General features: G+C 41.9%; 3 protein-coding genes across 5 annotated transcripts; 2 read left to right on the top strand and 1 right to left on the bottom strand.

Moving 5' to 3' along the window:
* Positions 1-4,419: 4,419 nt before the first annotated feature.
* RGMB (repulsive guidance molecule BMP co-receptor b) lies at positions 4,420-16,860 on the bottom strand (the record flags this gene model as incomplete). Its single annotated transcript, XM_080638234.1, has 3 exons — positions 4,420-5,088; positions 13,703-14,214; positions 16,755-16,860. The coding sequence occupies 3 exons, from the start codon at positions 16,858-16,860 to the stop codon at positions 4,420-4,422; spliced, it is 1,287 nt and encodes a 428-aa protein (XP_080494360.1).
* Positions 16,861-41,895: 25,035 nt separating this feature from the next.
* On the top strand, positions 41,896-53,841 carry RIOK2 (RIO kinase 2). Of its 3 annotated transcripts, none has more exons than XM_080636529.1 (10): positions 41,896-42,047; positions 42,791-42,929; positions 43,529-43,645; positions 45,144-45,319; positions 46,550-46,638; positions 50,124-50,315; positions 50,735-50,827; positions 51,766-52,299; positions 52,694-52,790; positions 53,295-53,841. In XM_080636529.1, exons 1-10 carry the CDS (start codon positions 41,982-41,984, stop codon positions 53,454-53,456), a joined length of 1,665 nt encoding a protein of 554 aa, XP_080492655.1. In that variant the 5' UTR covers positions 41,896-41,981; the 3' UTR covers positions 53,457-53,841. The 3 variants fall into 3 exon arrangements, with proteins under 3 accessions (XP_080492655.1, XP_080492656.1, XP_080492657.1); XM_080636530.1 differs by lacking the exon at positions 41,896-42,047 and adding an exon at positions 42,062-42,329; XM_080636531.1 differs by lacking the exons at positions 41,896-42,047; positions 42,791-42,929 and having other exon boundaries at positions 43,550-43,645; positions 45,119-45,319.
* A 3,359-nt stretch (positions 53,842-57,200) lies between these two features.
* EMC4 (ER membrane protein complex subunit 4) lies at positions 57,201-62,544 on the top strand. Its single transcript, XM_080636533.1, has 5 exons — positions 57,201-57,532; positions 57,623-57,722; positions 57,871-58,024; positions 58,849-59,009; positions 59,123-62,544. Exons 1-5 carry the CDS (start codon positions 57,453-57,455, stop codon positions 59,156-59,158), a joined length of 531 nt encoding a protein of 176 aa, XP_080492659.1. The 5' UTR covers positions 57,201-57,452; the 3' UTR covers positions 59,159-62,544.
* Positions 62,545-63,324: the final 780 nt, after the last annotated feature.

The raw sequence follows: 63,324 nt of genomic DNA, 5'->3' as shown, positions 1-63,324 counted from the left end.
GTGTATGTAATGGATTATTCTTCTACTGTTATGGTGTAGAATAGAAGTGGAAATTAAGCTTCAAAACTGTAGTAGTCATTAAAATAACTCCCATAAAAGTTACTGGGACTCCACGTACATTGTCCTTTTTATGTCTAGTTATCAGTTCTGATACATACCCCTGCATGCATTCGAAGTCTGTAATCAATCTTTTTATTTATTTAAATTTACTGTTCACAGTTGATTTATGATCAGCAGCTTTTAATTTGAGTGAAGTGAAATTTACAAACATAGTTTAAAAGAATTGTGGATCAGATAAGATGGAATTGTTCTACATCAACATCACAATAAACTTAACCTGCATACTTGATCTGTGGCTATGTTGCTCTTCAAAATAAGCAAATTAATAAGAATGATAAAATCTAAAAAATCTAAATCTAAGAACTATAAAATCTAATAATGATAAAATCTAATGAACAACACTGACCCACACAATCTTTGTTTTTAATATAGAGAGAACTAGCAGCACAACACAGAATGCTTATGTTGAAAACAACAAATAATACCTTTGAAAAAAGGGAATCATTACTAGCAGTGTCTAGGCATTGTATAGATAGCAGTCTTTACTAGCTGGAATGGCTAAAAAGACAGAAAGGAATACAGTTTATATCAGTCAAGACACAGGCGGGAATTAAAATAACCCAAAATATGTAAATTTCAGCGTAGAATACTGCAGCTGTACTCATGTAAAAAAAAAAAAAAAAAGAAAAGCAAGATTTGAAACTGTGCTGTAACTCTGTCAAAATAGAAGAAAGCCAAAAGCAAACTGGCTTTTTCCAGAACACGTCCACTAACAAAACCCTCATTAGGCAGTGCAAAGCTTGCAACACTGCTTGCTTCACTTCAGGGTGTATGTAAACAAAGAGCCACATAAACATCTTCAAAACCATAAAACAAATGCACAGTATCCATACTGCTAAAGTAAGAGAATATAAACAGTGTGTGATCGATTTTCTGGCAGTACAGCAGCAGTTTGAGAGGTCCTTCTCTGCAGAGCTGCTCTGAATCTCTTCTCTGCCCAACCTGTAGCTGTGCCTGGGATTGCCCCGACTGAGGTGCAGGACCCTGCATTTGGCTTAGTTGAACTTCATGAGGTTGGAATTGGCCACCTCTCAAGTGTGTCAAGGTCCCTCTGGATGGCATCCCTTCCCTCCCGTGTTATCAACCAAACCACCTAGATTAGTGAGATCAGCAAAATTGCTGAGGGCACACTCAATCCCACCGTTCGTATCGCAACAAAGATGTTGAACAGGATTGGTCCCAATACCGACCCCTGAGGGACACCTCTCGTCACCATTCTCTGTGTAAACACTGATCCACTGACCACAACTTTCTGTGTGCAGCCATCGAGCCAATTCTTTATCTAGAAGGTGGTCCATTTTCAAATTTATGTCTCTCCAATTCAAAGACAAGTAACAGTATCAGTAATAGCTTACTATTTGTTGCATTAAAATCCTGATGGATCACGCTATATTTCCTTTTGCAGAGCTTGTGGTGGTAGATCACCACCTTTGAAAGTTAGCTCTTACAGATATGAAGGGCTCTTCCTGCATATACTAAACATATGTGTATTTAAAGCTCCTTTTGCTTCCTATAGTTATTTCCACAGAGCATTTAGTGATGCATCTGCCACATAAGATTGTTCTATATATACCCCAAATTCTAGCTACAACACAGACTTAGAAAAACAAGATTGTGTTTATTAGGTCTAGTTTTCTGGGTATGTACCTGACAGGACTGGTTTTAAGCCAGGGCACTTTTAATTCATACTGCTTGATCAGCCCTGCAGCTAAAATATTACAACTCCCATATATACATAGGAGATAATCTTGTTATACAAAGTTCTGTAATTTTTGGACTCTTCAATGTAATTTATTCTTTTAACACAACAGCTCTTCTTCAGTTGTTATAATTAAAATCACACCAATTTTCTCTTCCTGGGTTCTCCTGGTCTGAGAGTTCTCCAGTAACTTTAAAAGAGGATTTTCATAACACCTCTCAAGATGGATGCAGCAATATCAGATCATTGTGCTAAAGCTCTTTCAAGTATCTCTGCAAACACTGTGAAGGAACTGTGCAAGTGGGATCGTGAGGGGATGGCTCCTGCTGTTTTTTCCCAGACACTATCTCCAGTGTACCAGCCTGGTTTGCAGCTGCTGGTCATAAATTTCACTACACAGCACATATAGCAGAGGGGAAAAAAGCATCTGCAAGGAAGTGTAATGACTATGCTCAGTACATTCCTATCCAACAAGTGATGGCTAATGAGACAAATTGGGGCTTTATTTATAGATTCCCTGTCCAGTATGTAGACCACATCCCAAATTTCTCTGCACCCCACCAGGGGTCACTAATACCACATTGTAGATGTTCCTCAACAGAGAAGGCAACTTTATTCTTCTTTCATAATAATTTAAAGTATTTACACGCTGCTCAGCCACTCTATTACACAAGCATATACTTACTGGTATATTCATGAACCACATCTAAAAGGTTTGGCAAAGACTGATACATTGTGAGGTTTCCAAGCATGAAAACTATGTGTAGCCTTCTACAACAAAGACATGTGGAGGACCTGTGGAAAAAAAAAAAGTGTTCCTCTAAGCTTAAGCTATCTCCAGAGACCATTCACTAGCTTCAAAATGACCACGTCTGGCATTAACTAAAGCTCTCTTAAAGACTTCAAGAATGAACATGTGCAAATAACATTTTCTCAAGAAATCCCACAGCAGGAACAAGAAAATTGAAAACTCTTTCTGGGAATTACCACAGTTCCAAAATATTACTTATCTGAGAAGCTAACAACTCAACACTAGTATAAATATATATATATATAGCATACATATGTATATACATACAGGATCCAGGGACAGAGTAAGTTAACTAGTATATGGTGCCTGCCCAGTAAGTATGTGCACCACTGCAAGCAACACTAGGTTCATTCACTAATTTTCAGCCATGAAAACTCTAAATTCAGAGCACTGAAGAGGAAGTTCATCCACACAAAAGAGGGAGAAGCCTGTCAGCATTATGTGAAGGTGCAGGGGCCATATTATCCACAAGTCTAACTCATCTGAAACAGCATCATCAGACATAACAAGCTGCAAATAAAATGAAAGTCTAAAATAAAGTTTTACGTTCAGCCTTCCCTCAGTTCTGACTACTTTCATCTCAGGTATTCCCAGAGTAATACCTGTATGCAGTTACCCATCCAGACAGGGAATTAATTAGCTTCTTTGAGAAGACTGCTGCTGGCTTTAAGTCAACAGTCCCTAACCTAGCAAGTCTTCCTAAAAACTAGGAGCTTTAATTCTGTAAATAAACTCCATCTCCCTCCGACCAAGGTAAACACTAGATCAAGTTTACCAAAAAAAGGCAAGTGCTATCTGAGTCTTATTCAGGTAGCACTTCTAATGTATCTGTCCAGTCTTCGATGAACAGTTTCTAAAGAGTGAAATAAACATGTCTTGGAGCTGAGTTTATTGTAGAATTAATTAAAACTTCCACTCTTTGCAACAGATTAAGGCATTAAGGCCACCAAATCATTCTCCTCCTAGTTTTTCAGTGAAATTAGTCGGAGCCTGTGGTCTCACTGCCCTTCTCCTTCTGAGTGTATAGATAAGATTAGCACCTAAGCAAGGGGCAGATTTCAGGCTTGTGATTTCTCCAGTCCATCTTGGAGAATGACAACCCTTGATGTTAGGGGCAGCTGCAGCAGTTCCATTACAAGTCTCACTTCCTTTTCTTCTTTTGAAACCCATGCCATGAAACTAGGAAATGTCAGAATTACAAAGAAGGTTCTGTAATTCAGGTTATCCAAAAATGTCATTTGAGCTAACGGGAAGCATTTTACTCTCTCCCTCCAAAGACAGGATAGCCATTTGTTTGAGGGACAGAATACAGTTCCATTCTTGACGATTTTAACTAGCAACCCCAACAAATCACCAATGCCATTACACAACAAGAGACATACTGTCCCTGGAGTAAGAGAAATGACAGAAAAAACTCACAAATTAATCCCGTTAAAAAATTGTGTTAAACTAAGTAGTACTTAGAGGTAGCACTGAGTGTTGTATGAACATGTTTATATGTATAATACATACTCAGACACACATAAATATTTAATATATAAAAAAATAAAGTGCTTTCTATCAGGACCCAATGCAGGGACATTATAAAATATTTCATCAATTGCAAAACAGATACAAAGAATACTACTGCAATCACACATGAAAACATTTAACACAGTATGCAAAATCTGATGGGTGTCCCGAGACAAAACATCCCTTCATATACATGGTATATACATACAGACTTATATTTAGTCAATATATTATGACAATATATGTATCTCAAAACTTTGTTATAGACAAAAAAGCCCTACAAAAACACAACAAGGATCAAGCACACAAGTCCAAGACCAACAAAGAATTTGTTACCCTTGTTCATACCCCCACCTTCACTGCTGGGAAAGATATGCCAGTGCTCTTTTCTAGGGTGCAGTGACTCCACATCCTGCAAAGCGCTATGGGCAGCAGCTGTGAAGTTAGCATCACCAGTGGTGAGCAGATCAAATACACATGAGTAAAAATATAAGTCCTTCAGCAGCATCTTCTCATGGCACTTAGTGGTAGCAGTTTCCAGTGTGTACACTGACTGGGGATGAGCAGAACCACGCCGAGGGAGCAAGTGACCCATCACAGGTAATGGTAAGTGGCCATTATCATCAATACGTTCACTTGAAGGGCAACCATTCACACACAGCTGCAGATCCTGGCTCTCCTCATGGGCCATGACCACCTCTTGAGGCATGCGAATGGCCAGTGTTAGGTAGTGCCCAAGCTGGCGTATATACACTGTGGTTCCAATGTACCTGGCATGCATTTCAACGTATTTGCCACTGACTTTCTCCACAATTCGCAAGCTCTTGGTGTTCCCATCACCTCCACTTGTTGTACCATCAACAAAAGCTGCAGGCAAGTCATCAGTCACTGCTTGATATACTTTCTGATCTGTACAGTCTTGGTATGATTTAAAGATAATAGTTATCTGGGGGGTGAGGGTGGGAAGAGAGGTAGAGAAAAAAAAAGGCAAAGTTAGTAGAAAAAAAGAAAAATACTTCAATCCCTCTCCCATTTTGCAACCAAACATATCTGGGACCGCCCACTGCCTCAGAGCTTGATAGATGTTCCCAACTCATACCTACAGGAAAATAGCCAGTATATATGCTTGAAACAATGTTTTACAAGATAGCAGTTGTTAAATCATAGAATCATAGAACAGTTTGGGCTGGAAGTGACCTTAAAGATCAGCTAGTTCCACTGCCACAGGCAGGGATACCTTCCACTAGACCAGGTTGCTCCAAGCCCCGTCCAACCTGGCCTTGAACACTGCCAGGGATGGGGCAGCCACATCTTCTCTGGGCAACCTGTGCCAGGGCCTCACCACCCTTACAGGGAAGAACTTCTGCCTGAGATCTTATCTCAGTCTCTGCTCTGTCAGGTTAAAGCCATTTCCCCTTGTCCTGTCACTACAGGCCTTTGTAAAAAGTCCATCTCCAGGTTTCTTGTTGGCCCCATTTAGGTATTGTATGGCTACTATAAAGTGTCCCCTTGAGCATTCTCTTCTACAGCCTGAACCTGTTGGTCTTAGGTTGGCTTGGAAGCAAGACTATCAGCATGTGGCAACAGCCACAAGGTCAGGAAAGCAAAAGGCTTTCTGTTTAATTAAACATCACAATTCCCTCCCTCCTGATGGTTTCTTAACACTTTGGAATGCATCCTGCAGTCACAGAGAAGCGTAACTGCTAAGTAATTCCCACAATGCAAGGTAGCCACTATGGCAAAATCAAAATGAGACTCTGCGTAATCACACAAAGGTACAAGAGAACTCAGCTTCCCCACTCACAATATTCTCATCACTCCATTTACAGTGACTGTATCACCTTTGCTGGGTACACATGTTGTGGTACACTTGTTGCATGGTGTTGCAGATTAGTTGTGCGAACTACTTTAAAGGCACTGATGTATTTAGTGCTTTATCAGCCATGAACACAGCAGGCAGTGAGACGTCAGATACATGACCAAGAAGAACAACTAGTCAAATAATTGTTTAAGGCTCCTGAATTCATTTGTCCCAGGAACTGGCAGATTTGACATTTCCAGCCCACTCTTGCTAGAAAATATGCCCATGGAAAGACAAAAGAAGACTGAAAAATACGCCTTTGAAGACTGACTTCCAATACAGAAAATCAGGAGCATAAAGCAGTTACTCATTCTTTTAAGATTATAACTGGCCTTTTCAACCTTTATATGTCTTTGAATAAGCCACAACAGAAAGAGTAGGTTCTCCAGTCTTACTTGAAGGGAATCATTAAGCTGCTTGGCAGACAAAGTTTGTAGTGTCTAATGGCCTTTTCTAAAATAAAAAGTATAATGAGGAATCACGTATAAATACTGGAAACAGGTATGCTACTTCCTTTACAGTTTCAGAGAGCAGCAACTCCTTGAAATGGTCAAAGGGAATTTTTCACCAGAAATAGGTGTTTTAAGCATTATTTTCATCACTGACTGATCAAAATTACTTGCAGTATATGATTTAAGCAATCTGCTAAAAGATTCAAGTACTCCAAAACATATTAGAAAGCATTTTCAATCTAATATTAAACTTTTGCCTTGATATCTACTCTATAGCAACCTCACAGTTTCATTTCAGTTAACCAGCACACTTCCACACAACAACTTTTGTTTCCTGCCCCTCTGCTCTGAAGTAGAAGCTAGAGGTTAAACAAACAGCTGATTCCAGAAAATGTGAATAAAACCTGGTACCCTCCTTAGCCTCACCTCTCCATAGCAGTTGTGCAAGACAAAAAGTCTTTCCATCTCCCTCTTTCCACTTCAGCAATTTCTCCTTTGGAATACACAGACATACTTTAAACAGTATATTGTTAGCTTTCAATGTTTGGTTTGTCCCAGTTGTTTGATGCTGTCAGTTTTTCTGTTTCTCAGACACATACACTACATGTTATTTTGATGTAATATGTGCCCACTTGTGCTGTCTGACTGGAATCTTCCAATTTTTTTTCTTTGTTTTAATCAGTATATAGCTAGCTTCAGATCACCTGTACTCAAGCAACTTGGTAAACCGATCTCTGTGGACCACAATTAAGCTTGAATGTCTATGCCCAAAAATCGAGAAAATACACAAGTGCCCTTGTTCCTGTAAAGACCACCTCACAACTCTATGCTTAGTGATGTAATCTCAGCAACCTAGAGAAGAGAAATCTGAGATCTGTCAAGCGACTATTATTCCTGCATATAATCCAAACCCTGATGCAGTAAATCAGAACAGTTTTGAGGAAACAGGCTTTTATCTCAGCCTGCTCAAAGAAGTATTCCTGCTTCCTCAAGCACATTTGCATTGCTCTGCAAGGAAAGAATGATTTAAATTTTAACAGAAGTAAAGCTCTAAGTCTGCTTAGCACCTGAGCAGCTCTGGAGTCAAAAAGAGGTAATGGTTTTAATGAGACACAGTACTGGCTACTTCATAAAATAGTTAAAACAAGGCACATAACAAAATCTATCAGGAAGCAGCTGCCAAACTATTCTCTCCAAAGCTCCCTCCTCTGCAAGAACAAAATGCACACAGTTTCAGAGACAGAGAGGAAGAACAGAAGCCTTCACCATAAGACAAGAATAGCAATAACATTGCATGCTGAATGAGGGCTGAATGACTTAGTAGAATGAAGGCCTCCACATACTTTGCAAGATGCTCCAGAGAATCAACAGAGACCATTAAGACTTTCCAAGGACATATTCATATCTAACACTGCTGCTCAAGACACTAGATTTCGATATTATGTTTTCTGTTATGTGACATCCATCTAATGCATCTAAGGACAGATCAGTAAAAGCAGAGTTCTGTAAGGTCCTTTTACTAGCCACTCCTGCCTCAGTCTCGCACCCCGGTACTGAGGGATACTCAAGAGCTTGTTGCAAGAGGATATGAAGCAAATTTCATGGCAAAGCTTTCACTGTTAAAGTTCTCAAGGTAAAAGAAAGCATTAAATAGTGAAAAAGGTTACTTCAAACAAATGTAACATGTCTAATACGTGTACATGTACCTATAGTGCTTTCTGTAGCAGTCTTCTCTGGCTGGGTTTTAAGAACACCCCTGCAAAGCTGCTCATGCATCACTGTTTATGGACTAGCAGCGAGCCTTCCTAAACCTAGTGCAGGCAAATACAAATGCCAGAGTCTTCAGATGCAGAAAGGCTGGGACTTTTTTCAAGTATCAGTGTCTGAGCCTTGTTTTCACATATAAAGCTCTTACGCTACTGCAGCGAGGAACCTTAAAAGATGAAAATAAGGTTGAATCTTCAGTTAAGTCTCTGGAACAATAAACAAACACTAGCTATACTAAGAGTCCTGAAACAAAACAAACAAACAAACCCCTTGCACTTGAAATATTTAGTTTTGGACTTCAGCATCCCACTCCTACTGATGCCGGTAACATCATCCTCGCTGAGTGTACTAGTCACAGCGATTACTTCAATCCCACTGCACATACAAGGATGATGTTACTGAGGTGCTAAAGTTAAGTTTCTAGAAAACCTTCATGTATTTGTAGAAGGTGCCTGACTTGTGTGCATTATAACAACATTTTCAACTCTGATTTCTCATACTAGTCTTCACTACCACCTTAATGTTATTACAGTTCTGTATGTATAACTGTATGTTAGGATTTTACTATGCATTTTACAGAATCAAAATCATTTAGGCTGGAAAAGACCTAAAGATCACCAAGTCCAACCATTAATCTAACACTACGAAGTCCATCACTAAACCATGTCCTTAAGTGCCACATCTACCCGTCTTTTAAACACCTCCAGGGATGATATATCAAACACTGCCCAGGCAGCCTGCCAATATTTGACAGCCCTTCTGGTGAAGAACTTTTCCCAATATTCAGTTTAAACATTCCCTGGCACAGCTTGAGGCCATCACCTCTTGTCCTATCACTTGTTACTTGGGAAAAGAAACTGACACCCACTTCGCTACAGCCTCCTTTCAGGTAGTTGCAGAGAGTGATAAGGTCTTCCCTCAGACTCCTTTTTTCCAGGCTGAACAATCCCAGTTCCCTCAGTTGCTCCTTTTAAAACTTCTTCTCTAATCCCTTCACCAGCTTCATTGTTGTTCTTCAGACCCACTCTAGACTTCAGACTTCCCCAAGCCTGTAGTGTTGCATGGGGTTGTTGTGACCCACATGCAGGGCTCAGCACTTTGCCTTCTTAAATTTCATACAGCTGGCCTCAGCCCATTGATCCAGCCTGTTCAGATCCCTCTGTAGAGCCTTTTTACCTTCAAGCAGACCAACACTCTCATCCAACTTAGTGTCATCTACAAACATACTGAGGGTGCACTCGACTCCCTCATCCATATATCCACAGAGCATGGGGTGAAGGAAAGCGGATGGTGAGTGAGTGGCTGTGTGGTTCCGAGTTACTGGCTAGGCTTAAACCACTACAGTCCCCCAACAAAACTGTAGTATGTACTACTTCTGGGAAGTAAAGACAAATTCATCTTTAGCTTAGGCAGGATGTACATAGAAATGAAAAAAAAAAAAAAAAACAAACAAACAAACAAAAACCAACCAAACAAAAAAAAAAAAAAAAAAACAAAACCAAACACACACACAAACATGCATGATCAGTTATCTGATGATCCTACTTAGAACAACAACTGAATGGTAACTGCAAGACAAACATTTTAATATTCCTTAAAGGAGACTAAGTACACTGTGCTCAGTCCGCAGTAATTTTCTGCAAAAATAGAAACCATGCTGCAAGACAGATTTTGACTCCAGGAAAAAGAACATTAGACCCAATGTTCCTCTACTCTGATAATATCACCAACTCCCAGTTTCAAAGCTACAGTATTACTAAAATTCACTACAGTAGAAGTTCTGTGGTTTTTCTCCTTCTCTGTCCTTCCATTCACTGTCACCCTTAAACTACCCACTGTGAAACACCCAGACAGGAAAAACTCCATTTCCAAATACTGCAAACCAGAAGGAAAGTTTTCCATAGGCAAGCCCAAGCATCTCTGCCTCATTTGCTATTCAGGGATACTACAGTAGTGATAGCCAGAACATCTGTCACAGCAATGAAGCCCAATAAAGACTTTGCAGCCCTCCACATAAAGCACACAATAAATAAATAAAAAAAGCCACTTCTATTTAATGTATTATACAATACCCTTCCTACCTGCTCCCTATACCACCCCTTGTAACAGCCATTTATCCTCAGAAAATCCACAGACTGCTCTCAGGAGAGAGTAGCTCTTCATAGCTGAGGAAATAAGACAAAAATTCCAGTGACCTACCCAAAACTCATACAGAAAATCCATCAGAAAGAAAAAGAAAAGGTTTAACTCAGTTTCCCTGCTACTTAGTGATGATTCTTCATTCTCCAACTGAAAGGCCATAGGGTCCTATGCCAAGGGGCTTAAGCACATCAGACAAGGTGAAAAATAGAGCAACAGAGTTTCAATTTTCAGCTACACCACAAAAGAGTAACTTTGTTCACTATGAATAAAGAGATCTTGTTATCATCACAAATAAGCAAAACACTTACAAATTGCAACGACTACTTTGTGAATAAATACACAACTCCAGCAAGAGTTGTATCCTTTCCATTAAAGAATTAAAGGAAGAGTTCCCGTGCTCTTCATATGTTCCTGCCAGATGGGATGGGGCATAGCAGGAAACATACCCTTATTCTTCACATTCTTTCTTAAAAGTCTCCTTCTCTCTTGTCCTTTATGAATTTACTGGATAACCCTCAGACTGTAGGGGTTATACAGTCTTGTAAGTTTTGGATAGAAGGCAACTTATTTTACAGATAATGCCCCCTTCATTGCAGATTCCCTTACAGCTTGATACACCAGAGAGCTATGATAAATTTGAAGGCAGTAACTACCTGCAAGGGCAAGTGATGGTATGCACCTTTCAAAAGCACAACTGCAGATGGGTTGAAGATTAAATATTCTGTTCCTATAGTCTCCTAAATCACTTCCCCTAAAAAAGTGCATTCAGGAGCATCTGAATTTTCTGCTCTTCTTGTCTTTGCTTTCATTAGGTCTGCTTTAGAGCAGATTAAGTAGGTTAGTTATTTCCTTCTGCTTCTGGACAATTTAAGTTCTGCATAAACCTTTGTCATCACTTCCCATTAAGCACCTATGTCAAATATCCACAATGAAAAAGCTGTGAGACTAAAATGGTTAATGTTCTGGAAACTATTAGCATGTTCTCAACTAGGGAAAAAGTACTACACAGCTTAAAGTCACTAAACTTCTCTTAGTAGCAGTTGAAGGTGCCTTAAACTAACCTTTGGCTGAAATTAGGAAAGTACGCCCAGCAGTAGACAGTCCACCACCACACCCAAAATGGACTACTTGCAGAGAAAAATGTTACAGGAATGAAACTAGAAGTAGCAGTGTAGTTTAACAAGCCTTTTCTGTATATTTTGGAACAGCATAATCCATAAAGAAATAAAAGAGTTAAGAAAGTTGAGTTATTAAAACTTATCTTGCTAAGTTACTTGCATATTCAAAAAACTTTAGTTCCCTACAAACAGGTGTGCTGATGAGTTTGATTACCTGGCAAAGAAAGAAAAAAAACTCAAGGACTCTACAACATCTAACAGATATTAACATCACAGACATTTCTAATACCCTAAGCTACATATCTTATTTAATTGCATCTGAACACTTAGCTTGTACTTGTGCAACAATAAGGATGCTAAAATACTATTACAGGAGAAAAAAATTTATTATCACTTTTTTCAGAATGACAAGTCAAAGAAAGACACAAAAACATTGAGAATAAAGACAGAAGATATGCCTTTTAAATGTACATACAGACATTCATCTCCTGAAGTTCTCCTCTTTGTTATCTGTTTGAGGAGACATATACCAGCATAACATGCTATCATAGTCAATCATTTTCAGAATGTGGCTAAGGGTAAGATCATTACCTATCTATTACAATCAGACACCAGCCACCCACACAAATGACTCTCAACTTTCTCCTCCAGTACTACCAGTAACAGGAAATGAAGAACATTCCACAAGACTTTAGCAAAACTGAGAATAAAAGCCTACTGCAGATTATGAAATGCAGCTTTTTTTGTGCTTATTTACGTAGCCACCGGAGCAGATTTCAATGGACTCAAGTCTCTTTGGCAAAGCTTACTCAGGTTAGCCTCATTCTCTTCATTTGGTATTCCTTCAGATGTCATTCACAATGCAGACTGTTCTTGGAACAGGCACAAGCTGGGAAAAGGCAATTCTGAATTTCAGTAATCTGTAAGTCCAGCCTTTGGCAAATGCAAAAATTTACCTAACTCATACAAGCATTGACATTAGGTCAGTACCTCAGAAACCAGCATGAATGAAACAACAAAACTGATTTTCAATTATCACTGCACAGTCATCTCCATGGAAGATGTGCAGGCTTTAATCTACTGTGACCGGCACCCTCTGCTCCTGACTCAGCAGAAAAAAAAAAAAAAAAAAAAAGAAACAACAAAATAAACCAACCTACTTCTGAGCAACAAAACAGTGAAAATTCTCAAATATCGATGGTCTTCAGTGTACCCATAACACGACCTACCTTGCAAATGCCAGAGCTACACTACCACAGTTATAAAAAGGCCATTTCACTCCAAAAAGGGAACAAGATATACGACAACATCAGCTTCAACTGCATGTTCAAGTAATTTCTTTTACTTTCAGAAAGATGCTCCCAAAAGTTCAGAACATTTTTCAGTCCTAGAGGAAAAATCTAAGGACATCTTAGCCAGGCACATGCTTTATACCGCCTTATTTTTTTCAAATAGACACACTTGCTATCTGCCTTCAGCAGAAAGAGACAAGTACTTTTCTTAAGGTAAGGAAATGGTATAAGTTATCAATACTAGGAATACGTATTACTCCTCTAGCCACCTCAAGTGGCTGAGAGGAGTAATGTTAAGTCTTGCCAGTCTGAACAGGGACTAACACTCTGAGCATAATTTTCAGGCTGCTGCTTCTTTAGTAAACCCAAGATACTGAATGTTCTGACAAACATTTGGCATCAACATAATTTTTTTGTTGCCCCCTCTCAATTCTAAGCAGTTCCCCTTCTTGTCTCTTCTCCAAGCCCTCGGTGTCTTGGTAACTCCTGTGTTGTGCCACTCAGTATTTTTTGTTTTCTACCTTTACAGCTACACAATTTAGAGAATTAATGAAAAGCAAAGACTTACACTCTTTCCTTCCTCCTTGCCTGATACTTCTACATAGTGCAGAGGCAGTCACAGATGCTGCAATCCAACAGCTGTTTTAAAGCACTACAATGCTAAATGTAAGGGCTTAAATGTAAATATTACAGGCTTATGTTGTGATATGTACAGGATTTGTTTGTGCTGGGGAGGAGCATAAAGAAGAAAGCAACTTGTTTTAAGTTTTCATTTTCAGAAGGGACTAATAGTTTTACTTTCTTAAATTACTGCATAGAAGATTCTCAGGCTACTACACTGCTTAACTGTTAAGGGCTAAGTGACTTATGCTACTATCTTGGTCTTTCACTTCAGCATGCATGCATAGTACTTAAGAACAATTCATACCTTATTTGTAGCAGTAGCACTGGATCCTGCTACCACAGGCACATTGGTCACTTGCACTGATAAGTAGTTATTGTCTATGAGAGGCCAAGCACCTTCCACTTTGCATGTCTGGAAGTGATCCTTAAAAGTTCTCAGATGAGGATCACCAAACAAGCCACAAAATAGGTAAGTAGGGGGAGCAGTCTTCTCCCCGCCCTGATGTTCTCTGGCTTCTGGGTGGCCACTGTAATTGCAGGGATCATGGGTTGCTTCAGGGTTGCTGGATGATGTGGGTCCATCCTTGGAACAGTTTCTCTGGCTCATGAGGTCACTGATCCCAAGCACTGCAGAATGGTAAACTAGGTTTCCACGGCATACTTTGGAATTGTGATAGGTACAGGCAGAGTATGCTCGCAGGGCCTTGCAGAACTCCAAATCAAAGCTCTCAAGAGCTGAGTTTAGATGTGAAGTTAAGGATACAAAATCAGTGGTGCACTTCTGGATTCGACAAGGTGTTTGCAGCTGGCCATCACCTAAGCACAAAACAGATGGCAGAAGGAAATCAAGCAAACCTCTTAGATTGCAATACCCCATAACATACCCACAGGTACTGTAGAAAACAACCTGAAAACAACTTACAGTGCTCATCCATTAATGAAACATCATATAATAGAGAAAAGGCGGTTGAGAGGCAGAAAGATAGCAATACAGATCATCTCAATGGCTCAGATGACCACGTATGACTTAACTGTTACTTGATACTGTTTAGACGGAAATTAAAAGCACTAGCTCCTGTCAAGCGAGAGCCCAGCATTTCTCTCCAGATATCAAGGTAATGATGTAATTCTGTGCTTAAGTTAATCGCTCAGTCAATAAGCAAGCCTCTACTTTGTCTTTCAATGCTTTACACAAGTTACTTAACTTTTAAACAGAATCCTGCTCCTCTGAAGAATGTGGTAAAGGCAGCAAGCGATATACGTTCAGACAAAAACAGGTTGAATGAACCAAAGTTTGTCTTCTAAAAAGCAAGGCTGGGGGGGAAGGATGACAGGGAAGCAGGCAGGCCATAAATTAAGTTTGCTTTATTTCCCTGGCATTGCCATAGCTGTAAGCTTCACTGTTCGCCTTTCATAACTTACGAACAAGAAAACCCACAGCTGACTGAAGTGCATATTGCCAGCTAAGGAATCCATACACTGTAATAGCAGTATGTCTTACAGGGCATTTCAATAATAAGATTAGAAGCAAAGAAACTCTCCCCACAAAAACCTTTACTACTTATCAGATGTGCACAACAGGTACACAATTAAGCTATAACTGGTTTGTTCATTGGTCAGCTGATTCCCACAAAAAAACCGCAATTACCGCCCCAGCAAGCAAGCTGGAGTTTTACAGCCCTCTCCTCCACAGCCCTCATTGTCATGAACTGAAATCCTTCCAGATTTTCAGGCAGTTAACAGTCTTCTGCAGGTAATTTCTACACAAGAAGGAGCAGAAACAAATGAGAATGCACCCTGCACTAAGGAAACAACAGCCACATGTTTCACAGGGGTTAAAATTATGAGTACCCCAGTCAAATGAGAGATCATGTTCCTTCCCATCCAAAGACCTGAGAACAGCCGTAACAGAAAATGGACCTTCCTAAAAAGTATGTGCAAGACTTCATCCAATAGCTTAGGGGGGGAGGGGTATAGTCAAATTCTGGTTTTCAGATACACAAACAAAAAAAACCTGTGTCTAGCAAAACACCCAAAATATCTACTAGAAAAATGCTGCACTTACCTGTTATTTTATAATCTATAAAATTCAGCTGTGCATACATTAATGTGTAATTTCTAACTGTCATAAAGCAGATTTTCAACACCACAAAAATTCTTACAAAGATACACCAAAACATCTTTGGGATTGTTGGGATACTTAATAGAGAAAATACCTAACAGATATTCTTTTCCCTCCTCTCAAACCCTTTTTTGACTTTTCCCACTTGTTTTGTGTGTTCTCTAAGTAAAACAGGCATGGGTCCAGTCTGGCTTCTGACTTAGCGGCCTACTTAAAATATTCCTGAACTCCTGAGACACGAGGCGTGGAAAATGGACTGCAGTAATGTAGCACTTCTCATTTTTAAACACAGTTGCTGTCTACAATTCACAGTGATGAGAGGATAGATACTAGCAATTTCTTTGCTTGCCCCTTAGCTGACCCTCCTGTGAGTCAGCACTCACATGACTTACTCTGAATATGAATTTAAGGGCAACGTGTTTTGCCAGTGATGCATAGCTAACACAAATCTCCCATCAAAATCCCAAGACAACACAGAGTAGAAGGAGGAAGGCTCTAACCTAAAGCCAAACATCACCATGCATGAGCAAACAATAAGTTTCTCACTTCATCTTTGTTCAAGTGACATGTAGCTTTGCAAAAGAAGGGGGAGGGGGAATAATCGAATTCTGGTTTTCAGATACACAAACAAAAAAAAACCTGTGCCAAACAAAATGACACAGGCAACACTGGTCAAGAGCCTGATTGTCAAAGCATCAAAACTTCGTGTATTTCCTTTCAGTTATCATTTGTGACACTATTTTAATCACATACAAGTCTAGCTGAGCAAGTCAGTCAAGTTATTAAACAGTCTAATAAATCTGTTCCTGCACACTCTTTGCAACTTGAGGAAATCTGCTTGCTGCTTTCAGTGTGCTCTTGGCACATAAGGGGGTGAATGAACAGCGACTTGATTAAATGGGATGGCTTCTCCCTATGATTTATTCCATTAAGACTATAAATATATAAAAGCGCTCAAGCTAGAGAAAAACATTTTCACAGAAGTACAACTTCCCAGGTCACTTCTGAGTTGAAAGCAGAGACCACTTTAGCAAGCACCTCCAGTGTGCGGGGCAACTTCCACCTCCTTCCCACGCTTTACAGTTTGCCAGGCAAACGCTGGCTCCACCTGAAGCAAAAAGTAACAGCGGTTCCCTGTGTCCTGAGGCAGGCCGCCGTACAGCCCGGCTTCGCTCCCGTCACTTTCAGCGCTGCTTTCCCCTTCCCACCCGCAAGCTGCCCCTCGGCCCAGTACCTGAGCTCAGCAGTAGACCCAGGGTGGCGAGGAGACAGACTGCGGCGAGCGACTTGCGGCGCGGCGGCTCAGCACTGGCGGCGCAGGAAGGTCCAGCTCTCCCCATGCCCATCCATGCAGGTCCCCGAACTGGCGGCGGGACGGTGCCGTGGCATGAGGCGGCAGACGGGCGACCTCTTACTTGCGGCTTCCTCTCCTTTCTTCAGAGACGCGGCGACGAGGGGAGGCTTCCGGCACACAGGGGGGCGGGCGCGGGGCTGCACGGCATGGCTGCAGAAGGAGACGCGCACAAAGGGAAAGAGCCGGTGAGGGGGTGAAGGAGGAGGCAAAGGCGGGCGCGGCTGCAACATCCCCGAACAACCCCCCGGCCTACCGCTTACTGTACCCGCCCCCCACGACTCTCCATCCCTCTAGGTCCACCACCTCCCATTGCCTGTCCGGCCTGTCCGACAAACCCCACGACGCCCCGCCCCCACACGCCTTACTTGCTGCCCTGCGGGGCGCTGTGCAATAAACCACTCCCCCCACCCCGTCCAGCCGAACGCGGCCACGCTTACTGCCAACCGCGGCGGTGCCCAGGGGCGGTCCCCGCGGAGGGGATTGGCTGCACCAGCAACATGAGTGGCGGGAGGGGCTGCGGTGCTACGTGCAGCCGTCAGCGATCGCGCGCAGGCGGGCCAGGTGCAGGTGGGGGGTGTCGTGGTGGCAAGGCCGCATCGCATCGCATCGCATCGCATCGCATCGCATCGCATCGCATCGCATCGCATCGCATCGCATCGCATCGCATCGCATCGCATCGCATCGCATCGCATCAGTAGAACAGCAGCTGGAGCGACGCACGGGTAAAACGTCCTGTAGATGGACCGGTCCCAGCACAAGCCATATTTACAGGTGCACTGTCTTCGTCTGCATCCGGCCACGCATAGGGCAGAAGTCCCAACACTACCAGTCAGTGGTCACTCGCCCAAGGCGCACCTCCTAGTACCGCGGAATGGTTTGGGCTTGAACGGCCCTTTAAAGCTTGTCCAGTTCCAACCCCCTGCCACGGACAGGGACACCTTCCACTAGGCCAGGTTGCTCCAAGCCCCATCCAACTTCAATGCTAAAGCCATTTACCTGAATTATTTATGGGCAAAAACTGACAGGAATTTCATTAGATCAAATAAGGCAAGTCTACTGAGTGTTTTTCACATGATGCAATCACGTTTGATTGATGTGGGGACTCATCTGCAGTTGATGCCGTGAAGCCCCTGGGAAGGGTTAATTTCATGGCAGTCACAAGTTCTTTGTAGTACCTCATCACAGCTTAATTATTCATTCATCATTTGGCTGTCACACAGCACCAAAAGTGTCCTGACATACAGAGTTCTACTCAGGGCATACTTTTGTTCCTTCACAGATAATTCAGCATATGAGCATATGGTGCCACTTTAGAATAGGAAATTATAAGTCCTTCTTTTGGACAAAAGACTTATCAATTTTCTTGCTCAAGGGAAGCTCTTTTTATTGTTCCTAAACACAGCCCATAGCACAAAAAGTATACCAGTTACTTCATTTCAACACCTTCAAGCTCACCAGGAAAGTTGTAGAGACAAGCGAAGGAAACAAATATACACAATGTATTTTACAGAACCTCCAGTTGCAACTCTTTACTATCCAATGGCCATTTGAAGTTTTGGAACTAGAGGGGTATAGTTTCTTTTCACAAGTCTGGGTATCAGTTTGAATTGCCATGCCAGCCTTTGCACTGGCAGTTTTGTGCCTTAGCAAGGAACCTAAGAGAGATGGAGTCCAAGCTGTTGTCTTGGCTCTAATTTTCCCACTGAAGCTCAAGATGCACTGACAAAACGGTGGGAAAACTTGCAACACTGATGTCAGTCTCTGAATATTCTGTGGATTCATAAAGATTCTTGAAGTTTATATAGAATCATAGAATAGTTAGGGTTGGAAAGGACCTTAAGATCATCTAGTTCCACCACACACACACACACACCCACCCCCTGCCATGGGTATATAGCACTAACACTTTCGAAGCTGACAAAATATTGAATTGTTGAGGAAAACAAAAATTTGAATCTTCTTCTATTTAGACAGTTTCGCACCTTTCAATTTCTCCTTTTCATCACAAACTTAGAGTAGCTCACCAGGTGATGGCTATAACGAGCTACAGATGCATGGTTGTCCTGGGTTCAGCAGCAGCAGTCAATTTTTCTCCTTAGTAGCTGGTGCAGCGCTGTGGTTTTGACTTTTGGCCTGGGAATACTACTGATAAAGCCAATGTTTTCAGTTACTGGTCAGAATGTTTACTCTGACCAAGGACTTTGTGAGTCTCATGCTCTGCCAGGAAGGAGGAGAAGCTGGGAGGAAGCAGGGACAGGACACCTGACCCAAACTAGCCAAAGAGGTATTCCATACCACAGCACGTCATGCCGGGGGATGTAACTGGGAGTTACCCGGAAGGGCATGTCCCTTTTCTCTGTCGGGCTCATTTCTGGCGGGTGGTATCGTATTCTCTTCCCTTGTTATTTCTCTTATCATTATTATTATTGGTGGTAGCAGTAGTGATTTGTGTTATACCTTAGTTACTGGACTGTTCTTATCTCAACCCGAGGGAGTTACATTCTTTTGATTCTTCTCCCCATCTTTTTTTTTTGGGGGGGGGGGGGAGGGGAGTAGACTGCGTGGTTCTGATTTACGGCCTGGGCTTAAACCACGACAGTTCTTTTTGGCGCCCAACGTGGGGCACAAAGGGTTGAGATAACGACAGATCTGACCGGAGTGTGTCTAATCGTATTTGTGATAAGCATTCAGTGTTTTGGATTAATAGTCACTCGTCACAATGCTGATTTATTGGCTCTCAAAGTTGTTGGTTTTGATCTCACAGTTTCAATATGCCGTAGCTTACTTAGAGCCGGTATTTGCTGTGTTAGTGTTTTTTAAGTGTGGGGCTTGGGCTAAGGTTATTGTCTCATTGTATTTTATGGTAATGACTTGTAATACAATAGAAAAATTGATCATGAAACTGATCTGGCTTATGTTCCCAGTGTGGTCACCACCTTTATACTTTGGGAAGTATATAATACAAGTGCTTAGCAATTACACATCTTTTTTCTCCTTCCTAGGTGGTCAACCTATGAAGGAGACATTCTCTTACCCTCCCAGTGCCCCTCCCAGACCGTTTACAGCATCGTTTGAGAGTTTTGAAATTTTTGAGTGGCCTTTTAATATTGTTGAGACCTGTTTGCTGATTGTGATGGGGATCACCATGTTGGCATGCATACAGAGTGTGTTTTGTTCACAACCATTACGTCTGATCTCAAGAGTTAAGCAGAGTCGGGTTTGGGTCTTGTCTGGGGTTAGATGACAAAATAGGGGGACCGAGAGATTTTCCCCGAGGTTGGACAGCCATGAGTGGCAGGGTGTGTGGGATAGTATGGGCAAGTATCTAGGTCAGTGGGCCCCTCCAGTGCTTTGGAATTTCACCACCGAACAAGTGCAAAATCCAGAAGAATTAGTAAAACACTTAAATGAGGTGTGTTGTCATCCTGGTCATACCAGAGAGGGACAAATCATGTCAACGTGCTGGGGCTTGGCCTATGCTTCAGAGCCTTGTTCAACACTATCCAGCACCTTCAAAAGGGAAAAAATGTCCCTGGATCTGAGGGCGAAGCAACAGACAACACAGCTACTCCAGCTCCGAGCACAGCAGCTACACCACCCCGAGCGACAAGTACAGCTGCTACTCAAACTTTGACTGCAACAGACAGTGCAGCTACCCCAGCAACAAGTACAGCAGCTACTCAAACTTCAACTGCAACAGACAGCGAAGCTACCCCAGCTCCAAGCACAGCAGCTACACCACCCCCTGCGAAAAGCAGTTGCTACTCAAACCACAGTGATAATGACTGCAGCTAAACCAGAGGATCAATTCGTACCAATATCGGTTGCTCCTGTGCACAAGAGAAAAAGCAAAAAAGAGGCAAGAAGGGTGAAGCAAGATGAAGAAACAATGTATTCACCACCCGGGCCACCATCTGATCAGGAGTCATCATCACATGACGAAGAAGAAGAAGAGGTGACTTCTCAACCTCGGACCTCAACTGAGCTACGGAATATACGAAAAGATTTTACTCATCAACCAGGGGAGCACATCATCACCTGATTGCTCCGATGCTGGGACAATGGAGCCGATGGTCACGAACTAGAAGGTACAGAAGCTGAGCAGCTGGGATCACTTGCTAGAGAAGGGGGAATTGACAAAGCAATTGCAAGAGAGAAAAAGTCCCTCAGTCTTTGGAGGCGGCTCCTGGCAGCTGTGAAAGAAAGGTTTCCATACAAGGATGATGTTATGAGTTGTTCGGCCAAGTGGACTACTTTAGACAAAGGCATCCAGTCTCTGAGGGTATCGTAGAGATGATCTATCACATCAAACCGAATAATGGGGATATACCCATAGGCCCAGATGAAGTCGAATGTACACAACCCATGTGGCGAAACCTTACACAGAATGCACCCTCATCATACGCCCATTCATTGGCAACAGTAACCTGGAATGACATAGTACCACTAACAGTGGATGACATGATTCATAAACTCCGAGAGTTCGAAGACAATCTCACCCCTTCCATCATCTCAGCTGTGGAAAAACTGTCCCAGGATCTCAAACAACTGAGGGACGATCTATCTGATTTATCCAGCTCCTCACGTGTACCAACACACGTCTCAGCTGTTAACAAAAGACGTCCTATTGTTCGAGAGAGAAGATATAGAAGGCAGACACCACAGGCCACCCTATGGTTTTACCTGCGGGATCATGGAGAAGACATGATGAAGTGGGATGGAAAACCTACTTCAGCTTTGGAGGAACGGGTGCGTGAATTGAAAATAGGAACAAGGGTCAAGGCTGATCATCCCATGAGAGCTGCAGCTTCAGTCTCTGATGAGCAGGTTCCCAGATGGAGCAGAAGAGCTGATTTTAGTCCAGCTCCTGTGATAACAAAGAATAATCCCTTTCAACACGACTTAGGTGTCCAACGTTGTGATGACTATTAGAGGGGCCCTGCCTCCAGCCAGGTGGAGGTAGAGGACAATCAGATTTACTGTACTGTGTGGGTCAGACGGCCTGGCACATTCTGTCCCACAGAAGTATAAAGCTCTAGTAGATACCGGTGCACAGTGTACCCTGATGCCGTCAAGCTGTCAATATTTCAAGCTGTCTATATTTCTGGAGTGACAGGAGGATCCCAAGAGTTGACTGTACTGGAGGCTGAGATCAGCCTGACTGGGAGGAAATGGCAAAAGCACCCCATTGTGACTGGTCCAGAGGCTCCATGCGTCCTTGGCATAGATTACCTCAGGAGAGGGTACTTCAAAGACCCAAAAGGGTACCGATGGGCTTTTGGTATTGCTGCTTTGGAGACTGAGGAAATTGAGCAGCTGTTCACCTTGCCTGGTCTCTCAGAGGATCCTTCTGTTGTGGGGTTGCTGGAGGTAAAGAACAACAAGTGCCAATCACGACCACAGCAGTGCACCGGCGGCAGTATCGCACCAACCAAGACTCCCTGATTCCCATCCATAAGCTGATCCGTAGATGGGAGAGTCAGGGAATGATCAGCAGGACCCACTCACCCTTTAATAGCCCCATATGGCCAGTGTGAAAGTCTAATGGAGAGTGGAGACTAACAGTAGACTATCGTGGCCTGAATGAAGTCACACCACCATTGAGTGCTGCCGTACCGGACATGCTAGAACTTCAGTATGAACTGGAGTCAAAGGCAGCCAAGTGGTATGCCACGACTGATATTGCCAATGCATTCTTCTCAATTCCTTTGGCAGCAGAGTGCAGGCCACAGTTTGCTTTTACTTGGAGGGGCGTCCAGTACACTTGGAACTGACTGCCCCAGGGGTGGAAACACAGCCCTACCATCTGCCATGGACTGATCCAGAATGCACTGGAACAGGGGCAAGCTCCAGAACACCTGCAATACATTGATGACATTATTGTGTGGGGTGATACAGCGGAAGAAGTCTTTGAGAAAGGGAGGAAAATAATCCAAATCCTGCTGAAAGCTGGTTTTGCCATAAAACGGAGTAAGGTCAAGGGACCTGCACAGGAGATTCAATTTTTGGGAATAAAATGGCAAGATGGACGTCGCCAGATCCCTACAGATGTGATCAACAAAATAACAGCAATGTCTCCACCAACTAATAAGAAAGAAACACAAGCTTTCTTGGGTGCTGTGGGGTTCTGGAGAATGCACATCCCAAATTACAGTTCGATTGTAAGCCCTCTCTATCATGTGACCTGGAAGAAGAACAATTTTAAATGGGGCCCTGAGCAACAACAAGCCTTTGAGCAAATTAAACGTGAGATAGTTCATGCAGTGGCCCTTGGACCAGTCCAAACTGGGCCAGATGTAAAAAATGTACTGTACACTGCAGCTGGGGAGAATGGTCCTACCTGGACCCTCTGGCAGAAAGCTCCAGGGGAGACTCGAGGTCAACCCCTCGGCTTTTGGAGTCAGGGATACAAAGGATCTGAGGCCAGCTATACCCCAACTGAGAAAGAAATCCTGGAAGCCTATGAAGGGGTTCGAGCTGCTTCGGAGGTGATTGGCACTGAAGCACAGCTCCTCCTGGCACCCCGGTTGCCCGTGCTGGGCTGGATGTTCAAAGGCAGGGGCTCCTCTACACATCATGCAACCGATGCGACATGGAGTAAATGGGCTGCACTAATTACACAATGAGCTCGAATAGGAAATCCCAGTCATCCAGACATTCTAGAAGTCATCATGGACTGGCCAGAGGGCAAAGATTTTGGAATGTCACCAGAGGAGGAGGTGATGTGTGCTGTAGAGGCCCCACCATATAATAAACTGTCAGAAAGTGAAAAGCAGTATGCCTTGTTTACTGATGGGTCCTGCTGTATCGTGGGAAAGCATCGGAGATGGAAGGCAGCCGTATGGAGTCCTCAACGACAAGTTGCAGAAACTGCTGCAGGAGAGGGTGAATTGAGTCAGTTTGCCAAGGTGAAAGCCATCCAGCTGGCCCTGGACATTGCTGAACGAGAAAAGTGGCCAGTATTTTATCTCTATACTGACTCATGGATGGTGGCAAATGCCCTGTGGGGGTGGTTGCAGCAATGGAAGCAGAGCAACTGGCAACGCAGAGGTAAACCCATCTGGGCTGCTGCACTGTGGCAAGATATCGCTGCCCGGGTGCAGAACCTGGTGGTGAAGGTACGCCATGTAGACGCCCATGTACCCAAGAGTCGGGCCACTGAGGAACACCAGAACAACCAACAAGTGGATAAATCTACTAAGATTGAAGTGGCTCAGATGGACTTAGATTGGCAACATAAAGGTGAATTATTTTTGGCCCAATGGGCCCATGACACTTCAGGTCATCAGGGCAGAGATGCAACATATAGATGGGCCTGTGATTGAGGGGTGGACTTAAGAATGGACACTATTGCCCAGGTTATTCATGAGTGTGAAACATGTGCTGCAATTAAACAAGCCAAACAGTTAAAGACTCTTGGTATGGAGGACGATGGCTGAAGTATAAATATGGGGAGGCCTGGCAGATTGATTATATCACACTCCCACCAACCCGCCAAGGCAAGCGCCATGTGCTTACCATGGTGGAAGCAACCACCGGATGGCTGGAAACATACGCTGTGCCCCATGCCACTGCCAGGAACACTATCCTGGGCCTTGAGAAACAGATTTTGTGGTGACATGGCACCCCAGAGAGAATTGAATCAGACAATGGGACTCATTTCCAGAATAACCTTCTAGACACTTGGGCCAAAGAGCATGGCATTGAGTGGGTATATCACATCCCCTACCATGCACCAGCCTCTGGGAAAATCGAACGGTACAATGGGCTGTTAAAAACTACACTGAGACCAATGGGTGGGGGAACTTTCAAGCATTGGGATACACACTTACCAAAAGCCACCTGGTTGGTCAACAGCAGAGGATCTGCCAACAGGGCTGGCCCAGCCCAGTCAGAACTTTTACATACCGTAGAAGGGGATAAAGTTCCTGTGGTGCGCATGAAGAATTTGCTGGGGAAGACAGTCTGGGTTATTCCTGCTTCAGGTAAAGGCAAACCCACTCGTGGGATTGCTTTTGCTCAGGGACCCGGATATACTTGGTGGGTAATGCGGGAAGATGGGGAAGTCCAGCGTGTACCTCAAGGGGATTTGATTTTAGGGGAAAACAGCCAATGAACTCAATTGTATGCTGTTGCCTGCTATAGCCATCAACTAGAAGTCTGCAGGGCACCAGCAACTGGCCCTGACTTCCCTCCGACCATCATCCCAACAGAGAATGAACTTTGATAGAACCAGATGAGTTCTACAGTAAAGGAACGATCAGCATCAGCAGGCAACAATCCAACACTGCACACAGCCTCTCCTGCCCTGAAAGACTGTTACAAGAGATGGAGCCCAACATCATGGACCGAATGGACTCAGCAGCTTTATAGGAATTGGTCCATGCACTAAGAGAACAGTGCACTGAGATGAGAGTGAGGGTATATGGAAAATGTGGGATCTGAACATGATGTGAATGGTATGGAATAAGGGGTGGATACTGTCCTGGTTTAGCAGTAGCAGTCATCTTTTCTCCTTCTTAGTAGCTGGTGCAGCGCTGTGGTTTTGACTTTCGGCCTGGGAATACTACTGATAAAGCCAATGTTTTCAGTTACTGGTCAGAATGTTTACTCTGACCAAGGACTTTGTGAGTCTCATGCTCTGCCAGGGAGGAGGGGAAGCCGGGAGGAAGCAGGGACAGGACACCTGACCCAAACTAGCCAAAGAGGTATTCCGTACCACAGCACATCATGCCGGGGGATGTAACTGGGAGTTACCCGGAAGGGCACGTCCTCTTTTCTGTCGGGCTCATTTCCGGCAGGCGATATCGTATTCTCTTCCCTTGTTATTTCTCTTATCATTATTATTATTGGTGGTAGCAGTAGTGATTTGTGTTATACCTTAGTTACTGGACTGTTTTAATCTCAACCCGAGGGAGTTACATTCTTTCGATTCTCCTCCCCATCCCTCTGGGCAGGGGGGGGAGTGGTTCTGCGTGGTTCTGATTTACGGCCTGGGCTTAAACCACGACAATGGTTCAAGTTGTATATTAGTACCTTAGTCATATGGCAATAGTTTTTCTGCCACTGAAATCATACTACCCAGCCACATACAACTAGCTCTCCTTCCTGCCAAAGCAAAGGGGGTTGTGTCCCAAGAACTCAAGCCACTCTGGTGTAACTGGAAAACTTCAGGTTGTGTCCTAGAAGACTGAATGGCATAGAGAACCATGAAGGCTTGGTAAATCCAGATAAGATGTATAAAAGATCTGCCGAAACAGGGGAGGATATCTGTACAGGGTTAAAAGTGTATGACTGCACTGTTGGAAGGTTAATTACCCTAGTTTACTAAGCAGGATCTCAGTGATGCACAGACACAAATCATCCTGACAGCAAGTTGCATCTGCAGCTGTGCAAAACGGTACAAGAATTGTAACTCCCAGAGAGCTCAGAAGAGTTCTGTTCTGTCCTGTTCTGTTCTCCCTGTAATCAGCAGGAATTTGACTATTACCTTTTAGAGCAGCTGATCTAAGCCAGCAATAAGACAGTGTAAGCTGAGTTAAAAGATCATCCTGTCAAATTTGTGCTCTAATGAAATTCATTCTGCAGGTACTGTTGGTCTTCATCAGCTTTATAAATCATTGGGCTACTTTATGCCTTTTCACTGCACAGAAACACAGTTATGCATATGCCCCAGTATTTGTGGAATAGATGGTTGCTACATGCTGAAGATTTTACCAGTATCTTTTCTACCTTTTCATCAAAATAACTGTTCTTTAAGCATTCATTCCACCTTGAAATAATAAATTATTTAATTTGGTAGGGGTAATTTTATGCGCTGTTTTTTAATTTTTGTTTTGTTTGGTTTTTTATTTTGTTTGGGCTTGTTTGTTTTCTGTTTTGGAGGGTTTTTTGGTTTTGTGTTTGGTTTTTGTGGTGGTTTTTTTTTTTTTTGGGGGGGGGGTGTTTGGTTGGTTTTTTTTTAATGTTTTCTAGAGTTTTGGTTGGGGTAGAGTTAATTTTCTTCATATGGTGCTGTGCTTTGGATTTGTGACCAAAACAGTGTTGACAACATATGGATGTTTTGCTTGTTGCTGAGCAGTGCTTACACAGCATCAAAGTGGTGGCTGGGGGTGTGCAAAATGTGGGAGAAGATGCAGAAAGCTGACACCAACCAATGGTATATAACATCTATACAGCCTTGTGCTTGGCAATAAAAGCTGGGGAAAAGAAGGGATGTGTATGTGCATTTATATTACGGCATTTGCTCTCCTACGTAACTGTTGTGTGTGATGGAGCCCTGCTTCCCTGGAGATGGCTGAATACCTGCCTGCCAATGGAAACTGAATTCCTTATTTTGTTTTGCTTGCACACACAGATTTTGCTTTCCCTATTAAACTGTCTTTATCTTAATCTATGAGCTTTCGCACTTTCACTCTTATGATGCTTTTACCCATCCCACTGTGTGGGAGTGAGCAAGTGGCTGCATGGGGCTTAGCTGCCTATTTGGGCCTAACCCACAACAAGGTTTTAGATCATTTATGGTGCAGCAGTGTTTAGAAGTGTACACTATTTAAGTAAGGTAATGATTTTATGTACTGAATAATTAACTGAATATTTTATTTTACTATCACTATCTTCATATTTATATTTTATATTACTATCAATATCTTTATATTACTATCACTATCTTTGTCATTTATCTAGAAACAATTTATCCACTTCAGAGCTTCTTATTGTAAAGTCAGATAGATCATACAGACCTATTACTTGCTTAATAACAGGCAGATCTTTCCAGCACTAAGTACAGACTGAAATTCAACAGTAGCAGCTGAAAAACAACTCAATTTTTTTAGAAAAACCAACCTTCTTTTTGGGTAAGGAGGTATCAATCATAATCCTTGTTAAGATATTCATAAGATTAACTACAGGTAAAGATGTTATCTTACCCTTCTATTGTACACTTTTTTAAGAAAACCATGCATATTGTTAAATCTTTACCTGTTACCTACATAGTCCTTCTGTTTCACAGGTATCATATAGATATCTGACAAGACCTTGATGCTGTGCTCTCCATTCAAGTCTGATACTAACAGTATACTGCTCTTGGCCTGCAGAAAGAATATGTAACTGAGCTGAAACTCTTGAAGTTTTTACAGGCTCCTGGTGCACTTGAGGTGGTGAATCTACTGACATAAATAGACTGTTGAGTGCTTTTATCCTGTGTGACACACTACAGAAAAGTGTTCATAGAGTCTACTCCAGTTGACAGGTATTCATCCTGAGTCCTTGAAACTAAATTTGCTTATAGCACTGAAGGTTTGGTGACACCAGACATGCTTACAGATGCAAAACAACATACACTTTTCTTGTTCATTTTTCTTGTTCATTACTCAAAGCCATAACAAGCCCTTCTGGCTGCAGCATTTCATTGGAGCTCAGGTTCCACAGTTGGTTTTTAGCAATGGATTTTTGCTTTCTTTAGTCTTTGACATTCCATTTTTGTGGCATATGTTCATATTCTACTGATTTTTTAATGGAAAGAATACACAAGAAATATTGCATTATGAAATAAATCTATGCTAGAAAGAATTATAATCTTTTACCTTTTTAACGTTTCCAACATCTGAACTTAGTTTGTTGGCTAATTTTCTCATTGGGTCTATGGAAAATGTTGGTTTACATCACCTCATTATCAGTATGCAGACATCCTGAACTAAGTCTCTCCCAAGAATTCCATTTAACACCGAAAGATCCATTCAGCACTGTTGCCAGAAAAGTGTCAACTGTTTAATTCACTAGTAAGACTTCTGAAGAAGATTAGCAGAATTTCTGGAACACAGGAGTGATTTTCTGCCAACTCAAGAAGTTTATTGCTCTAGCAGTCTTAGGTGATTTATCCCACTCCATCTAGTATGAGATAGTTTGTATTCTGGAATTGCTTCTCTGTCTCAACAATAACAATAAAGATTGTTTAGTTGACTACATTAGATAAATAACTCCCAGCTAGGCAAAATTAAGTGATATGGATCTCACCCATTTCAATTATTGTGGTTGGATACATCCTGCGGTCTCATAATGGTTCTACATCTAACAGGATTACTTAGAGTATATTAACAGCTTGAGTTACTGAATTGATTGGTACAGACAACAAAACCTATAAAGAAAATTCTTAAAATAAAAATATAGTAACTCTTGAAAAGCAGGCCAGCAGAGAAGAAAACCACACAACTGAATAGAGACATTACTATATGTAGATGGCATCACACATGTTGTTCTAACCTAGGCTCTTCACCCTTATCACTGCCTTTCCAGTTTTTTTTTTTTATTCTTGGTGTCATGCCCCAAGATTAATGAGCTCCAGATGTTACTACTTATCACTCTGTTTCTCAAGCTCCGTGAATGTGCTAGTAAAGCTAAGTTAAGACATTTGGTATAGAGTGTGTTATGTTGGAGCAAGTAACCAGAGGCCTTTCAGATCTACAGAAAAGGAGAGTATCTCTTCAGACACGATTACTGTTGTTACTTTCACTATGTCAAATACCAAAGGGACAAGAGAGCCAATTTATCGTATCAAAGTTTAGCTGGACTAGGATAAGCATGTATTTCTGCTTTAACAAGAAGACCTCATGTCGCTGAGTTTAGTCAATGATGTGTTTTGCTTAACGGAACAAATGGAAACAGCTTAAAATTTCAAAAAGGAAATTCAATTAATATCTTTAACAGACAAGCATAGACTGTGGTAAGACTACTGTGAAATATTCTTTGGGTTTTATTCAATTACACTTTATGGTTCAAGTGGCTCAAATACATTAATAAGTCTTGGTGATCAAATGGTTTTATGGTGGCAGTTAACTAATAAAAGGCAAACTTCAAGTACAGATTTATGCAGCTAATGAGATCAATAATAGTAATATGAGTGATGCAGAAATTTTTTCAATACCACAGGGGTGGGAAGATACAGATCACCATTAACACTATGATATCCATCATTGTGGCAGAAACCTACAATTCGATCAACAAGCCAAGTTCTCTGAAACCCAGTCACATAAACATTCTCTTGGGGAAGACAATAAAATGTGATTACTCAGTTGTCGCAACTTGTTGACACTGAAGGAACTACAAGACTGCCATGCAATATGCTTAAGAACAAAGTTAAGGAAACATAAAAATCATATTGTCAGAAATTGATATTTTGGTTTTATTTATGAACATGAAGCCAGTGAAGTTTGAAATGTTAAGGTTTTCTTCCAGTGAATGGAATGTGGAAACAATATATTTGACTGTAGTGAAATTTATTCTCACTAAATAGTAACATTTTATAACAAATATTACAATGTCATTTTCTAAATAAACCAGAAATAGTGAGCATTGACTCAGTTCAGTAATGATACACATCTTCCTGTAGTGGCACAAAGTCTCCTGGGCTACTGAGAAAGGTATCAACTTCTTTATTTTGTAACTTCTTGTCCAGCATAGATCGTTTCTAAAATCATCTGAACCATGTTCCTTAGTCTTTAGAAGACCACCATTTAATTACGGGAAATGTAATTCAGATAGACAACATATTTTGTAGTAGAAAAAGATAATATTTGGGTATTACAAACTGCCCAAGAGCCAAAGCAGGAGAACCTCAGATGCCAAAGATGGGAAGCGGAAGAAGAAATGAGGCCTGTGGAACACTTTTGTTCTGTTCTTTTTTGTTCTATGATTCTACTCTTTATCCATAAAACACAACTGTTCTATCTCTAGTACATCATTTATACTTCCTGGTCTTCCATTAATAGATTAGTTCAATCGGAAGGGACCTACAACAATCACTTAGTCCAACTGCCTGAGAAATTTAGGACTGACCAAAAGTTAAAACATGTTACTCAAGTTATTGTCCAAATGCCTCTTAAACACCAACAGCATGGGACATTGACCACTCCCTAGGAAGCCTGTTCCAGTGTTTGATCACCCTGTTAGTAAAGAAATGTTATTTAATATAGAGTCTGAGCCTCCCTTGATGCCATACTTTGAACCATCCTGATGCATCCTGCTACTGGATACCAGGGAGAAGAGATCAGCACAGACATATTTCATGCTGTACATGCTATGTCTTCCCACTGTCTTCTCTCCACTAATATTCTGACCTGATTTATTTTGCAAGACCCCCACATTCAACCTCAACATATCCAACATTAATTGGATTAGAATCTGATTTTCACATTAAAAAAATTGCCAAGCAAATACAGCCTTTTAACAGTGCAGTCACAGTTAGCAAAGTTCCTAGATAAACTGTCCTCTATGCAGTAATGAATGTATTACAAATTATGATCCATTAAACAAAGCAAGTACAAAACCAGTGTCAGTAAGAGTTGCAGGTAACTGAAAAAGTATAACAAGTAAAAAATGTCAGGAAGAAATCAGTTATACATTGTTTCAAAGAGCAAGTGTAGAGTGTGAATTTTATTTATTACATCAGGCCAGTTATAACTGTGCAACAGGGCACCTAATCACTCTACAGCAAATGAAAGGTGTCTCTTTCCATTGAAGTTACCATGAAATACTAGTTGCAGTGCAGTAATAGTACACAAAGACGTCAACTGGGAATACCACAAAGTGGACACAAACAGGACAAGGAATTTCCTAAAGCATGTGGAAGATAACTTTGTCCAGGTACTACAGGAGTTGACTAGGAAAGATGCCATACTAAAAAAAATAAATAAAATAGTATTCTTAATTATAAAAGAATATGAAATTACAGTGAAGAGATACAAAGTTTATCACACTGTTTTGATTTTATGAGGCAAGGTTTTGGCACTGGAGGAACTGCATGGGTGGATGAGACCAGGGGCTTCACTAGCAAAGCTGGTGGTGCCTCTGTGAAAAATGTATTTAAGAAAGGGTAAAAAATGCTGCCCAGTGGCTGAAAGAGAAAAAAAATATGGAATCAATGATCCTGCAGCCACCAAGGTCAACAAAGAAGCAGCAGAAGGAGGTGCTCCAAGCACTAGAGTAGATGTGCCCCTGCTACTCATAGAAGACCATGTTGGAGCAGAGGAAAGATTCCATACTTCAGCCCATGGAGGACACTATGCTGCAGCAGGTGAAGATGCTCTGAAGGAAGCTGCAGCCCACAGAGAGCCCACACAGGAGCAGGTGTTCTGGAAGGAGCTGTGGCCCATGGGGAACCCATGCTGGAGCAGTCTGTTCCTGAAGGACTGTACTCCATGAAGAATGACCCAAGTCAAAGCAGCTCACGAAGGACACCTGGAAGCGACCCACACTGCAGCAGGGGAACACTGTGAGCAGTGAAGACTGGCACAGAGGAACTGTTATGAACCTTCCACAACTCCCATTTCCCCATCCTCCCTGTGCTACTCAAGGTGGGCAAGAAGGTGGATAAGTCAGTAATAAAAAAGTTGAACCTGGGAAGAACGCTGGACAGAACGTATTTTTAAGTTATGTCACCATTCTACTGTGTTATAAATCGGCAATAAATTAATTTCTCCAAGTAAAGTCTGTTTTGTCTATGACAATAATCTGTAAATGATATTCTGTCTTTATCTTGAACCAGAAGCTTTCGATTTTCAATCTCCCTGTCCTGTTGAGGAGGGCACATGAGAGAGCAGCTAAGTAGGTGTCTGGCAGCCAGCCATGGCCAACCCACCACACCAGGTTTGTACTCCATGAAAGGACTTGCATATGAGCATAGGGAGGGGAAAAAAGCATAAAGGGAAAAAAAAAGAAAAAAAGGATGAGAAAGGCCCGATGCTTTTAATTGCTTTACTAGGAATGAATATTCACAGTATATTTGGGTGATCCTTAAAGAGCCACTCCAGAATAGAGAGCCAAGTCTGTATTTCCATGAAAACCATATCCCCATATGTCAAAACAAGCTCATTTGAAAAATCTTACCCTTTTAAGGGAAGGAAAACAAAAGAAATAATTAAGTGAAGTTATTTGCCATGCCAATAATCATTCTTTATTAATTGCAACATGACATATATACTGGGAGGTAATCATATTGCTTACTGACTTTGCATTTACTGCAAAAATTCCTAAATTCTGAGAATAATTACCATCACAAAAGACTACTGACAAAGACTACTGACTCCAAAAGTCTACATGGACACAAATATATGGTGGGTTTGAACTGCACATTGGGCTCTTGTTAGGCAGAACACTTTTTTTTTCAGTGGAATAATCAGCACATATTCCAATAGCCCTCTTTCTACCTATTATTATTTCAAAAAAAGACACCTGTTTCTTTGCACAAGCTAAGTAAGCAGGTCTTTGCCAAGATTCCTGTCTATTGTGCATTTATGAAAGCAAACATGAATGCTACTGATCGCAGTAGGGAGTCTTGCAGGCCTGACACATTCAGCGCCAAAACGACGGCTCTAATTAGTGAGCAGTTCTGGTCAGACAATAAAGGCCTTAACCTTCCTTGCGAAATAATGAGCAAGGCAATGTTTGAAGCCCCCAGATAAGCTTTAGAGAACAGGGAGGGTGCAAAGAACTGCGTTAAAGGGACTAAAATGACAGACACAGGTGACCGAACAGTGAACTGTGCACTTGGTAATCAGCAGCAAAATGCCTGCTATACATAGGCATCATTCAGTCTTTGATTTCCCTACTTTGCCTGGATTATCAACAGAATTCAAAGGATTACATTGGTCATTACAACTATTTAAAACAAAGCAAGGGATTTGTTGAAATAGTTTCGAATACCTCCAAACTTAAGCAATTACTTCTTTTCAAAGACAATGCTTCTTGACAATAGGAGGTAAAATTTTATCTTAACAGAATAATTAAAAACTCACTACCAGTATCAGCGTTTGAGAAGTAGAATCATTCAGCACCATCTGTAACTTAAGGCAGTTATCAAGTCACATACTTTTAAGTATACCAATTTCTAAAGGAAATCTATCTAAAGAATAAACCTACACAGAAAGTCCTTTCATATTAAACACTGCATAAGCACTTATATATACATGTGAGACTTACATCTAGATTTTTGTTATGTAAGTTATCTTGGATAGCTTTACTTCTGTCCTCACATTGCTACTTTAGAGTTCTGACAATCACAGAAAGCTCATTTTAAAATACTTTAACTATAATTACATGAAGTGCTTTAAAGAGCTTAGACTTCTTAAAAGTTTACAGTGGCAAAAAAAATTACAACAATCTCAATCAAGCAATCATACATTAACTCTGAACGTTACGAGATGTGCAAAGCTTGAACAGAAAAAAAATCTGAACACTGTATTCATGTGCATTCTACATAATATGTATGCCAAATATGTATGAAGACATTCCTAAAACAGACAAATTCCTCCTGTTAAAACTTTTCAAAAGACTTCTGAAAATACTTTTTTTTTAAATAAAATGCAAATTCTAAAAATTAAATATTAAAAGAATAAACAGAAACTAAGAAAAGCAGGCATCCAAATTTGTATTATACTGATACCCAAATTGCAGTTTTCCTTTTGACAAGAAAATGTTTGGTCTTTGTGATGTACGCTTTATTTTCAGTGTCAAGTTGATGTTAATTTTAACTACTTGCTTCCCCTAAGTGTCCTTCATTCTTGAAGAGATGTGAGAGAATTATTTGGGAAAAACAAAACAAAACAAATATCACAAGCAAAAAGCCAACACATACTATTTCAAGCTAATTCCTGAAGAGACGTAATAAAATTATTTATTTATGAAAAAACATTAATAATTTCAAACTGGTTTCTGATAGTAAAGTTTTCTGCATTTTGTTTAGAACTGATTATTCTTACTACTTTTATTTTTACTACTCTTAGCAGCAATATTGCTATAAAGCTATAAGAAAACAATTGAGATATTAAAAAAAAAAAAACAGAAGAAAGTAAGTGTATCAGGAATTATGTTTATATTAAAAAAAAAGAAACAAAAAACCTACCTTAGTCGCAATAGTACATGGAGTGGTCTAAAGAAATAAAACCACAGACCCACAAGAGCATTATTAGAGCTGAGGACAAAAATACACTTCTTTTCGCCAAACCCATGCAGAGTAGAATTAAGGATACAACTTAAAATGCATAAATAAATCCTACAAATGGCTTTCTTAGAAACCTTATTACACTAAAGGAATGCATTTTATTAATTCTATTTATAAAAAAAAAAAAAAGTCAAGCAAATAATCAGAATGTTACCATCTACACCAATTTCAATTAATGTACTGACCCAATTGCAAGACATTCACAAAAATTCAGACATCTCTCTACAAGAAAGTTATGTAGACACAAAGTATTTAAATCCAGCAAATACCAGTATTTTTATTAAATGTGGACTTGATCAATAGCCGCCAAACAAGAATGTCAACGGAAAGAAGCTGGAAAGGTGTTATAGGGAACAGAATCCCAGGGCTCATGTAGGGTAAAATTTTATGTAACAGATGTCAAATCCCACTGCCTTCTTGCACTCACAAGAGGCAAATAGTCCCCTCCTCACTCCCTGCTTGGTGCTATGGCCTCAGATATCCCTCATGGCTGGTCTTGCTTCTGGGTTGAATACACACAAGGAAGCCCTTTTTCTCCTCAAGCCCTGCTGACCAGCCCAGAGAGCTGAACTGGCACACAATGGGGACAGAGGACACTGGCAAAAGCATCTAGTCAAGGGGAAGTGCATTATCACTGCCATTAGGTCTCCTGATTAGCACTGCTGCCTTTTGAAACCTCAACCCCTTATAAAAAAAATTAAATAAAAGGAGAAAAAACACAGCAGTTCTAGAAAGAACAGCATTCATCAGAGTTTAGACTCTCAAACTAGAACAAGCAGGAGAGCAACTCCAAAAGGCTTGAAAGTCCAAAAGGCTTCAAAGAGCCTTCCACACTACCCATACGGCTGCACGTCATAAAAAGCTCCATGACTCTTCAGTTAAAAAAACCTAAAAAGCTCAAGAAACTAGTGTGCTACAGAAGACAGAAGGAGCCTGCAAACACAAGGATCAATTTCAATAAGCAAGAATGGTCCATAGGGTTCTAAAGAGGTAACTTCCTTATCAAATTGCCAACCCAAGCCTGAAATCCCGTTGAAAATAATGAAAATTTTGCCTAAACAATGACTATTACATATAGTATGACTATTCTAGTTGACAGATAAGAAAACATGCAAAACTGAAGAAAATTTAGCGCATTCAGGATGATCCCTTTTTTCCAATCTAGTCAAATGTAACACTAATCTATACTCCAGGATTATTTGCAGCAATCCACACTTTGACAGGAATAGACATCTTAGTAGTAGAAAAATTTGGAAGTAAATATTAGATACATATGCCCACAATCCCAACACAAATACTACTTCATTACTTCCTCATTTTCTTCCACTTGATTGCTATCTTTTAGGTTTTGTCAATAATTTTTTTTTTTTTTGAGTCATGAAAGATTTGAAGGAAGAAGGAAAAAATTACAGTCTGAAATGCAACATGAAATAGCAATAGTGATTTATCACCTGGATGCTTCTGATAACTTGCCACTCTAGCACGCCAAGGTGGATTCTTTAAAAAACATGGGAAAATAAATAGTTGAGAGTATGTCCTATTCTAACTGATCCCTTTAGTCTGCATTGCTAACAAAAGGAAAGCATACATTGAGCCCTATGAGAAAGTGTCTGAAGAATCACTGGAATTCAAGTTGGCTTTGTTCACATCAGGGAATACAGGTATTGTACCCATTAGATTAAACAGAACTGCATTTACAGGAAAAAGCAACAGTAAAAGGTCTGTGAAGTAGTCATGGCGTCTGACCTATTCAACCTACTCAGAAACTAACTCAACAAGACTATAAGTAAAACACATCACGTGTTTTACAACATGTGGTGTTTTCAAACCTTATATCCAACTAGAGCTTTTGGGGATTTATAAAAATACAAATACAAAAAGTATTTGTGCCTTTACAAATACTTTTGGCCAGCTCAAATTTGGTCATTTTTTTGGCCAGAACACCAACTACTGTGAATCCACTCTAGACAACATTCAACCACAAGGAGAACTAAGGGGAAAAAACACATGCAGAATGTCACTCCTCCTGATTTCAATGGCAGCAGAAAAACATAAATGCCTCCATACCACAAGTGAAAATAAGCATACAGATTTCTAGAGGCACCCTGTTCTCATCAAAGCCAAGAGAAAGAAGTAAGAAGGAGTGATCAAAGGCCACAACCAGCATACTTTGAATTATAGGGCTTCCCTGAACTATCTAATGACAGCTGTGAAAAAAAAAATTATTTAGCCCAGACAAATGCATAGTTTAAAATGTCTAGAGTGACAACAAACTTTGGCCTTCAAAGGTTTTTATTTACTTGGCTTTTGAAAAGTTCTCTTGCGTAAGTGCATGTACCGAAAGCAATATTCAAGAGACAGACAATTTAAAGCAATTCCCCTTTTAAATTTCTATTCAACTATCCTTGTTCAAGAAAGAAGGCAAGCATTGCCTCTAGAGGAAATTATTACTGTCTGGAAACTGTGTTACAGCAGAGGAAGGTCTAGGCCTCATCCTCCAAATCCCCTTTATCTTCAGCTCATTACAGGAGTTTCCATTCAAGATCTTCCCCAGCTTCTACACTCGCTACCAAAACTGGTGAACCATACAAATAAAATTTTATTGTTATAAAAAAAGTTTGGTTGTTTTGTTGTTTTTTTTTTTCCAAGTACAACATGCACTGATTAATTCAGACAGGCTGTTTTGAAGGGCTTTAACATACTTAACATATGAGTCAATTACATCAAAGGAACAGGGAAGGAACAGGCTTTGACAAAAGCAAACAAAAATTTAACAGAGACAAATACTTCTTTCTGCATAAAATTTGTGAAGGCATTCAGATGATCAAAAGGGGAAAAACACTGCAATGCTTTGTTGCATTAATGCTCTTACAGAATTAATCCAGATCATAAATTAGGATTAAAAAAAAATCACCTCTTCAGCCAGAGGACTTAGATATGGAAGTGAAACAAAACAATTTCCTAAATACTAATATTAAAAAAAAGACTTTAAGTATAGCCCAGGTTACATGAAATCACTTTAGACAGTATGGATTATTACATCCAGCAACTGCAACCACTGCTCTGGCTGATACACTACAATTCTCTGCACCGGAGTTTTCTAACAGTGTTTTTCAGCAAATACGAAGCGTGTTTTTCCCCTCTTACCCTTTTGACCTAAGGACCTCAAGCCCCTGTGGTACTAGAGACACAGGATTATAGATGTTGCAGATTCCCCTGGAAGGCATGCTAAGGCACATGAAAAACAACAAGGTGCTTGGTGACAGCCAGCATGGCTTCATTAAGGGGAAATCCTGCCTGACCAATTTGGTGGCCTTCTATGATGGGGCTACGGAACTGATGGACAGGGGTAGAGCAGTTGATGTCATCTACCTGGACTTGTGCAAAGCATTCAACACTGTCTCACATGACATCCTTGTCTCTAAATTGGAGAGACATCAATTTGATAGGTGGACCATTCAGTGGATAAAGAACTGGCTGGATGGCCGCACACAAAGAGTTGTGGTCAATGGCTCAATGTCCAGCTGGAGACTAGTAATGAGTGGTGTCCCTCAGGGATCGGAGTTGGGACCGGTCTTCTTCAGCCTCTTTGTTGGTGACATGGACAGTGGGATTGAGGGCGACCTCAGCAAGTTTGCCAATGACATCAAGCTGTGTGCTTCGGTTGATACGCTGGAGGGAAGGAAAGCCATCCAGAGGGACCTTGACACGCTTGTGAGGTGGGCTGATGCCAACCTTATGAATTTTAACCATGCCAAGTGCAAGGTCCTACATCTGGTTCAGGGCAATCCCAGGCACAGCTACAGGCTGGGCAGAGAAGAGATTCAGAGCAGCCCTGCAGAGAAGGACTTGTGAGAGCTGGTTGAGGAGAAACTGAACATGACCCGGCTTCAGTGTGCGCTTGCAGCCGGGAAAGCCAACCGTATCCTGGGCTGCATCAAAAGGAGCATGACCAGCAGGTCGGAGGAGGTGATCCTGCCCCTCTACTCTGCTCTCGTGAGACCTCACTTGGAGTACTGTGTGCAGTTCTGGTGTCCTCAACATAAGAAGGACATGGAACTGTTGGAACAAGTTCAGAGGAGGCCCATGAGGATGATCAGGGGACTGAAGCACCTTCCATATGAAGACAGGCTGAGAAAGTTGGGGCTGTTCAGCCTGGAGAAGAGAAGGCTGCATGGGGACCTCATAGCAGCCTTCCAGTACCTGAAGGGGGCCTATAAGGATGCTGGGGAGGGACTCTTCATTAGGGACTGTAGTGACAGGACAAGGGGTAATGCATTAAAACAGGGGAAGTTTAGATTGGATATAAGGAGAAAGTTCTTTACTGTAAGGGTGGTGAGGCACTGGAATGGGTTGCCCAGGGAAGTTGTGAATGCTCCATCCCTGGCGGTGTTCAAGGCCAGCTTGGACAGAGGCTTGGGTGAGACATGGTTTAGTGTGAGGTGTCCCTACCCATGGCAGGGGGGGTGGAACTATATGATCTTAAGGTCCTTTCTAACCCTAACTATTCTATGATTCTACGTTTTTGTAACATACTGCAAGAGGGATTGCATGAGGAAGAAGCATTCTTCAAACCCCTGTATCATATTCTCATTTTTAAAAACTATCTTGACATCCTACATGGATATAGGTAAAATAAAAGTGCATATGTGAATGTGCATCAAGGAAAAAAGGAAAAGACAGGTGAAAAAAGGGCCATATCAGTAAGGCAAATTATGTATACTAAAAAAAAAAAAAAAGCAGACAAACAACAAAACACAACTCTCCCATGTAAAGGAAGCAGAACAAACCCAAATTCAGTTTTGTTTTTGACTTCAGAACTATATACTGTAGCGTAAAAGAAACTTGAACAATTCAGTAACACTAAATATGTCTCATTTTGATGGCAGGTATTGCAGATTAGTTCTAGAACCACCTCCCATAAGAATACTTTTGTTGCCACTAAGACTTCTGACACATTAAGACATTATATAGGGGAACAACAACAAGAACAACAACAACAACAACAAAAAAAAAAGGCATGACCCTATGATTCCTGTTAAATGCTAATAAAGTGATTTTAAAGAAATGCACAGATTGTTTGAGAAGATGCAGTTACAATATCCAATAATCACTTTTGTTTAATCAAGTTTATATGCATATTACCAGGACTGAGAGCATGTTTGCTTGTAGAATCCATGCTGCAGAGAATTAACTATCCCATCATTCCTTGGAAAGGTCCCCACCAAGAGGGTACAGAGGTATATTTAAGGTACATTTGCATTTTCTACTCAAGCTTATATATTCAATAGGTGAATAATAACTAACTTGGGAACAACTGTTTGGATAAAATTTTTAATTTCTCTTTCAAGTAAAAAGGTGGGAGGAGAGGGGGAAAGGCAGAAATTACCTAGACACAGTCTGTAACATCCTCTCCTCTTCAGCTAAGCAGTAAAGAATACCACTTCTCTGAATTTAGAAAGATAGTCAGTTACTAATTCACAGTGCAAACCTGACTCCGGAATCTGTTTATTCATATGACTTTCCTGTCTGGCAGAACAAGTGATATTAATAAAAAATGCAACCATTTTCAGGAATGTTTCCATCAGAACTGCACTAATTTGAAGATTATTGGGCAAGTCTCTCCTATCTCTCACTTAAAGTAAGAATGCCAAAGAATTGTCAAGTATTATGACAATAAAGTTGTGGAATATTTTCAGCATTCCACTCATGATGTTCCACTATTAAATACTGTGTGTATTTTTAAAAGGGAGTTCTGTGGGTTTGGGTTTGTTTTGTTGGTTTTGTTGTTTTTTTTCCTTAAAGTACCTCAGCAGTGTGGTGCTTTCAACCTTGAAAATTCAGCCAATACATTTTTAAATGATTTTGTGAACAGCCCCAAATACAAGTTCATTACTTTTGCAGGTATACCTATCTGCAGATGTCTGTACACTTCTGAGTTACTCTATGCAAAGTAAACCAAATTGTGACATTTATTTACCATGCTTCTTCTGGAAAGAAGTAGTATTATTACAGAGGTATATTCAGTCTCTTAACTAACAGCCAGTCTCTTAGTTAAGTAATTGTACAGTGGGTAATGTCTTCATTTTTTGCCTTAAGATACCTCATTTGGAAACTCATCTTAGAGTCACATGCTCCTGGTGTTTGTAGCATAAGGATGTTACAGAACCATCACATCTTCTAAGGCTTCCCAGCAAACCTTGCAGAAGAGAATCCAGACAGCAAATTAGAATATATCACTGTGAGAACATGGATGAAATTAAAATAGTATTAATTTTAAAAAAACCACCTCAAACAAAACCACAGAGTCCCTCCTCCAAAAACAAACAAAAAACCAACCAACAACAACAACAAAAAGCCAAAACAAAAAATCACCACACCAAAAACCCCCACCCTAAAACAAAAAACCTGACACATTAAAGTCAGCTGCATTACTGACACACATTATCTAGCCAACACATCATAGAATCATAGAGGTTGGAAAAGGCCCTTACAACCATCAAGTCCAACTTATTTCCCCCCCACTGCCAAGGCCACTAACCATGTCACTAATGGCTGTTCAAAATCATATGCAGATTTTGAACACCTCAGGGGACGGTCCCATCACCAGTTCCCTAGGCAGCCTGTTTCAATGCCTGAACACTCTTGGTGAAGAAATTTTTTCTAATACCCAGTCTAAACCTCCCCTGGCACAGCTCGAGGCCATTATCTCTTGTTCTATTGCTTTTTCCTTGAGTGAAGAGACCAGCCACATCCTGACTATCCTCCTCTCAGGTAGTTATAAAAAGCGATAAGGTCCCCCCTAAGCCTTCTCTTCTCCAATCTAAACAAAACCAACTTCTCTATCTGTTCCTCATCACATGTCTACTCCAGTCCCTTCACCACCCCCCTCCGCTTCCCCTTGACCCGCTCTCCCACCGACAACAAACACAACTGCCAAGACCCACACACACATTCCCCCTCCGCTTGGGCGGTGCTTCCTGCGCCGTGTCGAACACTCTGCGCATGCGCTTGGGTGATGCGGCAGTTTCCTCACTGCTGAGGCGACTGGCTTAACGTTTTTGGTGTGAGGGGGCTGCTCGTGCTGCTAATGTGTGCCGACTGCAGCGGTCATGGGGAAGCTGAACGTGGTGATGCTCCGGTACCTTTCCAGGGAGCACTTCAGAGTGCTGACAGCGGTGAGTCGGTGGGAAGGCCTGGCCGAGGAGGCGGGGAGGAGATGAGGCCTGGCCCAGCCTGTTCACGGAGTTCCGCATGGCTGGTTAGTTAAGCAGGGTTGAGCGGGCTTCGTGCGCTCATGGAAGACGCGGACGGCAGCGGAAGAAAGGCCGCAGGGGAATGGTTCTCGCTGCTTTGCAGAGGGTCCGGTCTGGCGTTTCCCGGTGAGGTCGTGCTGGTCTTTCCTTTTTCTGACCACCGTGAAGGGATTATTAGCACTGGGGCTGCCCAGGCGGTATAAGGTATTGTCACCAGTTTCTCCACGCATGCAGAGTGCTTTTGCCCCTTGTCTAATGAGGAGCGAGCAAAAGTTTACCAGTGAGCGGCATGCTGCCTTGTCTAGTTGCGTGGTAAGTGCTGGCTGCGCCAGTTGGCCTGCCAGACTGTACTGACAGCAGAAGTATTAGTGGAAAGGCAAACTGAGCCATGATTGTAAGTACAGGAAAAGAGTCTCATTTCAGAAATTTAGAACTCCTGAGACTGAAATCTAATAAGCTATTCATCTTCTGTCCAATACTGTAGAAATTCAAGGCTGAATTATTCAAAGGATATCAAGGGGCAGTAGTGCATATTAAAGGTTTGGTCAGGCGATTAAAAAAGTAACAATTTATCAGTGAAGAATTATTTTAGTCTCAAGTGGGATCTGTTGTTACTCCATTGTTGAAACAGGATCTAACAAATTTATTTTTATTTGTTCTTTTAGGTGGAAATGGGCATGAAAAACCATGAAATAGTTCCTGCTAGCTTAATTGCTTCCATTGCCAGCCTTAAACATGGTGGCTGCAATAAAATTTTGAGAGAGTTGGTGAAACACAAACTTCTAGCTTATGAACGAACTAAAAGTGAGTTTGAATTTTCTGTTGGGTTCCCTCTCTTGTTCTGTCCCCAGCGTCACACAGTGGTAATTGCAGAAGTACCACATGTGAACATCCAGAGCACTTGCCAGCCTTACCTTCTGGACCTACCCTGGAAAAATTAATTTGTGCAGCACCAAATGTTGTAGCTCTCTGCTGAGCTGCTTACGCCTGTAAGGGTGACAGAAAAAAATGAACCGTTAACTTTATTTTTTGCAAAGTCATGAAAAATAGAAGAATCATCAGTTAAGACAATGTTCAGATGTGCACAGTAATCAACCCAGATCCCTGCTGTTTCTCTTATATGCATATCTTCCAAAATGCTCCTTGGATTTTCCCAGGCTATTTAAAATACTACCTCTATTAGAGAGGGACTGATGGCATGTTGTCTTTTTTCAATTTTCATAAACCTGCAGGAACTTAAACGTTTTTACCATTCTGCCAGAGTGGACTGATCTTAGCCTATGGATGAAATATTACTTGGGTGTAGTGCACTGTAAGCTAAAAGAAGACTAAATTAAGACTTACTTTAATTGTAATGTATACATAATGAGAAATTAAATATGTTGTATTTTATTCTTACCAAGCTGTCCAGGGTTATCGACTAACTAATGCAGGATATGATTACCTTGCTTTGAAAACTCTGTCTTCTCGACAAGTCATAAATTCTGTTGGAAACCAGATGGGTGTTGGCAAAGAATCAGGTAATTAAAAAAAAAAATAAAAATTTCTAAGTAAACACACCTGTAATGTTGCATATATTTTGCTAGAAACTAGGCAAGTTTTACTCTGGAGAGTCACGTCAGTTAATCTGTCAAACACCAAGATTTGTGGTTCACTAGTTGAAGTGCTGTGTGAGGCTTCTGGCTGCATTTGAGTATTTCTTCACAAGAGTGTTGTTCTACTTCGGCCATTTTGTCTGATTCTTAGTTCATCCCGTAAAGGTACTTCGCATGCAGATGCTGTTTGTCTCTGTCCTGGATTGGCTGGGATAGAATTATTTTTCTTCTAGTAGCTGGTACAGTGACGTGTTTTTGCTTTAGTCTGAGAACAATGCTGATAACACACCAGTGACTTACTTGTTGCTCAGTAGCTTTTACCTTGATCAAGGACTTTTCAGCCTCTCATGCTCTGCCAGTGAGAAGGGGCACAAGAAGCTGGGAGGGAGCAGAGACAGGACACCTGACCCAAACTAGCCAAAAGAGTGTTCCATACCAGAGCATGTCATGCTTGGTATAGAAATCGGGGGGTTACCTGGAAGGGAGCGATCACTGCTTGGGTCAGTGGATGCAAAGCAATTGTATTGGGCATCACTTGTGTTCATTGGGGTTTGTTTTTGTTTTGGTTTTTTTCTGCTTTTAGTTTTATATATCTCTCCTTGTTATTTCCCTTATTATTACTACTAGTAGTATTAGTATTGTATTTTACTGGATTTCAATTATTAAGCTGTTTTTATCTCAACTGTTGGTTTTAAATTCTTTTGATTCTCCTCCCCATCCTGCCTGGGGAGGGGAAAGAGAGGGTGAGCAATGTGCTGCCTGGTGCTTAGTTGCTGGCTGGGTTTAAACCACGATAGTCTCATGGTTTGTGAAGAGTTTTGGACCATTTTAGCAAAAAGACAATTAATCCTTTTCATCCCACTTAAATCTATTTTACTTTACTATCTTAAAGCTATTGCAATATTTTATTGGTTCGTCTGATGTTCATGTTGATGTTTGTTTGATAAAGCACATTACTTGCGTAATTGAAGAATGAGAAGGTGATTATTTGGGACAAATGGTAGAAATAAAACATAGGGTATTTGTTAACCATGTTTAAATTCAGAGGCTGGTTCCTTGGGTTGTTTGTCAACTCAGCAGAAAAAAGGTGGCTCTTCCACAGTGTGATTAAGAACATCAGTATCTACCCTAGATTTCTCTCAAGGATTGCTTATATTTATTTGCTGTGCAGATAGCTTGGGGATGTTAACATGAGTATAGGAACGGTAACATCTATTGCTATATAAGATGTTTCAGATCACATCGATATTTCTACTATTAGGGTACCATGTAGCTGTCTTTACTAACTGTAGTAGAACTCGCCATGCCAGAAATAGTAATTGTAAGAAGTGATGTAGCAAGCTATCGCTGCAGTTTTTTAATCATATACTAGCCTGTCGGATATCATTTATTTCTTAGATCTCTGCCATTATGTGCCTTGCAGATATTTATATTGTTGCAAATGAAGAGGAACAACAGTTTGCATTGAAATTACACAGGCTTGGAAGAACTTCCTTTCGCAGTCTGAAAAATAAACGTGATTACCATAAGCACAGACATAAAATGTCGTGGCTGTATTTATCCCGGCTAGCAGCAGTGAAGGAGTTTGCCTATATGAAGGTAGGTGACCACATGAAGGTAGGTGACCACTCACACAATATCAACAGTGATGTAATAGACTGGAAGATACTTTTCTAACTGTCTTTTTATCAGTTTATATTTGCAGTGCTTGTAAGATTTACACTTTTTTTTTTTGTTGTTGCCAATGGACTTAAAGTGTATGTCTCAGAATTTCAGTGCTGTATGTCTTTTATACTTTCCAGTGACAAAATGAAGCTTTGTTATGGAAATCATAGAATAGTTAGGGGTGGAAAGGACCTTAAGATCATCTAGTTCCAACTCCCCTTGCCATGAGCAGGGACACCCCACACTAAACCATGTTGTCCAAGCTTCTGTCCAGCCTGGCCTTGAGCACCACCAGGGATGGAGCATTCACAGCTTCCTTGGGCAACTGATTCCAGTGCCTCACCACCCCTCACAGTAAAGAATTTCTTCCTTATATCTAATCTAAACTTCTCCTGTTTAAGTTTGAACCCATTAACCCTTGTCCTACCACTACAGTCCTTGGAACAGAAGCAGGTGTCATGAAAAAGTTTCAACAATTGTTACTTAGGGATAGACAATTTATGTATCACCAGTTGTGCTGTTTTCCTTTCAAAATTTATTGCATAAGCTTGCAAAAACACCTTAAAAAGTAAGGAAATTTACAATTATTTGGCAGAATTATTGGGAGGTTTTTGTTCAGCTGTCTTTTTTTTTTTTTTCCCCCCTAATTTCCCATATTTACAGGTGTTCCTGTGCTGTTGTGGAAAATCTTTCAATCTAGACAGGTGTTCTGATCTGAAAAGGCATGCTTTGTGCTATACTGTGGGAAAAGATTGCATTTCCAAGCATATGTTGCTACTCTGATTTTTTTTTTTTTTTTTACCTGCTTTAGAAAAATACAGATGTTCTACAGTGATTGAAAGTTAACAATGAAAAACATGATTATTTATAAAAATCTACTTTTCTGTCCTCCTTTTGTCCTATTCAACAGATATAGATATATTTTCTTGTTTCTCTTAATAAGCACACTTAGTGTCTAAACTTAGGATTTTTTTTTTTTTCAGCAAAAGCTGGAATGGCTGTTACACAGTCTCCCTTCTTAAGTGTGTCACGATGTATCCAGTTAGCATTTGAGTAATGTATGCTGCCTCCACAGTAACATTTACCTGAGGTGGAAGTTGTCAATATACATAATGTTTTCTTAACTATTTAATTTTAATTTTTCAATGTATTGTCTCTTTCCAGGCTTTACATGACAGAAATTTTCCTGTTCCAAAACCCATAGACTACAACAGGCATGCAGTTGTTATGGAACTTATTGATGGCTATCCTTTGTAAGTACTGAAGCTTGAATTCTATGTCTTATTAAACCCTAACAGTGTTAGGTTCAATAAAGTAACAGGGTTAGGGTTTTTCATTGTCATTTAAGTGAATTCTGACTTTACCATGCAAACTAATGTTCTCTAACCCACACTTACTACTGTTCTACTTAACTTGTAGTCTTTCTTCTCTTATCTTTTTATTAAGAAAAATTGTTTTTTTCTTAGTCCAAAGAAACTAGTGAAATTTACTAATTTTTTAAAGAATACAGTAAAAGAGTAGCGTGACACAGGTTAGTATTCCTGCTGTTTCCTACACAGAAATCACATATTCTGTATGTTATTGGATATGTACAATATTGAATATAATATCCTTCAAGTTCTGAGCTCCAGTTTGTGATCCTTGCTCTGGTAGTTCAGGTAAGGTTATAACTTACTGGTTTAGAACTTCTGCTCTGTTTATGCATAATCTGGTTCTGCTCCTCAAAAAAAGATTACTTTGCTTGAGTTTGCTAGTTCAACATCTAGGAAAGTTAAATATCTTTGACGTTTGAGAGTAAAGGGATGGTTTGTTCTGTTTGCAAACCAGAATGCAAAACGCCCATATAGTTGGTATAATGTAGAATAAGTTAGGTACTTATCCAGAGGCTTAAAGTGTAATTCTAGAACTAACAAATCCATGCTCTTTTATACTAATCAAGATCTAAAGCCGGCAGTTTAATCAAAAGGAAATTAATCCCAAAGTATAACAGTTGAAGAGTAACATGGAAGAGACTTCATTATATTTTCTCCGCACCTTCATTTTTTTTAATAATGCCACATCCATCATATACATAGAGCACTTCAAGTTCCATGTTGACATCTGCAATGGAAGTTTACCATGCTTTTCCTGTTTCGTGGTTCTAACTTGGAGATAAGGATTGGATGAGAATTATTTCAAATATACCAAGATAAAATAATCTCCAAAAAGTTGGAAGGATTACAGCCGGTTGCCAGTTTTTCCATTGTCCATTGCCTGTGTTGAAAAACTAGTGCAGAGTTGGTGACCTTGGTAAACAGTTGTTATGCTGTCTTTGACAAGTACAACCTTATTCAAAGTTCTGGCAAATTGATCTGTTTTTCCTAGCCTACCTCTTTATTTTACATCTCACAGAACCAGAGAGTGTTTGAGGTTAGAAGGGACCTCCGGAGGTCATGTAGTCCAACCTCGCTGCTTGAGCAGAGCCATGCAGAGCTGCTTGTCAAGGACCATGCCCAGATGACTCTTGCGTATCATTAAGGAGGGAGACGCCACAACTTCTTTGGGCATCCTGTGCTGGTGCTCAGTGACACCCACAGTGAAAAAAGTGTTTCCTATGTTCGTACAGGTTCTCTTGTGTTTCAGTGTGTGCCCATTGCTCTTGTCACTGGGCATCACTGAAAAAAACTTGGCTTTGTCCTCTTTACACCCTCCCTTCAGGTATTTATATACATTGATTAGATCCCCCTGAGGCTTCTCTTTTCCAGGCTGAACAGTCCCAGCTCTCAGCCTTTTCACACAGGAGAGATTCTCCAGTCCCTTAATCATTCTTGTGGCTTTTAGTTGGTCTCTCCAATATTGTATGTGCAGTGATGCAGTGCTCCAGGTGTGCCCTCACCAGTGAATAAAGGGGAAGCATTACCTCCCTTGACTTGCTGGCAGTAGTTTTGGTTAATGCAGTCAAGGATACCATCAGCCACCTCTGCAGCAAGGGCACATTGCTGATTCATATTCAACGTGGTGTCCAGTAAGGACCCCCAGGTCCTTTTCTGCCAAACTGCTTTCCAGCTGAATGATACATAGTGTGTACTGGTGCATGAGGTTGTGCAGGACTTTGCACTGATCATTAAACTTTATGAGGTTCATGCTGGCCCATTTTTTGAGGCTGTTGGGTCCCTCTGGATGGCAGTACAATCCTCTGGCATATCAGCCAAACCCAGTTTGGTGATGTCTGCAAACTCTGCCCAATCACCCAGCTCATTAATGAAGATGTTATATGGGGACTAAAACCACTTTCAACTGCTGGGGCCGCACTGTGAGTCACTGGTCTCCAAGCAGACTTTGTGCTCAGGCTGTCAGTTTTCAATCTACCTCACTGTGTATCTAGAGTGTACATCAGCAGCTTTTTTATGAGGATCATATGTGAGGCACTGTAAAGGCCTTACTAAAGTCCAGGTAGATAAAATTCACTGCTGTCCATGCCATCTAGCAAGCCAGTCACTTCATCACAGAAATTCATGTGGCTGACTATTGTGGATGATTTTCTTGTCCTTAATATGCCTGACAGTGGTTTCCAATGTTAGCAGTTCCTTCACCTTTCCAAGGTCCAAGGTGAGGCTGACCACCCTGTAGTTTGCTGAGTCCTTTTTCTTGCCCTTCTTAAACATCAGTGTCATTTGCCTTTCCCCAGTCTTCAGATGCTTCTCCCAGTTGCCATAATTGATCAACGATTATGAAGAACGGCCTTGCAGTGCCACCTGCCAGCTTCCTTAAAGTTCAGGTGTACATCCCATCAGGGTCCATGGACTTGTCTGTCCCATTTGCATAAGTATTTTGTGAACTCCAAGGGTAGATCTTCCTTGCTTCAGCCCTTAACCCTGGTCACTGGGACCTGAGATTCCTATCTTGCAAGGTATCAGTTAACATGACTTCCAAATTCAAAGAGCAGGTGGGATAGGTTATAATACAGACCTGTGCCTGTGCGAAGAGTCACTAATTTTGGTACAAATATGAAAGGGTTCAACAGAAGCCTCTTAAAGAGCTGCTAGATTTCCATTGTTCATGCTTTGTACTGTACAAACGATCAATTCTTATACTGTAGTGCTGCATTTAGATCAAAATATTTCATGATAACTGTAAATGCTGACAGTTTGTGGTACAACAAGATAACTGCCATTTTATTTGGTTTGTTTCCAAAGACATGTTACACTGAAGGTACTGTGCTTTCTCAAGTATATGTTCGACCATACTGCCAGCTTTTTTAATTTTTTCCCATAATTTTGTCTAAAAAATATATTTTTGCAACAGAAAATGTTGTGGAGGTTTTGAATTTCAATACAATACCTATTTTCTACTGAGACCATAATATAGTACTGAAACAGGAGACATAAACATTTATGGATCCATTATTTAAATAATGCATCATAACAGTAGTGTCTGAGAGGGAAGACAATGAGCATAAGCTGAAATGAGATTTAGTCTGGATAGACATTTTCTCCCCTTGCAGAGAGTGAGGCAGTGCCACAGGGTGCTTTGGGAGATTGCACAGTCTCCATTCCTGGAATTTTTCAAGTCGCAACTAGACAAAGCGCTGAGCAATCTGGTCTGATCTCACAAGTGGCTCAGCTTTTGAGGAGCTTCTTAGACTAGGGACCCTTTTAACTTGAGTTACCCTGGAATTCTGTCAGATGTATTTCATATATTTTGTCTATATTTTAAAATTAAGTTTTCAAGGTTCACAGTATTTTATTTAACTTTTCAGGTGCCAGGTGCACCACATGGAAGATCCTGCCTCTGTCTACAGTGACTTAATGGATCTGATTGTAAAACTTGCCAATCATGGTTTGATTCACGGCGATTTCAATGAATTTAATCTCATATTGGATAATGATGACCATGTCACTATGATCGATTTCCCTCAGATGATATCAACATCACATACAAATGCTGAATGGTAGGTTCAAATTTAAAGCTGTTTTCCAAGTAAATCTGACAAGTGCTCGTGACAGTAAATAGTCAACCATGATTTGTTTCCATACACCTGTCTGTGATGCTTTTTCTACCATTGTTGTCCTGCAGCATGAATAACATTCCAAACGTAGTTTGATTTATGAATGAGTAGAAATGTCTCTTTAGGATAAATATGTAATTCACTTCTTCTCAGATAGAATGATGTTTTTCAGTTAAGAAATGCTAAGAAATAAACTGCATGCAGTTTTTTTCACTATCCTTTTGTCTTGGGATCACTAGCAGAAATAATTTTCAAACGAACGCAGTAAAAGGTGAGAAGTATACGGTAAAAGTTTGTCATTGCAGTAGACTTCATTACCTTGATTATGTGCTTGTACAGTTCTGTATTTTTTTTCTTTTCAGGTATTTTGACAGAGATGTGAACTGTATTAAGGAGTTCTTTAAGAAACGCTTCAACTATGAGAGTGAGGTCTTCCCAGAATTCAAAGATGTCAGGTATAAACTTCCAAATGAATTTGAGTTTTCCTATTTGTATTGGTTTTATGAGAAAAATGGGCATCAGTGGGATACCTGTAGAAGAAATTAAAGAAAAAAAATCAAAATATGCCCAACTGTGCATTTTTAAATTATATTTTTGTTATTCCTATTATGTTTTTCTCCAACCAGAGTTACTGTAAGTGGTTTCCAGAAAGCCAGGGCATGCTTTAAAATCGGCTACTGCCTCCTTTGTCTTTCCTCTTGCACCTAAGGAAGAAAGATCAATCCAAAAGCTTGATCCAAATGGTAAAGGATCTGGGAAATGTTACCAGTGATGCAGAATCAGTTTCTCCCATTTCTCAAAGCTATTTGACAGTTCCAGTATTTGGAGGGTTAACTTGTGTTTCAATTTTAGATTTATTTTTAAAATGCTAGTAAATAGTGATTGCCTTGTCAAACATTATTATGCCAAAGTTTCATCCTAATGTCTTTTGTCCCTTTTGAAAAATAATTTTCAACTTACTTTAAGACTGAACCTGTTGGAATTAAAAGGGTTTTATTTCCTTCTGAGCACTTTTTCAATGTGGTACCACACTTGAATCAGTCTCTGTGTGTCCTTTATTCTTCTGTTTACTTAAACATAATCTGAACCTAAAGCCAGATTGTATTCCTGCTAACATAAAATAATTTCCTATAAATAAATAAACAAATAAATGCTGGTTTTGAAGATGGAGTAATTTTTTGTTTGTTTCTCTCAGGTCAAATTCCGTTAATACTTCACCTAAGCAAAGCTTAGCACTATCATCTGGTGTTTTGTATATTTCAGCAGCGTACACCCTCTTTGTTGCTAGTATGTGTAATTACAGTCTAGCTTGATTAGTAATTTTAATCCAAAAGGTAGCATATTGGTAGCTTGATGAATCAGCTTATTAAAAGAAAATATACTTCTTTCACAGGAGAGAGTGTTCCCTTGATAGAGAGATTGCTGCCAGTGGTTATACAAAAGAAATACAGGAGGATGGTGAACTGCTTTACTCACGAAGTTCTGATGAGGATGATAATACAACAGAGGCATCAGAACTTGTAGAAGATGCTGAAAATAAGCTCAACTTCTTCAGCAAAGATAAAGAAAATAATGCAGACTTCATGTCTGAAGTGAGTGATTTCTCTGGAAGCGGAACCTCTGACCACTTGTATAACAATGAAGAGGCTGACACAACTGAAAGTAGGGCAGATACACAAAGGCTGGATATGTCAAAGTTAAGTTCAGCCTTAGAAAAAGCTGAAGAGCAAACTATGCTTTGGAAGTCCGATGAAAGTGCAGAGAGTTCTGCAGTTGCTTTTTTTAAGGGAAAAAGCGAAACCGAAAATGCTGCTGAAGTAAAAAGTAAGACAGGTGAAAGAAGGTGCTCTAATGATAAGGAAGATGAAGACAAATGCCCTGATCTGGTTGACTTATCAACTTTAAACGAGAAATTCGGGCATTACAGGTAAAGATTCATATTTACTATCTAGGGGTGTGGTTCCTCCTCTCTCTCTAGTAAATGTAAATCTTTCAAGTAGCTCAGAAAGGACTACTCTTTGGCTACCCTTGTTTAAACTGAAGACTAATAATTCAGTTTATTTAGAAAAAATTGCAGTGAGTATCTTTCCTATTGATCTCATGATTGGTAACCTGTTGATTGATACAAATTTTTCCTTTCATATAATGCCTGTTTTGAAGAACTAGTCTTAATATTTAAAATGTAATTGTTTTGTAGTACTTGCATATTCTATTGGGAGTTCTCAGATTATATCTCAAAAAGTTAAGACTTAAATTGTGCTCATAAAGACAAAGGACATTTGTCTTGCTAGTGGAATAAATAATTTATTTATGTTTTTTAGAAATGAAGAGAGTATCGCTTACATTGCTGAGCACAGAACAAGGACTAAAAGTATCACATCAGTAAGAAGTGCTGGGAGCTGCTCAACCATACCAGCAGTAAGTACTGTTGTTGTTATGTTACCATCTAGTTTACTCTCAGACCATATTAAAATGAACATAGCTGTTAGTACCTGTGTGTAAAAATGTTCTCCAGCATTAATTATCTTTAAAGAAGACTGTTACCATGTACCTCTCTGGTTTGCATTTCCATGCCCACAGAAAAATAGGACTGATACTTCTGTAATTGTTTATGGGGAATGATTTCCAGATCTTTCCTTTATGTATTGGTCTTTAGTGTTTTACCAAAGCTCTATATCAGCATTAACAACTCTCATTTACCCAATAAGAGGTTAATGTATGTTAATGTACTAACATATAACCAGTTAATTCACTTCTTTTGCTAGCCATGATTAATACTATTTAATTTAAAAGTGGATGCTTGACTCAAGATTTAATTTGGCCTTTTTCACCTGTTGATACTGAAAATTCACTATCATTGTGTCATGCCTTTAGTCCTAAATGATCTTCAGAAAGTTCTGATACTTAATTGTTTATTTGTAGGAACTAGTGAAACAGAAGATAAAACGTCAACTGACCAAACAGCAAAAGTCTGTTCTGAGGCAACGGTTGCAAAAAGGAGAGGCAAATATTTATACCAAGCAACGTCGAGAAAATATGCAAAACATTAAGTCAAGTTTGGATGCAGCTTGTTTCTGGGAATAATTCATTAAAGCCCCCATAGAACATGAGAAAATTCATGGTGTCTACAGTTGAAAGAATTCTGCTAATAACCAATAATCCTTCTATATACATAACCAAATGTTTTTCTGGAAGCTAATAAACCTTATTGTGGTTACTGTGATTTTGATTGGGGGATTTTGGTTTGTGATTCTGGTTGAAACTGTTGACTGTAATTTAAATTGTATCAGTAGTTACTGCCAAGATCATTTAACTACAGCAATTTCCAACAATATATATATTTTTTTTTTTTATAAATCAGTTGTACTGTGTTTTAGAATTTGAAAGTCCTGGGCTGCAAGGGCATCTTTGTCCATTTGGCAGAAACTGGAACAGTTTGCCTCAGCACATCACCAACATCACTGGCACAGGTTGCCCAAGGAAGTTGTGGCTGCCCCATCCCTGGAAGTGTTCAAGGCTAGATTGGATGGGGCCTTGGATGACATGGTCTAGTGTGAGGCATCCCTACCTCACAACCCTCCCTCCAGGTGGGTTGGAACAAGATGATGTTAAGGTCCTTTCCAGCCCTGACAATTCCATGATTCTGTGATCCTGATCAAACACTTTCTTCCTCTGTATGTCAGTGTGTGTAGCAAAGAAGCAGTAGGAATGAACCCAGACATCTGCCTTTACAGCTAGTTAGCACACAGCAAAAAAAAGCAATCCAGGGAGGTGGACCCTATGAAAGATTTTGGAGTTAAGGGCAGTGTCTGTTTGGCAGAAGTGGGGAGATTGTTCAGGAATCTAGTGCATCAATGAACTGCAGAAATTCAGCCCAGTATTCAACTAATTCTGCTATGTGGACAGCTTGTGGATAAGCAAACTGTCTGTAAAAGCAAACCCGAGATGTACTGAACCTTGGAGTCTTTGCAGCATGTAATTGCACAAGTTCTTCCTCATAGAAGTATTTCTTGCCCTAGTATTTAAAGACTCTGAATACCAAAGATAACTACCTGACTTCCCTAACATTTCAATTGCTTTGTTTAATTCAAATGTCTGCTACAGTCAAGATATTAAGACATAGAAGTAATTAATTATAGAATCATAGAATGGTTAGGGTTGGGAAGGACTTTAAGGTCATCTAGTTCCAACCCTCCTGCCATGGTCAGGGACACCTCACACAAGACCATGTTGCCCAAGGCTCTGTCCAACTTGGCCTTGAACACTACCAGGGATGGAGCATTTACCTCTTTGAGCAACCCACTCTAGGGCCTCACCACCTTCACAGCAAAGAACTTCTTCCTTAGATCTCACCTGAACTTCCCCTGTTTAAGCTGAAACTCATTGCCAGTTGTTCTATCACTACAATCCCTCATGAAGAGTCCTTCTCCACCCTCCTTGTAGGTCCCTTTCAGATACTGGAAGGCTGCTATGAGGTCTCCACGCAGCCTTCTCTTCTCCAGGCTGAACAGCCCCAACTTTCTCAGCCTGTCATTGAATGGGAGGTGCCCCAGCCACCTTACCATCCTTGTGGACCTCCTCTGGACTTGCTTGTTACCAGTCTCCAGTTGGACATTGAGCCCTTAACCACAACTCTGCATGTGGCCATCCAGCCAATTCGTTACCCACTGAGTGGTCCATCCATCAAATTTACGTCTCTGCAGTTTAGAGACAAGGATATCATGTGGGTCAGCATCAAACATTTTGCACAAGTCCAGGTAGGTGACATCAACTGCTTTGCCCTTGTCCATCAGTTCTGTAGTCCCACCATAGGCAGCCACCAAATTGGTCAGACAGGTTTTCCCCTTAATGAAATTATGTTGGCTGTCACCAACTACCTTGTTTTTCCTGTGCCCTAGCATGCTTTCCAGAAGAATATGCCCCAAGGTTTTGCCAGGCACAGAGGTGAGACTGACTGGTCTGTAGTTTCCCAAGTCTTCCATTTTTCCCCTTCTTGAAAATGGGGGTTATATTTCCCTTTTTCCAGTCATCAAGAACTTCACCTGACTCCATGATTTTTCAAATATGATGGACAGTGGGGCTTAGAAACTTCATCCGCCAGCTCCTTCAGGACCCGCGGATGGATTTCATCAGGTCTTACAGACTTGTGCACATTCAGATTCCTATGATGATCTCAAACCTGATCCTCTCCTACAGTGGGCCTAAGGTCTTCATTCTCACCATTCCTGCATCTGCCTTCCAAGACTTGAGTGGTGTGGTCAGAGCATTTGCCAGTGAAGACTGAGGCAAAGAAGTCATTAAGAACCTCAGCCTCCTCCAAATCCAGGGTAGCTAGGTGACTTGTATTCGAATGCATATCATAAACCATAATACTATTTTAACTCCACATCACCTATCTAAGTAGGTGCTGGTTGGGTTTTAAAGATTGATTCAGATCTTTTTCTTAAGTACTTAATTACATTCTTTGTAACATCCATCTTGTGGCAAAAACTTGGAAATTTGGTACCGCTTTTCTTTCTTCTTCTAGTAGTTTGTTCAGTCTACTTTTTAATTGGGGTTTCTGTAAAGCTTCAAAGTATCAAAACCTTAACGGTTATGTTTACACAGATGCAATTTAATATGCTGCTTCCTGAGCATAAGATGTTTTTCTACAAGTAAAGGAATGGAGGTGTGGGTTTGTTGTTTTTTTTTTTTTTTATCAGACTTGAGCTTAAATGCACATTTCACATTCATTAATAACCTGGGCAATAGTGTCCATGGTCAAGTCCATCCCTCGATCACAAGCCCATCTATATGTTCCATCTCTGTCTTGATGGCCTGAGGTGTCATGGGCCCATCAGGCTAAAAATAATTCACCCTTATATTGCCATAATAACTAGATAAAATCAGACAAAGAAACAAAATTTAAAAAGCTATGCATTCCATGACAGACAGGAAATGATTCAAAATAGAAACAGGAGTGAATAAAAGTACGGATCTTTCTAAATGAAAGCAATATAATTAGGTTGATAAAGGAAAAAACTAAAAATATGGACAGTGAACTAATGCAGAGACCAAAAAAGCAAATTAAAAAAACAGCATAGTACACAACAGACAAAAAAGAAGTAAAAAATAGGGATGAGAGCTTGATAAAAGCAGACACTGGAAGACAATTTAAAAAGCAACAGCACCAAGGAAAGACAAGAAACAAATAGAAACAGTGAACAGGATAAAAGTAGACATAGAAATGGTGTTCAAAAAAAGGATTAAGAAAGTAAAGGAAAAGAAATTGAGTAAGAAGTCAGTGCAATAAAACACAAAGAAAACTGGAAAACCAAAGGTAAAGGACATACAAGAAAAAAAGTTTAAAAATACAGACAGTGGACTGGATAAAAGGAAACACAGAAAACATTAATGGGGACTATGAAAATAAAGGAAAAAATATAAAAATAAGGTCAGAAAATTAAATAAACAGAAACACAGCAAATTTTTAAAGTGATGGGGATTTAGAAAGGAAAAGATCAAAAAATAGAGACAGGAAACTACATAAAGTAGACACACATACACAAAAAAATAACACCCATGTTAAACCAGGAGGAAAAAAAAACCATCACCGACAGGACACAAGTTAAATACAGAGCTTGATAAAAGCAGACATAGCAACAAAATCTGCAAAATCCAAATGGTAAGAGAGGAATGTGTGAATGAAAAAATAGGCTGAGGGAACCAAATAAACGAAGACTAAGATAGAAAATGCAAAACCCGAGAGCTCTAAAGAATGCAAGAAATAATAAAAAAAAAAGAGCAGTGGATAAAAGCAGACATAAAAGAGAATTTTGACGTGGCGTGTTAGCCGACAGACAGGAAAGGGTTAAAAACGAAGCCGTGGACCCCGCGTCCTTGCCCCCCGGTTGCAAGGATCGTGTTCGGGGACGAGTCGCTGTGCACAAGGAAGCTGCCGTGCAACGAGCGGTGCCACCGCGGGGCTACGACGCTGCTACGGGCCACGGAGCCCTGCGGGTGGCGCCGGGCGCCAGGGCTCGGTTTCCTCACGTGACTCCTCACGTGACACCCCCTCGTTCCCGGTCGGTCACTCTCAAGATGGCGGCGGCGGCGTCGGCTGCAGTGCGGGGACGGCGCTTTAAGTGGTCGTTGGAACTGGCAGCGGCGCCGGGCGGGCGGTGAGGCCTGGACCGGGGGGGGAACGACACGGATTTGGTGAGGTTCAGGGGTCTCCCTGTCCTCATCTGCTCCTTTCTATCCCCATGCAGGCCCCGCGGAGCCGCAGAGGGCCGTGGGCCGCTGGGGTTCGCCGAGCGGCAGCTAGGGGAGGGAGGCGTCCACGAGAGCGACAAAATCCTCATGGAGAAGGTAGGCGGGGGGGGAGGAGGGAAGGACGGACACCCGCCGGACGTCTGGGTGTCCCGAGGCGGAGTAGTCCCCGTCCCACATGCCCAGGTGCTGTATGAGAGCTGTCCCGCCCGCATCATGGACGTCTGTGCTCTCTCTTTCCCTGCAGCGCTGCTGGGATGTGGCACTGGCACCGCTAAAGCAGATCCCCATGAACCTATTCATCATGTATATGGCCGGCAACACCATCTCCATTTTTCCTGCCATGATGGTTTGTATGATGGGCTGGCGCCCACTGCAGGCCCTCATGTCCCTCTCTGCCAGTGAGTACAGCCCCGTGTGAGTGACAGCTCCCCGGGTGTCCCCACACAGCCAGCTCCTGCCACACCACACTTGCCCTACTTACCTGCTGTGGTCCACTGCCCTAAATTTTCCCCTGCAAAAGTCATCCCCACATATCCCGCAACAATTGTTCCTGCAACAGCCCCTGCCCCACATATGTGGGACATTGAAACCTGGACAGGGCTTTTTACAAGGGCATGGCATTACAGGACAAGGGGGAATGGCTTTGAAGTGACAGAGAAGAGATTTAGATTATATGTTAGGCAGAAGTTCTTCCCTGTGAGGGTGGTGAGGCCCTGGCACAGGTTGCCCAGAGAAGCTGTGGCTGCCCCATCCCTGGCAGTGTTCAAGGTCAGGTTGCACAGGGCTTGGAGCAACTTGGAGTAGTGGAAGGTGTCCTTGCCTGTGGCAGGGGTTGGAACTGGATGAGCTTTAAGGTCTCTTTTAACCCAAACCTGTCCCACTGCAACAGTTGGCCCTGTGTCACTTACCCCTACGGATCCCCCAGCAGTCATTCCTATGATATCACCCCTCATCAGTTTCTCCACATGTCCCAGAATAGTTGCCCCCATCCTATGCATCCCCCAGCAGTCACCCCAGTGTCACTTTACCACGCTTTCCCCTACAGTTTTCCCTAAGACGGTTGCCCACATGTTGGTCACTCCTGTGTGTGCTCCAGCAGCCACCTCTATGCAATCCACCCAGTGCCCCCCCCCTCCCTTGTAACTCCCCACCTGTCATTACCCCTGGTCCCCAGTGGGGACAGGTCCTCCATCCTCCCCATCTCTCCCTGTCACCCCTGCAGCACTGAAGGCACTGGAGAGCTCAAGCCGGCGGGCACTGCAGGGTATGGTGTTCCTGGTGGGCAATGGACTGGGGCTGGCACTGGCTCTCTACAAGTGCCAAGCCATGGGTTTGCTGCCCACCCGCCCCTCCGACTGGCTGGCCTTTGTTGCCCCCCCACAGGTATGCCCAGATGTCAAGGTCTCCCCACCCCATTTTGCCTGATGGCAGGGTTCCCCTTGGCCTGGATACTGGGGTTCCCACACTTACCCACTTTCTCTCTCTTCCCTCTGCAGCGGATGGAGTTCACTGGTGGGGGCCTCATCCTGTGACCCAATGCACACACCCACCAATAAAGGTGATGGCAGGCTGGTAATATTGTTTTTGGGGGGAATTATGAAGGTTTAGGGGTGCAGCCCAAAGAGGCACTGGGATGGGTCAGAGCAAAAACTGTTTTTGCTGTCTGCTGGGAGCACTGGGAGTGCACTGGAAGAGCACTAAAGCCTGTGCTTGGAGTGCCCTGTGAGCTTTGGGGCATGTACTGGGGGGCTTGGGATCCACACCGAGAGTATGCTGGAGCTGAACTCAGAGCCTTGGGGCCCATACTGGGAGCACTGGGAGCCTTGGGGGTCACACTGGGAGTGCACTGGAGCTGCACTCAGAGCTTCAGGGCCCATATTAGGGCACATACTGGGAATGCCAGGAGCACACTGGGAGTGTTTGGGTCCATACTGGGATCGTACTTGGAAAGCTGCAGCCCATGCTGGCACTGTACTGGGAACACTTCGTCCATGCTGGGAATGTTTGGGCTCATATTAGGATCTTAATTTAATTGTAGCTCATACTGGCATCATACTCAGAGCACTGGGCCCAAAGTGGGAGTGTTGGGGCCATACTGGGCTCCTAGATGAAGAGCTGTGACCAAAACTGGCATTATACTGGGAGCATTGCTGCTGTACTGGAAGTACTGGGCCCATACTGGGATCATGCTTGAAGACCTGTGACTTAGGCTAGCATCATATTGGGAGCACTGGTAGTATACTGGAATCATACTCCCAGACTGGCATTGTACTGAGAACACTTGAGCTCATATTAGAACACTGATCCTGTACTGGGATCATGCTTGAGGACTTGTGGCTCACACTGGCATCACACTGGGAGCGCTGAGCCCATATTGGGATGGTGGAGAGTAAGTCAGGGTGGTGCATATGCAGTACTGGGACCTATGAGGCCATACTGGTGTGCTCAGGGCCTTGGGGAGACCCTGTGGATGTGACCCCTGACGCTTCCCTTTTACCACAGTCAGAGAAGCCCCAGCCCCTCTGTCAGCACCTCCAAGAATTCCATGTCTGACCTACTCCAAGAGCTTGAACCATGGCTGCCCCCCAACTATCTTCCACTGTCCGTAACTGCCCTGCAATTCTCCCAGCTGCCACCAAACTATCCCACACCTCTCCAGGTATCCCATAATAGCTCCAGATTCCCCCCAAGTATCCCATAGCTGCTGTCGCTGCGCCACAACCACCCCCAGATTTCCCCAACTAACCAATTTTTGCTTTTTCCCCCCATTTTTGTGCCTGTTTTGCCTCAGTTTTCAATGGGTTTTTCCCAGTTTTGCTCTTTTTGTCCTGTTTGCCCATTTTCACCCTGTTTCCTCCTATTTATTCTTGGTGTTATCTCACTTTTCCATGGTTTTCCCCCCATTTTTCTGTGCTCTTGTATGCCCCATTTTGGCTTATTCCCGCTCTTCCTGCCCCAACCACCGTAACTGTCTGGGTTTGCCCCATATTGCCTCTTTTTTGCCTTCCCCCCCTGGTTTTGACCCGTTTTTCTTCATTTGTGCTGTTTCCTTCCTCTTTCCCCAATTTCCTCCATTTTTCCACTTCTGTTTTCCATAATTTCCCTACCTTTCTCCCTGCTTTTACCATTTTCCTGGCTTTGCTGCACTTCCACCCTTTCTCCTCCTTCTCCCTGTTCCTGACCCATGTCTGCATATTTTTCCTCATTTTCCCAGTTTCCCCTGAAGTTTCCCCATCTCATGTTTTCCCTTGGCTTGTGCCTGTTTCTGCTCTATTTCCCCATTTTACCCTAAGTTTTTTTCCCTTATTTCCCCTGGTTTCCCCCCTACTTTTTGCCCATTTGTGCCACCTGTATGTGGCGTATGTTCCCCTTCAACAACCACCAGTAAGTGCCAGTACACAGCCGTTGCCGCCCCCCCCCCCCATGCCCCCAAGTATGGCTCAGAGCCTCGTCATGATTCCCAGGGCGGTCTAGACCCCTGCTTTCCAGTAGGGTCCAGTGAATCCTAGTATGGCTTAGCGCTCTCCTCAGGACTTCCAGTATGATCCAGATCCCCATTCCAGTATATTCCACTGCCACCCAGTACACCCTACTGCCCTTGCAGTGCTTGCTTTCCAGAACACCCCACCGCCTCCCAGTGGCACTCGTAGGCTGGGGCGCCGGCACAGGGCACCCTTGTCCCAAGCTGGAGCTGCGATGGGGCGGGTGGACCCTTCCTGCCTGGTCCCCCTTCTCCCAGTTGCTCTGGCCCCGGGGGCCATTCCAAGCCGGCCAGCCCCGGGACACTGCCGCTACCTAACCTTCAGCCAAAGGACTCGGACCCTCTTCAAATGGCTGCTCCTTGCCACAATCCGTTGCCTCCGACCGCTCCTCCGCTGCTCTCCGCTCAGCTCCCCTACTATGCGGCACTACGCACCCTCTTCCGCCATGACCCCTCCCTCAAGCAGCCAGGACCACGCCGCCTCTCAGACAAGCCAATCACCTGAGCACCCCGTGGCCACGCCCCATCCCCTTCTGCCTCTCCCGCCGCTGCCGAACCGTGCCTGTGATAGGGCTGTGACTCACCAGAACGAGCCTCAGCGGCCACCAGAGCAGCGGTGGTGGCCAAGGCGGCGCTGAGAGACGTGTTAAGAGAGCCCACCGCGTCCCCTGTCTCACGCCCCAGCGCCGCTAACCATAGCCCCAGGGATAGCCCCCAGCTCCCCCCATTACTTCGAGGCCAGTACCCCTGTACTCACCACGGTCAAGGTCATTGGTGGCCGTGGCACCCAGGGACATGATGGCAGCACAAGCTGAAGGGGGTATGTGACCCCTGACACTTTTTACCACCAAGCGTAACCCTGGGTCTACCCCAAGCCTGACCTGCAACCTCCCCTCAGGGTCATTAGGCTGGTTAAACAGTACATTTTGGCCTCTCTGAATTTTAAATTTCAGCATGTGATTTTTTTTCCCAGATACTGATATTTTCATTTTTTCCCAAAATTGTTAAGTTCTGTGAATGAGTCACACATTACTTCCAATCATGAGAAACTGTTGAGTACCAGTATTTGAAAGCATTGCTCTCCATTTTCAGGCACCAGTCAATAAGCTTGCATTAAGCCATCTGATCTGTAAGTAGATTGAATACTAAATACCTGGCATTTGCCAGTGCAGTGGCAATTGCTGGCAATAAAAGGAACACCTTCAGAACAGAGGCTTTAAGTGGAGAGAAATTTTATTCCTGCATGTGTGATAAAGGAACATTTTCAAACTTAATTGCATTGCTAAAACTGAACTTAAAACCACTTTGTGCTTGTGCAATGGGGGATATATGGGAGAGAGGCAACACATGATCTGACTGCTTCAAAACCTGACATGGTTTTATGCTCAAGGTTCTTAAACATTATGGCTGTAGAAAACTGAAAGTGAGTATGAAGTTGAAGCTGCATTGGTAAAAATGAATAAAAGTAACTGGAAATTAGTTGATTGGGACAGAAATGGGGCAAGCTGGCAAAACAGCTATGTAACTTCTCTGTGTAGTGAGCAAGACCAGCTCTCTCAGCCTGTCTCCAGAGCAGAGCTGCTCCAGCCCTCGCAGCATCTCTGTGGCCTCCTCTGGACTCACTCCAACAGCTTCACATCCCTTTTGTGTTGTTGCCCCAGAGCTGGACACAGGACTGCAGGGGAGTCTTCCCAGAGCACAGTACTGGGGCACATCCCCTCCCTTGACCTGCTGCGCACACTCCGGGGATGCAGCACATCATACAGGGGGCTTCTGGGCTGCAAGTGCACCCTGTGGGACATGGAGAACTTCTCATCAACTAAGATGACTCTCCAGGATGGGGATACATCCAAAAGACAGGGCTAAAACCTAAAGCAAAGCACTGCATGTAAACAAAGAACAGTCCTGCTGTAAAGCCTAGGCCCTTCAGTTGGGAAGTCTTAATCAGTGGCCATTGCATAGGAGCTCTTCATTTGTTTGTCACCCCTTGCACTGGTTGACAGAAGCAGAAAACCGCATGAAGGTTTTCCGACTGTGACGGCAGAGCAGCAGCAGTGACTGTGTGCTGTATTCAAGTTGGTGGAGTTACCAAAAACTTTTAAGAAATAGAGGGGCTTGTTTCTTTCTGCACTTGTCTGTATTGAGAAGGGGCCTGAGGGGCTGGAATATTGTCTACAAGTATGACAAAGGACATATGGAGACCTGCCCCCCTCAAAG

Source organism: Psittacula echo (genome assembly GCF_963264785.1).
Source record: "Psittacula echo genome assembly, chromosome: Z".
Classification (NCBI taxonomy): Eukaryota; Metazoa; Chordata; class Aves; order Psittaciformes; family Psittacidae; genus Psittacula; species Psittacula echo.
This window is presented reverse-complemented; position numbering and strand designations above follow the sequence as displayed.

Bases quoted from the DNA above. Each gene is read 5' to 3' on its own strand.
- RIOK2 (XM_080636529.1), top strand. From the start codon at position 41,982: ATGGGGAAGCTGAACGTGGTGATGCTCCGGTACCTTTCCAGGGAGCAC. The intron at 43,646-45,143 runs GTAATTAAAAAA...TGTGCCTTGCAG, and splicing joins GGGTGTTGGCAAAGAATCAG to ATATTTATATTGTTGCAAAT. The intron at 50,828-51,765 runs GTATAAACTTCC...CTTCTTTCACAG, and splicing joins CCAGAATTCAAAGATGTCAG to GAGAGAGTGTTCCCTTGATA.
- EMC4 (XM_080636533.1), top strand. From the start codon at position 57,453: ATGGCGGCGGCGGCGTCGGCTGCAGTGCGGGGACGGCGCTTTAAGTGG. The intron at 57,533-57,622 runs GTGAGGCCTGGA...ATCCCCATGCAG, and splicing joins GCAGCGGCGCCGGGCGGGCG to GCCCCGCGGAGCCGCAGAGG. The intron at 58,025-58,848 runs GTGAGTACAGCC...TCACCCCTGCAG, and splicing joins CCTCATGTCCCTCTCTGCCA to CACTGAAGGCACTGGAGAGC.